Source organism: Nicotiana tabacum, chromosome 12 (assembly GCF_000715075.1).
Source record: "Nicotiana tabacum cultivar K326 chromosome 12, ASM71507v2, whole genome shotgun sequence".
Lineage (NCBI taxonomy): Eukaryota > Viridiplantae > Streptophyta > Magnoliopsida > Solanales > Solanaceae > Nicotiana > Nicotiana tabacum.
The window spans coordinates 87,773,516-87,845,604 of NC_134091.1; positions in this window are offsets into that span (position 1 = coordinate 87,773,516).

A 72,089-nucleotide genomic window follows, 5' to 3' on the forward strand; every position below is an offset into this window, starting at 1 on the left:
AAGGGAAACAAATGACAACTAACTAATCAAGCCTTTCTAATACAAGTCTCACAACGAATTACTCCGAGAAACCTCATATCATAATCACAAGTCACGAGTCTCAAACCACAAATCATATGCTCACGGTACCTTGTGCCCACATTTCTAATCACAACCGCGCAGAAAACTCACGTGCCAATATCTCAATCCGCCCGGCATTGATCACAACCTCACAATCACAATCCGCCCGGCATGGTCACAGGCTCACTATTACAATCCGCCCAACATGGTCACAAACTCAATATCACAATTCGCCCAGCATGGTCACATGCTCAATATCAACTTGAAAGCAGATAATACAAGAATACATGGGCATAATCAATAAATGTCAAGTTTCATACTCCTGAACTAGTATAAGTCGCATGCTACGGTGTATGCTTATGCGAGTGTACTATTACAGCCCAAGTCAACAAGTAATATTAAAGACTTCGAGTAGCTCATTGAAAGCAACACAATAAGTCACGTAAGGTGCATGACATACACAAGGTAAATTACACCATCACATGAATATCATCAACATAATGCCCCCAAGATATCACACATCATCACTGACATTGCCACCCTTATCACTCCGATAGCCACCCGTATCACTCCGCATAATAGCCACCCTTATTGCTCTGCCCGGACAATAACAAAATAACCACCCGTATCACTCCGCATAATCAACAACAATAAGATGCCACCTTTATGATCCGCATAACAACATTGGTGATATGCCACCCTTATGCTCCGTATAACAATAACCAATCCACACAATAATTCACAGGCACTAACATCGCAACAACACGACATATTAACTCATACCACAAATGCCCATAGGCCACAATCTTTCCAAAAGAATTAACAATAATAATATTTCCACAATAAATAACCAACGACTCAAACACAATGTGTATAGAATCTCAATAACAATAAAATGAATGAAAAGTAACTCAACAATGAACAACGGCCTCTTTAAACACAACTTCAATTAAAATAGATTGATGACTTTCAATAACTTCAACTTGAATTAATTGCTTAAGGATAACCTGACAACGAAAGGATATCATGTCACAACAATTTCAATTATGAATAACTCAATAGTGAAGGAAGTCACATTATAATAAAGAGGTAACAACTTAAAATAAAGCATATAAGAGTAAACATGAAAAATAAAATATATACATGTGCTAACAATTTCAAATAAAGTATGTGAGAGTAAACATGACAAATAAAAGATATAACATGTGCTAACAATTTCAAATAAATACATGAAGGAAGCCTAAGAGCCTAATCCGGTCAATTTCCACTTATAAGTCCGAGTACGCACTCGTCACCTTGCGTACACGGCTTTCACATAATTCAAATAATACAATAAATCCCAAATCCTAAGGGGTAGTTCCTCCACACAAGGTTAGGCAAGATACTTACCTCAAAGAAGTTAAATCAAAACTCTAATATGTCCTTCTTGCATGAAACAACTTCCTGACGGCTCCAATCTAGCCAAACTAACTTAATATCATAAATAAAAGCCATAGGAAATAATTTCGGATAATAAAGTTTCGATCTTTAATGAAAACTAAAAAGCCAACCCAAAAAGTCAACCCCGGGCCTACACCTCGGAACCCAACAAAACATACAAAATCCGAACACCCATTTTGATACGAATCCAACCATACCAAAATTATCCAATTCCAACATCAAATCAACCTTCAAATCCTTATTTTACATTTTAGAAAGTTTTTACAAAAATCTCCAATTTCTCCAATTCAAATCACTAATTTATTGATAAAAACAAAGATGGAATCATGAAATATAATCAAATCCAGGTAAAGAACACTTACCCCAATCCAACACGTGAAAATCCCCTTCGAAATTGCCCAAATTCGAGCTCAGAACTATCAAAGTGATAAAATAACAAAAGCCCTTGAAATAGAGTACTTATAATTCTGCCCAGGGATTTACTCATCGCGATCGCGAAGCACAAAACATGAACTGCCAACATTACCTCTACGCGAACACGAAAATGCGGCCGTGAACGCGGTGACCAGGACCACAACAACATTGTGAATGCGTCAGTTATCTCGCGAACGCTGAGAGCAAGCTCTGATGGCCCCTTTCCAGATTTCCTTATATGCGATCGCATGTTCCATTAAGCGAACGCGAAGACAAAAGTCTTCAAAGCATAGCGAACGCGGTTGCCTCTTCGCGACCACGAAGAACAAAATGAGGCCTACATAGAAAACTCTACGCGAATGCAGAAGTATAGACGTGAACGCGAATAAGAAGAAACCAATCGAGAGAACAACAATCCAAAACATGAGAGAATGGCCTGTAGCCCATCCGAAACGCACCCGAGGCCCTCAAGACCCCGTCCGAACATACCAATAAGTTCCATAATATAACGCGGACCTGCTTGAGGCCTCAAATCACATCAAACAATATCAAAACTACGAATCGCACCTCAATGCAAACCTAATGAACTAATGAACTTTCAACTTCTACAACTCGTGCCGAATCAAATCAAATCATCCCGAAATGACTTCAAATTTTGCATGCAAGTCCCAGTTGACACAACAAAGCTATAGCAACTCCCAAAATTACAATCCGAACCCAATATCAACAAAGTCAACTAGGAAATTTTTCACACAACTTGGGATAAGTGTTCTTAACTCCCTTGTGATTATATTCCATGAATTAATCTTCATTTTTGGTGTAAGATTATTGAATCTTCAAGAGAAATAGAAGGAAATTTCTATAATATCACAAAACGAAATTTTCAAGTTTGAATACCGATTTGGAGTCGGATTTGAGTGAAATTAGTATGGTTGAACTTGTAATTGGATGGGTTATTGTATTTTGTGAGTTTCATCGAATTTCGAGATGTGGGTCCCACGGGTGATTTTTGGGGCGTAATTTCGAATTTTGTTAATATTAGTATTTTAATATAGAATTAATTCCTATAAATTTTGTGGGATGAATCAAATTAATTGTGACTAGATTCGAGCCGTTTGGAAGTTGATACACGCAGAGTGGAATTGCTGGAGCATTGCTTAGCTTGCTCGACATTGGATTTGGCTTGTTCGAGGTAAGTAACTCTTCTAATCTTGGAGTTGAGAGTATGAACCCTGAATATATGTATTTCGTGAATTGTTGGGAGGTGACGCACATGCTAGGTGACGGGCGTGTGGGCGTGCACTATAAAAATTGTGACAAAATTGTTTTTGTGGAATTTTGTAGTTAAATGATCTTGGCATTTTCCATGCGGTTTTATAAGTTAAAGAAATTGAACTGAAAAGCATATTAAAAATCATGTTGAGGCTATGTGCAAGTATTATTGGGACCCACAGAGGTCATATTGTTGTGAATTATTTATTTTAAATTGAAAATTTATACTCAGTCATATTCATGTCATTACATATCATATCTCAGTCTCTGTTATTATTTATTGATACATCATATCATCATTTTGGACTGTTCTCATGACATTATGAGCCCATGAGAGAGAGACTAGAGAGATTGATGACTGAGGGAGGCCGAGGGTCTGATTATGAGGATATTATTGGGATCGGGCTGCACGCCACAGCAGGCAATGTTGGCTTTATATATATTATTACTATTATATGGATCGGGGCTGCCCGCCTGCTGCAGGCCTTATTGGCTTATTATTGCACGTGAGTTGGCCGTGCAGCACGTGAGTTGGCCGTGCGGATCCTTATATTATTATTGCATGTGAGTTGGCCGTGCGGATCCTTATATTATTATTGCATGTGAGTTGGCCGTGCGGATCCAGATATTTATATTATGGCACGCGAGTTGTCCGTGCTTATAGCGCTTGGGTTGTAGGAGCCCCTCATGAGTCTGTACACACCCCAAGTGAGCGCAGTCGACTATAAACAGGGATCGGGCTGCACGCCGCAACAGGTATTATATAGCGTTGAGTGTGCTGAGCACAGTGAGAGAGAATGCAACACAATGAGATTGAGTACTCTGAGAGTGTGAGTACATAAGTGCAATCTCTGAGATACATTGCATTGACATGCACACATGACATATATGCATAGAGATGTATTTTCCTCATGCTGTACGGTCTCACATTACTCATGATTTCTCTCACATGTTGACAGATGGGCATAGTGATGCATTTGTTTTACACTTGTTATCTGGGAAAGAAAATGAGATATTTTATTTATTATTGAAAGGATTTTGGAAAAATTATTGTTTTCAAACTTATTCATATTTTTGGTAACTTCGGTATACGATTCGGGTTTTCATTGATGTACTTGAAAGGCAGAACTATTTTCAGAAGTCATGATTTAGCTGAGCATTTATTCTTGAGTTACTTTTGGTATTACTTGTTTAATATTGTTATGAACTATTGTTGGTTATGGAAATTGGACTCTAACCTTGGTAGAAGCTCGTCACTGCTTTCAACCTACGGCTACGTTTGTTACTTACTCAGTACATGGGGTCGGTTGTACTGATACTACACTTCTGCACATTGCATGCCGATATTGGTTGTTGTTGTTGCTGTGCTCGATGATTGCGGGATCTGAAGATTTACCTGCGTTCCTGTTGTAGCTGCCTCTTGTTCAGGGTAGCCTTAGATTTATAAAAGCTCTATTTATGTATTATTCAAACAGACTATGTATTTATTTTATTTTTGCTTTGTACACTCTATTCTTAGAAGCTCATGATTTGTACTACTAGTTCTTGGGGATTGTATAAGATCAGGATCTTTATTCACTTAAATTGCTTTAATATTATTATTGAAATTAGTTAGTTGGAAATTGGCTTACCTAACGGGATGGGTTAGGTGCCATCACGACTAGTTGGATTTTGGGTCGTGACAAGGTGTTATCATAGCTCTAGGTTCATAGGTTCTACAAGTCATGAGCAAGTATCTAGTAGAGTCTTGCAGATCGGTATGATGACGTCCATACTTATCTTCGAGAGGCTACAGGACATTTAGGATATATACTTCCCATTTTTCTTTCCTTATCGTGCCAGATTGATTCAGCTTGAGACATAAACTCTTTGAATTTCCTTCCACGTATTCGTATGCGCACATGAATGCTCAGTATCAGATGTGCATCACCGTCTTGTGATTCTATGAACGAGGTTCGAGGTGAGTATTCTTTGTTTTGGTGGTGTGCCAGTCTGGAGGACTTGAGGCCAGGTTTAGACCGCAGCTTAAGCTCGGTAGTTTCAGTTGTAACTCGTACAATTGGACTTATATGTCCGGTGATGACCCTATAGTGAAATTTTTGGCTCGATGAGCGGTGAAATGGCGGTATGATGGGTATAATGTAACGTACAGTCTTGAGTGTGAATGTTTAGAAAGATCTTTCACGTATTTAAATTGTGGGACACATTAAACTCTCAGGTCTGGTTAACGAGTTTAGACTCAAAAAGATTTAGTGATTGCGTAGAAATTGTGGCTGCAAAAAGATATAACAAGATGCCAATTTGAGGCTAGGGAGGTGGGTTATCTCCCGGCGAGTAATCTACGTAGGTGTGTTCCTTGTAATGTGAGTGGAGGGTTTCTTTTCTGCCAGTGGGGCGTATGTATGGATATTTGAATTCAAATTTGGCTGAGAAAGTCGACCTGAGTATCAAGAGAATGATTACGATCTTAGCGGATGATTTGGGGTTTATTTATGGTTGGTATTGCATGAGCTTGAGAAAAATTTTGTGGCACTGACTACGGTATTATGACAGTAATAGGGTATGTGTATTGTGAATTATAGAGTGTTTTAATCTATGGCTTTGAGCCAAGTGGGGGAGCCTGCTATAGACAAATCAATTAATGGGTATGTGTCAAATTTTGTTTGGGTCTAAAGTATACTTAGGAATCAATGATGACTTGCTGAGGTGGAGTTCGAAAATGACTCGAATAAGGAAAATTCCTGGTTACGGGTTATATTGCACGGATGAGTACATGAGAAAAAAAACAAATCGTGGGATGAGTGAGTTGTTATTGGTGAATGATGTAGTGCGCACGGAGTATGAATTTGGTATGTGGTGTTAAAGTAAAGTTACTTCTTTGAGTGTTGTATTGCTAATGAGGCACGTGTCTTTTGGCCCATTTGGACGGTGCAATTAGATGTGAGCAAAGTGGGTGACTCCCGAGAAAATTCCAGTGGGTTTGAGAATTATATATAGCAATTGAGAATGTTTCCAGACTTATGTATGGATAAAAATCCGAGATTTGCGTTTGATGGTTCCTGGACTTGCGAAAATTCTATATGACTATGGATTCTACATTTTGTGTAAGGAAGATAAGAAGAACAATTTCAAATTCACATAATGTATTCTCAGAGTGAGTGTTATAGTTGTGGTATTTTTGAAGGTGCTTAAGAAGAATACAGTTGCTTATGGGCCGTAGGGCATTGTGGTTCTATGCTAAGGTTTGTAGGGTAAGTTGTGGTTAAAGATCACGGTATTTTAGCAAGAAGAAGTATCAATCTGAAGACAAATTCGGAAGGGACTCGGAGAAAATAGGACAACTAGGTAGTAGGTTGGATCAGTATGGTAATGTATATGATCGGTTCTTTGGGTGCTTATGATGTGGGGGGTTTTCTACAGGTGCTTTGTGGCAATACACCTGGACTTGGCAACCTGTGTGGCTTGGTCGAGTTAGAGGAATTTAGTTTTAAGGGCTTGATTATGTACAAATGGATTCCAAATTATTCTTAATGGTTTCTACCGGTGTGGAGAATGTGTTGTGAATTGTGATTTCCTCCTGGAAAGAAGCAAGAGAAAGTTTCTAACTAAAATGGTATGTAAATTATTGGTGACTCAAAGTTGATAATAAGATTCTTGTGCTTTTCACATGATGGCAAGATAGATGTTATGTGTTGTACGAAAGCTAGATTTTCATGTACAAGGTGGCAGTACAGTCTTGAAAAGAAGGTAATGAATGTTGGACAACATGGACGATTTCAAATAACTAGATGAATACTATTTCTACTTGGTATTGTATGAGAAAGGGGCGGACTTCAGAAGGCGCATTGTATTTTGACTTACGGATGTATAAATTAGTATTGCGGTACTCACACGGTTGATAGAATGCTGATATTCAAATTTTGCCAAGTGGCACGGAAGAATTTTTAAAGTATTTCACGTGGGATGATCGTGTATGAGAGAGGTGTTAGACATTCGGGCGGTGGAGATGGAATCAAATATGGTGATTCGCGTGTTCTATGGATTTGGAGATTAGGAGTTCTCATGAGCCTATTGTTTCATGGTTGTGGACGGTGAAGTTGTGGCCGGAGCTCGCCAGATGATAGAATGTGTTATGATTCAGTCATTATGGATTTTCGGAAGAATTTATATCTATTTGTGGGTAACTCGAGTTGATTTGGCGGTCCATTGGTAGGCCCAATTAAGATGTGTATTTTACACCGAGCCGGAATGGTTGGCTCCAAACTGCTATTGTTGAGGGATGTGTCATTCGGTTGATGTTGAGCTTATTCGTGTTCTGAGATGATCTGTGAGTTACTCCTTTATGATACGAGGAGTTGTGATTCATTGGTTATGTGCACATATGGTGCGGTTCTATTTGAGCTTTATGGTGGAATTTGAGCGTGATGAGTATTTGGGTATTGCATGATCGATTGTGTAATGGTTATGTTTTTTAAGGTTTTTGGTGTGGCATTTTTGTCATTTGCCTCTCCGTGGTTATTGATTTTGAGCAGGGTGGCTAGGGGTATATAATATGGACCAACGTTTGGATGGGGACACATATTGCAGCAGAGCTATGTTAAGGTATGAACCTTGTGTTAGAATCGGGTGATGGTTCTACGGTGTATGATGAATTTGCAGCGTTTCGTTGTGGAGGTACTTGTTAATCTGGCGGGCCAGTTCTCTCATTTGAATCATTTTCCATGACTGGGTACATTTGAATTGTTGCATATTAGTGCACGGATGGCACGAGTTGTGGCTCTGAGTTATATTGGTGAGGCATGTCTATGGAACAGTTGTGTTTAGTAATATAAGGTCATTGGACCTAGAATGGGTACTATCAGGTTTGATTTCGGTATATTTGGGAGTATAATATTGAAAGTCGGCTCAGAAAGGGATTATGGTTCTGGTTGGGGCGAGAGGGCTCCATGACTTCTTGATCTGGTAAGTGGTCATGAAAATTCTGCGTGTTTCTTTTATTATCAACATTGTACGAAGGTTTTGGGATGAGGTTTGGTTTGATAAGGGTTTAATACTAGTATACAGTTGGTTTTGGAGTAGTCATTGCGATCAGGAATGGTGCTACGAGCATGCGAGTTGTGTAATATGTTGGTTGATTATATCCGTGGTTATAGTTATAGCTCGATACAACTTGTTCGGACTTATACGGTGTGTAAATGTAAGATTTGTGTCTTGAAAGAAATTTTAAAGGTTGGAAATTAAACTCCAAGGTTTATGGGCTAAGGTTAAATTAATGATTTTCAGTTGCATTGTGTAGTCAAGCCTTATGTGGGATAGGGTGACGTGGGTTCACCCCCGGGTACGTGTGTGGTAAGATGGAACAGTGATTTGATGGCTTGGAAGCAACTCTTGGGACGTTCGAGGACGAACGTATATTTAAGTGGAAGAGAATGTAACGACCCGGCCGGTCGTTTTGAGTATTACAACCCCGTTTCCCCATTTACTGCTCAAATTGTACTTTACAGTTGTTGTGTGACTTGTCGGGGTAATTGATTCGGGTCCGGTGAGGTTTTGGAATGAATTGGAACACTTAGTTCCAAGGTTTAAAGATTAAGTTAAAATAGTGACTGGATGTCGACTTATGTGTAAACGATCCCGGAATAGAGTTTTGATGATTCCAATAGCTCCGTATGGTGATTTAGTACATAGGAGCGTGTCCGGAAAATTATTTGGTAGTCCGTAGTGGAATTAGGCTTGAAATGCCGAAAGGTGAATTTTTGGGAAGTTTGAGCGGGGGGTTGACTTTTTGATATCGGGGTCGGAATCCGATTCTGGAAATTTCAATAGGTCCGTAATGTGAAATGTGATTTGTGTGTAAAATGTGAGGTCAATCGGACGTGATTTGATAGGTTTCGGCGTCGTTTGTAGAATTTGGAAATTTGGAAATTTATTAGGCTTGAATCCGTGTGTAGTTCATATTTTTGAGGTTGTTAGGTATGATTTGAGACCTCGAGTAGGTCCGTGTTATGTTATGGAACTTGTTGGTATGTTCGTACGTGGACCCGAGGGCCTCAGGTGAGTTACGGACGGTTAACGGATCAAATTTGGACTTAAGGAAATGCTGGAACTGCTGCCTACTGGTGTGATCGCACCTGCGAAGATTTTGATCACAGGTGTGAAGCTGCATGTGCACGAAATCAGTCGCAGAAACAGCCAAGTGTGGAACTGGGCAGTTCTCGCAGGTGCGAAGAATTTGCCCGCATCTGCGAGGCCGCATGTGCGAAGGGTTGGCGCAGAAGCAAAAAAGGGTGAGGAAGCCGGGTAGCGCAGGTGCGGAATTTTATCCGCAGGTGCGGAGTCGCATCCGCGCTTGGCTCTCCGCAGAAGTGGCCTGGCTCGCAAATGCGCCCATTTGTCCGCAGAAGTGAGGGTCGCAGGTGCGACCCCTTGTCCGCAGGTGCGGAAATCGACTGGGCAGAACCTTAAAATTCGAGGGTTCAACATTTTCACCCATTTTCGGATCTCGGGTTGGGCGATTTTGGAGAGGAAATTTTTCACACAACTTGGGGTAAGTGTTCTTAACCCCCTTGTGAATATATTCCATGAATTAATCTTCATTTTTTGTGTAAGATTATTGAATCTTCAAGAGAAATAGAAGGAAATTTCTATAATATTACAAAATGAATTTTTCAAGTTTGAATACCGATTTGGAGTCGGATTTGAGTGAAATTAGTATGGTTGAACTTATAATTGGATGGGTTGTTGTATTTTGTGAGTTTCGTCAGATTTCGAGACGTGGGCCCCACGAGTGATTTTTGGGGCGTAATTTAGGATTTTGTGGAAATATTAGTATTTTAATATGGAATTAATTCCTATAAATTTTGTGGGCTGAATCAAATTAATTGTGACTAGATTCAAGCCATTTGGAAGTTGATACACGCAGAGTGGAATTGCTGGAGCATTGCTTAGCTTGCTCGACATTGGATTTGGCTTGTTCGAGGTAAGTAACTCTTCTAATCTTGGAGTTGAGGGTATGAACCCTGAATATATGTATTTCGTGAATTATTGGGAGGTGACGCACATGCTAGGTGACGGGCGTGTGGGCGTGTACTATAGAAATTGTGACATAATTTTTTCGGTGGAATTTTGTAGTTAAATGATCTTGGCATTTTCCATGCGGTTTTATGAGTTAAAGAAATTGAGCTGAAAAGTATATTACAAATCATGTTGAGGCTATGTGCAAGTATTATTGGGACTCACAGAGGTCATATTGTTGTGAATTATTTATTTTGAATTGATAATTTATACTCAGTCATATTCATGTCATTACATATCATATCTCAATCTCTATTATTATTTATTGATACATCATATCATCATTTTGGGCTGTTCTCATGACATTGTGAGCCCATGATGAGAGAGAGACTGGAGAGATTGATGACTGAGGAGGCCGATGGCCTGATTGTGAGGATATTTTTGGGATCGGGCTGTACGCCGCAGCAGGCCATGCTGGCTTTATATATATTATTACTATTATATAGATCGGGGCTGCCCGCCTGCAGCATGCCTTATTGGCTTATTATTGCATGTGAGTTGGCCGTGCAGCACGTGAGTTGGCCGTGCGGATCCTTATATTATTATTGCACGTGAGTTGGCCGTGCAACACGTGAGTTGGTCGTGCAGATCCTTATATTATTATTGCACGTGAGTTGGTCGTGCACCACATGAGTTGGTCGTGCACCACATGAGTTGGCCGTGCGGATCCAGATATTTATATTATGGCACGCGAGTTGTCCGTGCTTATAGCGCTTGGGCTGTAGGAGCCCCTCATGAGTCTGTACACCCCCAGTGAGCGCAGTCGACTATAAACAGGGATCAGGCTGCACGTCGCAACATGTATTGTATAGCGCTGAGTGATTGAGTGTGCTGAGCACAGTGAGAGAGAATGCGATACAATAAGATTGAGTACTCTTAGAGTGTGAGTACATGAGTGCAATCTCTGAGATACATTGCATTGACATGCACACATGACATATATGCATAGAGATGTGTTTTCCTCATGCTGTACGGTATCACAATACTCATGATTTCTTTCACATGTTGACAGATGGGCATAGTGATGCATTTGTTTTACACTGGTTATATTAAAGAAAATGAGATATTTTATTTATTATTGAAAGGATTTTGGAAAAATTACTGTTTTCAAACTTATTCATATTTTTGGTAACTTCGGTATACGATTCGGGTTTTCATTGATGTACTTGAAAGGCAGAACTATTTTTAGAAGTCATGATTTAGCTAAGCTTTTATTCTTGAGTTACTTCTGGTATTACTTGTTTAATATTGTTATAAACTATTGTTGGTAATGGAAGTTGGACTCTGACCTTGGTAGAAGCTCATCACTGCTTTCAACCTATGACTAGGTTTGTTACTTACTTAGTACATGGGGTACGTTGTACTGATACTACACTTCTGCACATTGCGTGCAGATATTGGCTGTTGTTATTGCTGTGCTCGATGGTTGCGGGATCTGAAGATGTACCTGCATTCCTGTTGTAGCTGCCTCTTGTTCAGGGTAGCCTTAGATTTATAAAAGCTCTATTTATGTATTATTCAAACAGACTATGTATTTATTTCATTTCCGCTTTGTACACTCTTTTCTTAGAAGCTCATGATTTGTATTACCAGTTCTTGGGGATTGTATAAGATCAGGATCTTTATTCACTTAAATTTCTTTAATATTATTATTGAAATTGGTTAGTTAGAAATTGGCTTACCTAACGGGATGGGTTAGGTGCCATCACGGTTAGTTGGATTTTGGGTCGTGACAATATTGATTTACGGATGCTTGACTAGTACTACAGAAATCACATGGTTGGTAATCGTTGATATTCAGGTTTTGCTACTTGACGCGGAAGATTTATGAGAGTATATATCATAAGGTGATTATGTATGCGTGTCGTGGGAGTCATTTAAGTGGGAGAGTTAGAGATCACGTATGAAGATTCTTGTATTCTTGAGGTTTAGAGATTAAATGTTCTTAAAGGCAGACTACCCCTTTGGTTGCTAAGTGTGAAAGTGTGTTAAGGGTTAGAGAGATGATTGTATACGTCATGGATAGGGTGACTGTGGATTTTTGGAAGGCTGTTTACCTATTTTGGTATCGTTTGAATTGGTTTGGGGGCCTATATGGTAGATATAATAAGATGTGTATTCTACACTAGATTGGATTTGCTTACCCAGTACAACACTACTATGGATGAGTCATCTGGATGACTGATATTATTCCTGTCCTGATCTATTTCATGTGTTACTCTCTTATTCTATGATGGGTTGTGGATGACTTGATTATTCACACACATGTTGTGGTTCTATTTAGGCCTTGTGGCGATATATGGGCAAGATGGCTCTTGAAATGTTGATTTGCGTATTGCACCTAAGTCTTGCTTATCTTTTCCATAACACATTATGGTATCCGTCTTCGTATGCTTATGTTTATGGATGTTACATGCTTGTTGTTAATACACATATATTTTGTGAGTACAAGGATTATGGCCAATGGGTATTCCCATGTGGATTGATATGTTTAGATCGGGATGCACGTTGCAGTAATATGATGTTGGATCGGATTGCACGTCGCAGTAGTGTTATGTTGGATACAATTACTTTTGCTTATTTTGTGTTTTTTGTATCTCCTTTGTGGGATAGGTTCATAGCCTGGTGCTTTTTTTTTTGTTATATTTGTTAAATTTGTAGGATATTTTTTGTAAGGCCTCGTAAAATTTTACCTAAAACCCGGGGTTTCATGGTGCCGAAGTAGACTTAAGCATTGAGGATTGTAGAGATACCCTCATTTGATCGAAGAGGCCACCTGGGAGGCCGAGGAAGAAATGAAGAAGAAAACCCCTCATTTGTTTGAATAGTCATGTATTTATAAAGTTGTGTTCTATGAAAGTGTTAAGAGTTTACCTCCTATGAATTATGTATCATTTGTACAATTGATGTTAAGGGTGTTCCTTTTTTGGTGATATACTGCTAGTAAGGCCACGGTTGCCGTTGTTTTTATGTTGTGTTATGTCATTGGTTCATGTATATGTTGTTAGGATTGGTTCCTGGGATTCTCTAACAGCTGGATAGACCCAGTTACAGGGGAAACTATGGCAAAAATTTTGGAAATTTGGGGAGTTAGTCAAAAATTTAAACTACTGGTGTGTGTTATAGAAGCTGAGTCACATTGGGTGCTAATGGTAAATTTTGACCCTCATTCGAGGATGAATGATCCTATGTGGGGGAGGATGTACGGCCCCATAAAAGTTTACCTAAAACCCGGGGTTTCGTGGTGCCGAAGTAGACTTAAGCATTGAGGATCGCGGTTCGAACATTTTGAGTTGAACAGTGCGTTGGGGAGTTGAAGAAATTTTTTGGAAGTGTAGGGCGTTTCTGCGGTCGCAGAACTAATTTGCGGGCCGTAGATCTGCCAGAGACTTAGGCAGAAAATTTGGGCAAATGTTTGGACCATTATGCGGCCGCATAATCATTTTGCGGACCGCATAACCCCTCGCAGATCCAACACAAAAATATTTCGGAGGAACATTTTGCGGTGCATTATACGACCGCAAAATAGGTCTGTGGACCGCAGACCGGTTGCAGAGTGAGGCAGGGGTGCCCAGTTCCGGAGGGCCATTATGCGGTCCATTTTGTGGACCGCAGAAGCGTTATGCGGTCGCACATGCGGGGCTTCATTTTTCCAATTTTATAACCCGACCCCCATTTAATTTATCTAGCCTAAGGGTTCATTTTTGGGGGATTACCTGACATTTTAGAGAGAGGAGAGAGCTATTCTAGAGAGAGGGAAGGGAGGACTAAGGATTTCACTATTCCACTTTGATCAAACCTTGGAATTCCATCAAAAGGAACTTGCTAGGGCTTCAAAAAGGTAAGAATTTCTTCCCCCAATTCTTCAATTTCGGGTTTGGGTTGATTATGGGTGATGAGGGAAGATTTATCACTTGCATGAGCTAATAGAGACTGTGGGGAGGTTGTTGAACCATCTTGGGTGGTTTTGTTCTTAAATTAGTTGAGGGAAAGGTCGGGTCATAATCGTAACAGCCCTTGCCATGCAAATTCCTCTAATCGTGCTTATAATTCTCTCTTCCTCTATAGATTGGCATCGTTAAGAGTATTGGGACATTATTGTGGCACTACGAAAAGCTCTTTCGAGGTATGAAGGCTAAACTTTTCTTCTAGTATCGGAATTCCCGAATCCTTGTAAAATTCTATCATGTGTAGTCGAACTTGAAACGCTATTGATGTGGGATATTTAACTATTAAAATTGTTTCCCGATTGGCATAACATGTTAGAACCCTCGTGTGTTAATGATTCTCTATTATTGACTTAATTATGTTATACCCCCTTTTGGGAGAAGATCTTGTATGAAATCAATGTGATTAAGCACTTATTTCCCATATGATGAGACCTTGTGAACTTACACTTGCTAAGGCCAACAGTGCCAAAGGGGACTATTTTGTACAAACTATTATTGTTTTGGGAATCCGAGTTGTGGTATTGTGAATACACCTCCACCCGCATACATTGGGGTAAGGCGACGGGGCCGCTTTGTGTAGAGTTTGTGGCATTACGAGTACACCTCCACCCGGATATATTGGGGTGAGATGGCGGGGCCGCTTTGTGTAGAGTCTGTGGCATTGCGAATACACCTCCACCCGCATACATTGGGGTGAGGCGGCAGGGCTGCTTTGTGTAGAGTTTCTAGTATTGTGATTGCACCTCCACCCACATACGTTAGGGTGAGGCGGCATGTCCGCTGTAAGGCCCCGTTAAAAAAAAGCTTTCCTAATGATTTATGGTTTTAAATTAAGACAACGGTATTCGGGAATAACGTATTCGAGTATTAAAGGAGACCCATGGAATAGAACCACATCATTTTGAAATGAAAATATGTGTTTAAGGTGTGTTGGAACATACTAAGGAGTTTTGTAAATGGAAAGAACTTGTATGGAACAAGTTGGATACATTAAGTGGAAAGGATGTTTCAATTAGCACAAGACTCGACTTCAAACGAATAGAACTCCCACAATATAAATACTTATTGGTGATATACCTATCAAATTAAATCCCTCTGGGTCTAGTTTCTAACGCATCAAACCGTTTGTCATTTGGATATTTCTACAGAAAGTTATGGCCATTTTACCGGACCTATGCCATATGCGCGCCTAGATGCGCGACCACGCATATTGGAGGGTATTCTGCCTAGTGTGTGCGTCCAGATATGCGGTCATTTCTTTGAGCTAGGGCTTTCATATCTAGGGGAATCCGTCCAACACTTCTCTCCCATGAACCAAGGTAATGTTTTTGGAGAAATTTTGAGTTGATTACTACTCCTAAACACTTATATTGACTAGAATTAATCTTGAAGATCCATAGATTTCCATTCAAATGCCCAAATTGGTCAAGAATACTACAAGTTGGGATTTTCAAAAGTCCCCCTGCAAGAGGTATATCTACCATCTCTAACTAATCTATGGTGATTAATTATGTATGAAATATGTGTTATGACTTATGGGATGGTGATTGGAAGCCACAAATGCTTTAACCTAGGTTGTGTTGGTATTGTAGAGATTGTAAAATGAATTAATTGATAACATTTATGGGTTGGGAGTGAAGTGTTGGGCAGGCATGTGCTGATGGAAGTTGTGAGGTGAATCATTGGTGTGGAAGGTGGTTGTTAGGTGAAGAAATTCCATGGGAGGAGGTTGTAGAAAGATATGCACACTAGATGTTTGATAAAAAGTCTAAATGACTTAAAGTAAAGGAATCTTACTAATATTGGTGCAATTGTGTTGCATTGTTGTAGATTGAAGTTGTTTAGTATGGTGGAATGTCATAGTATTATTAAGGGCCGAATTCCGGGTATGTTGTCTAAACTCCTTTTTTTTAATTGAACCCCACAATGGACTTGTAAGTCCCGTGTTGCTCATTATAAATTGATTATTCCGAATAAGCCTTGTGTCAAGAGATATATGCGTTCAATTTGTAGTCCAAATGTACTTGTTATGTTGAGTTACTATTTGAGAAGGTAATTAAGCGTGGATTGTGTGTTAATATGTTATGATTTGAAAACGTGCTTCTAATGAAAACTAGCATGTCGAATTGTGTAAGAAATCACATGTGTCTAAGACCCTTAATTTGATTAGTTGCTCAAATGTGTATTTAAAGTCTTGAGTATAAATGCCTTGTTGTTGATAATCTATAAGGATGCTTGAAAGTGAGAGAAATGGATTGGAGATATAAAGTGTGGCCAACGTGCCAAGAATGAAAGTTATACTTGTGGCCAATGGTGTCGAGGAAATGAAATGATGTGAGAAAGGTTATGAAATAGGTCTTGATTCAACTGTCCCAAATTGACTTTGAAAATAGATGTACCTAAAAGCTTATATGCTCAGGTCATGCCCAAATGTGGTGTCTTAATTAATGCTATGCTTTGTAAGTATTTCCAAAGTGTTTTGAGCTCCTATATGTTCATGAGTTGAAATTGTGTATTGCCCTTTTTGGGAAAAAGTATTTCAAGAACGAATGATGTGTTAAGGATTTTCTATTGTGACTTAATTATGTTATACACCCTTCTTGGGAAGAAAACCTTGTATGAAATCAATGTAATCAAATACTTATTTCTCATATGATGAAACCTTATGAACCTACCCTCGCTAAGGCCAAACGCGCCAAACGGTTGATTGTAAGAGAACCCCTTGTACAAACTATTATCGTTTTGGGAATCTAGAGTTGTGGTGTTGTGATTACACCTTCACCTGCATATATTGGGGTGACGCGGCAGGGCCGATTTGTGTAGGGATTATGGTATTGTGATACACCTCCACCCGCATATATTGGGGTGAGGCGGCAGGGCCGCTTCGTGTAGGGATTGTGGTATTGTGAAACACCTCCACCCGCATACATTGGGGTGAGGCGGCAGTGCCTCTTTGTGTAGCGTTGAGGGTGTAACGACCCGGCCGGTCATTTTAAGAGTAATAACCCCGATATGATATTAACTGCTTTCTCCAACTCTATTTCTGCTATTGTGACTTGCCGGGATGATTGGTTTTGAGTTTCGGAGTGTTTTGGGATACTTAGTCCCTAAATGAGAGCTTAAGCCTTAGGATTTGGACCGTAGTCGGAACTGTATGAAGATGACTCTAGAATGGAATTTCGTCGGTTCCGTTAGCTCCGTTAGGTGATTTTGGGTTTAAGAGCGTGTCCAGATTGTGTTTTGGAGGTCCGTAGTTCATTTAGGCTTGAAATGGCAAAAGTCGAATTTTTGGAGTTTTGGGCCGGTTGTGGAAATTTTGATATTTTGGTCAGAATCCGATTCTGGAAGTTGGAATAGGTTCGTAATATCGAATATGACTTGCGTGCAAAATTTGGGGTCAATCGGACGTGGTTTGATGGGTTTCGGCATCGGTTGTAGAATTTTGAAGTTTCAAGTTCTTTAAGTTTGAATTGGAAGGTGATTCGTGATTTTAGCTTTTTTTAATGTGATTTGAGAGCTTGACTAAGTTCGTATGGTGTTTTAGGACTTGTTGGTATGTTTGGTTGAGGTCCCGGGGACCTCGGGTGAGTTTCGGATGCTTAACGGATCACTTTTGGACTTTGGAAGATAGCAGATTTCTGGTGTTCTGTTGCAAGCATTTTCTTCATCGCGTTCGCGAGGGAGTCCTCGCGTTCGCGTAAGGTATATGGGAAGGGAAGCTGAATTACTCTTCGCATCCGCGATGTCGCTCTCGCATTCGCAAAGGTGTGGAACCTCGAAGCTATGCGTTCGCGGCATGGTCCTCGCGTTCGCGAAGAAGAACTGGAGGCAGGCGAGATTTCGTGCTTCGCGTTTGCGATGGAGATACTGCGTTTGCAAAGGGTCAAGCTGAGTGGTCTTCATGTTCGCGACATGTGCATCGCGTTCGAGATGGAGGATTTTGGGCCGAAGTAAATTGTACTTCGCGAACGCGAGGGTGTGGCCGCGTTAGCAAAGAAGGACGCGTCTGAGCAGTATTAAAGTTCCAAAAAATGGAGGTTATGCCATTTTTATCAAAACCTTAAGTTGGGAACTGTCACGACCCAACTGGAGGGTCATGACTAGCACCCGGGCCATACTTGCCGAGCACCAACGTACATTTTATCTAACCTTCCTTATTATCTTTAAGGGCCAACAAGACCAATATAAATGAAAGACATGGATCATGAACATCCAACAATGAAAGATAATGTCATGAACATACGTAACATGGGACGACAAGACTGTCAAGAAACTATATATAAGGTACGAGCTACCATGGTGCCATGAAAGACTATACAACAAAAATCAGCCGACAAGGCACTCCAAACCATACATGAGTCGACACCTGTCTATGAGCCTCTAAAAGAACATAAGTGCTACAACATTGCCGGAACAGGGCCCCGACGTACCCATAATGTCTATAACAAAAATGCATACCAAGACCACGGCAAGTCCGGAGAAAGGATCTTGCCAATAACGCTGAACCGGATAGCCTACTGTGATGGGGGAGCTGCGTCTACCCGTCTATTAGGACCTGCAGCACGACATGCAGCGTCCACAAATAAAAAGGACGTCAGTACGAATAAAGTACTGAGTATGTAAGGCATAATAGCATAAGTAAGAACAATAATGTAAACAGTGATAGGGAATATACAACCTGTGACATCTGGGTACATGTAAACAGTGATAGGGAATATACAACCTATGACATCTGGGTACCTCTGAGGGCTACTGACATGAAATACATGATACATACATATATATATACATAAACGTTTAAAACATATGCCTTTGTGGGCATCATCATCATCATATCGTACCCGGCCATAATAGGCTCGGTAAAACGTACCCGGCCATCATAGGGCTCGGTAGAATCATACCCGGCCACGTGGAGCTCGGTAAAACCCAACTGATCAGTGGTTGCACAATAGGTGCCATACCCGGCCGACTATAGCGCGGCTCGGTAGAGTAAAATAGATACATATATATGATGCATGCTGGACTCGTTGGAATCATATTTTGAACCTTTCGGAGTGACGTAAGGTCGGTATCCTTCGTACACGTTATTAGGATTAACTCTTCATCAAGAATCTTATAAGAATCAGGAACTACCAACAACATTGATAATATAAGAATAAGAGAAGTAACATCAATATCAATCGTTTCATAAGAAGGGCAGCAATGTAAGTACTGCTAGCTTCTAAGAGTAGAGTATCTTTGGGAGCTCGTTCATTACATTATGTACAATTGGAGTCGTGCAAAAGAATGAAGGGGATAGCCTCACATACCTTGTATATACTGCCCAACCTCAAGCTATGCAAATGTCACGACTCCTTAGTCTACAATAAAAGAAATGACACTATCATTATCGTTTAAGCGTCGTAACTATTATGTATCGACCGCAACCTATTTTACGATGAAACGGACAGCACCTACCCTATTTATATGACTTCACACAATTCAATACAATCACCAAACAGCCCAAACAACATCATTAATAATCATATTGAGCCTCCAAAACAGTCCACCAACTAACAACATTACTACCAAGCCTTTCGATATATATTTCACAAGTTCTAGCATCAACGACTTAGCCACAACTTGGATAATCTTAAATATATATAGAGTAAGAGGTTCATTACCTTTAAACAGAAAGAACAACTCCAATTTGACCTTAATTTTCCACGAAATATCCCTTCAATTCTGCCACAAGAACAAGGAAGCGAAACTAGCAATTAATTCGGGTTTTTCGGCACTAGAATTACTTTAGAAGACTTGAAATCACCTAGGGTTGATATTAAAAACTTGAAGGTGTATTTACATAACATAAAGCACTTAAAACAACCTCCCACACGAGCTGGAACAACACAAAAATCAGCAACAACAAGAAAAACAAGAAACTTACTAGCACCACGGGATTCCCGACATTTGATTTGTGTTGTTTGCCCTTTGTTTGGGTCTTGGATCATGAGAGAACCTTGAGAGAATGTTTTTAGGGTTATAAGGTCTGAATATACTGAAAAATAATGACTTAAAACGGGGTTGAGTTATCTTATATATGTCCAAATGTCTTAAACCGCCTTTGTGGGCCCCATAGAGAGCAGCTTGGCGCACTCTCGCAAAAACGCGAATATCTCTCTATTCCGAGATCGTATCGACAAACGGTTTAATGCGTTGGAAACTAGACTCATATATCTTCAATTTGATAGGTAGATCACCCCATAATTCCAAGCACATTGGGAGTAAAATGCAGTAACATTTAACCTAAAGTTTAAGTTAAATTATAAACCTAAGTTGCGACAACTTTTATCGACTTTTGTTTCATAACTTGCTTGACTTCAAAACTTATGATACGGATATTATATGATTTAAATACATTAAAACATTACCTCTTGGGACAATTAATCACCTCTAGTGTTACCCGAAAATACGGGTTACAACATCCTTGATTAGCTTAACTTCAAATACTTGTTAACCACTCTTATACACCCTTGTATCGTTTAAGACCAATAGGATTAACTTATTATCATCTCAAAGATAATCTCTTCTTGGATTTACGTCGACTACCTTACGGCGTGATCTATGATATGCGAATTTGGGTTGTAACATCCTCTCCCCCTTAGGAACATTCGTCCTCGAATGTAAGGGTTTATGGGGTGTCTAACTCATCGTGGATTCCGACGGAGATTTCCGGCTGAGTTTCCCTTATAAAATGGACACTAGCCAAACTTGCAAGCAGTTAAACCCAACCTATGGCCATACAAGACTATACAAAGCATTATGGATATGTACATTATCTGCATATCACCATTTTGTATTAAAAAAAGAGTATTCACAAGCTATTGCTTACCTCATAGAGCCGTTTCACCTTATAATGCGTCCTTCTTTCCCCCGGTATCCTCGTTATTTTCACTCTGGAATAGGTAAGGGTATTTAGACTTCATCTCCTCTTCTGCTTCCCATGTCATTTCTTCTATATTCTTGTTCCTCCATAATACTTTCACGGAAGCTACATCCTTTGTTCTCAGCTTGCGGACTTGTCGATCTAATATAGCCACTGGCAGTTCATCATATGATAGATCCTTTGTAACTTGTACATCTTTGATAGGGACGACCCGAGAAGGGTCTCCAATACATTTCCTCAACATAGATACATGGAATACCGGGTGGACAAATTCCAATTCAGATGGCAATTCTAACTCGTAAGCAACCTGTCCAATTCGTCGAAGAATTTTGTACGGCCCAATATACCGTGGACTCAACTTACCCTTCTTCCCAAAACGCATAACACCCTTCATCGGCGAGATCTTCAGGAAAACCCAATCACCAACCTCAAATTCCAGATCACGACGTCGGACATCGGAATAAGATTTTTGCCTGCTTTGTGCCGTCCTCAGCCGCTCTTGTATCAGTTTCACCTTCTCAATGGCTTGGTAAATCAAATCTGGCCCATATAATTCTGTCTCACCGACTTCGAACCATCCAACTGGTGATCTACATCTCCTCCCATACAGTGCCTCATACGGGGCCATTTTAATACTGGAATGGTAGCTATTATTGTAGGCAAATTCTATAAATGCCAGATGGTCATCCCAATTCCCCTTAAAATCTAGAACACATGCTCGTAGCATATCTTCCAGCGTCTGGATGGTACGTTCAGCCTGTCCGTCAGTCTGCGGATGGAATGCAGTGCTGAGATTTACTTGTGTGCCTAAACCCTTCTGAAAAGACCTCCAAAAGTTAGCCGTAAATTGAGCTCCTCGGTCTGATATAATAGATACCGGCACACCATGAAGCCTAACAATCTCCTTGATATACAACTTCGCATAATCTTCAGCCGTGTAAGTTGTCTTAACTGGTAGAAAATGGGCAGATTTTGTAAGTCGATCAACTATCACCCAAATGGAGTCAAACTTATGATAAGAGCGAGGTAATCCAATAATGAAGTCCATATTAATCACCTCCCATTTCCAGGTCGGAATCTCTATATTCTGAATCAATCCACTGGGTTTCTGATGCTCGATCTTTACTTGTTGACAATTAGGACACTGGGCTACAAATTCTGCAATAGACTTCTTCATGTTGTCCCACCAATACTGCTCCTTAACGTCATGATACATCTTTGTCGAGCCAGGATGGATAGAATATCGGGACTGATGAATCTCAATCATAATCTTCTCTCGCAACCCTGCCACACTAGGCACACATAATCGGCCCTGGTATCTCAGTGTCCCATCTTCTCCGATCTTGAAAGCTGTAATCTTACACTGCTGAATTCCCTCTCTCAATCTTACTAAGGTAGGATCTTCATATTGCCGTGCTTTTACCTCGGCTACCAAAGATGATTCTGCTGTATTCTGTATAGTAACACCTCCGTCATCAGAGTCCAACAATCTGATTCTCATATTGGCCAGCTGGTGAAGCTCTTTGGTCAACCCTTGTCTACCTGCCTCAATATGTATTAAGCTTCCCATTGACTTACGGCTGAGAGCGTCTGCCACAACATTGGCTTTACCAGGATGGTACAATATCTCGACGTCATAGTCTTTCAGTAATTCAAGCCACCTACGCTGCCTCAAATTCAACTCCTTCTGCTTGAAGATGTATTGTAAACTTTTGTGATCTGTGTAGATGTCAACATGGACGCCGTATAAGTAGTGCCGCCATATCTTCAAAGCATATATTACTGCAGCCAATTCCAAATCATGAGTTGGGTAATTCTTTTCATGCTTCTTCAATTGTCGTGATGCATAAGCAATCACCTTCCCACGTTGCATCAATACGCACCCCAAACCTATACCTGAGGCATCACAATATACCACATAACCTTCTGTTCCTTCTGGGAGAGTGAGCACTGGCGCAGATGTCAATCGATTCTTTAGCTCCTGAAAACTATGTTCACAAGAATCAGACCACTGGAACTTGGTAGCTTTCTGTGTTAACTTAGTCAATGGTGCTGATATAGAGGAAAACCCTTCTACAAACCGCCTATAATACCCTGCTAGCCCCAGGAAGCTGCGGACTTCTGATGGTGTTGTAGGTCTCGGCCAATTCTTCACTGCATCGATCTTCTGAGTGTCGACACTAATACCCTCATCAGATATCACATGGCCAAGGAATGCTACTGAGTTCAGCCAGAATTCACATTTAGAGAGCTTAGCATATAACTTATGATCCTGAAGGGTCTGTAATACTATCCGTAAGTGGCCCGCATGTTCCGCCTCCGAACGAGAATACACCAGAATGTCATCAATGAATACGATCACGAACACATCAAGATAGGGCCTGAATACACTATTCATGAGATCCATAAAAGCTGCTGGGGCATTTGTTAGCCCGAACGACATCACCAAGAACTCAAAGTGCCCATATCTTGTCCGGAAGGCCGTCTTTGGAATATCCTTATCCTTAACCCTTACCTGATGATACCCTGAACGCAAGTCAATCTTGGAGAAATACTTGGCACCCTGGAGTTGGTCAAACAGGTCATCAATCCTTGGAAGTGGATACTTGTTCTTTATTGTAAACTTATTCAACTGTCGATAATCGATACACATCCTTAACGACCCATCTTTCTTCCGCACGAACAAGACTGGTGCACCCCAAGGTGAAGTGCTAGGCCTAATGAAACCCTTATCCAGCAAGTCCTTCAACTGCACCTTCAACTCTCGCAACTCTGCCGGGGCCATCCTGTATGGAGGGATAGAGATCGGTTGAGTGTCAGGCAACGCATCAATGCTAAACTCAATCTCCCTTTCAGGAGGAAGGCCTGGGAGTTCATCTGGGAAAACATCTGGAAATTCATTGACCACGGGGATGGATTGTAGAGTAGGCGGCTTCGCCTCCACATCCCTAACACGAACAAGATGATAAATGTAACCTTTTGAGATCATCTTCCTTGCCTTAAGATAGGAAATAAACCTACCTTTCGGCATAGCAATGTTCCCCTTCCATTCAATGGTGGGTTCACCCGGAAACTGAAACCTAACCATCTTCGTACGACAGTCAACAGTTGCATAGCATGAGGCCAACCAGTCCATTCCCATTATCACATCGAAATCAACCATTTCTAACTCAAATAAATTTGCCGAGGTTTGACGACTACAAATCATCACAGTGCAACCTTTATATACCCTTCTAGCAATCACAGAATCTCCTAACGGAGTGGATACCGCAAGTGGTTTACTTATCAATTCAGGTTCAATGCCAAACTTATTAGCCACAAAGGGTGTAACATATGATAAGGTAGATCCTGGATCAATTAGCGCATATACATCATAAGAAAACACAGACAATATACCTGTAACAACATCCGGAGACGATTCGAGATCTTGTCGACCTACTAGAGCATAGGTTCGATTTTGAGCACCACTCGAACTCGGCACTGAACCTCTACCTCTACCACGACCTGTCGACTGCTGAAAACCTTGTGCTGGAGGTCGAACTGATGAGGAAGAACCAGACACAGATCCAGTCGGTCGAGCCATACCACCACCTCCTCTGTTAGGACAATCCCGCATCATATGGCCAGGCTGTCCGCAAGAATAGCACGCATCGAAACCTCGACGGCACAGTCCAAAGTGGGCCTTGCCGCACTGATCACAACGAGGTGTTGGGGGTCTCGTCTGACTCGTATCTCTATGAAATTGTGAACCTGATGCCCTCGAACTCTGACCTGAACCAGAATAGGTAAATCGATCATACCGAGGCCTCTGAAACTGTAGAGGAGCACTAGCTATAGGTGGCGCCGAACTCCTAGAAGATTGGGGCCTGATACTAACTCTGAACTCATCAGAATACCCTGCAAATCTCGCCCTCTTATGCTGGCCCCTATCCTGCTCCCTATCTGCCCTTTGCTAGCGCTTACGATCCTCTAGGGTCTGGGCATAAGCCTGAATACGGGAAATATCCATGCCCTCTACCAAGGAGGCTGTTGTGCACTCATTTATCAGATGTGGTCCCAACCCGTTCACGAACAGATGCACCCTATCACTCATTTCGGCCACCATATGGGGAGCATACCTTGCTAAAGAATCAAATTGTATACTATACTCTCGTACACTCATATTACCCTGTCGAAGGTTCAAGAACTTATCAGCTCTTGCTCGTCGTATCTCAACTGGCAAGTAGTGACGAAGAAAGGCCTCAGAAAATTCCTTCCACACGGCTAGAGGAGCGTTCGGACCCCTAGATCTCTCCCAACTATCATACCAGAAAACCGCTAAATCCCGTAACCGATAAGAAGCCAACTCTACTGCCTCCGTATCACTAGCATGCATAACCCGCAATGTACGATGAACCTGATCAATAAATGTTTGTGGGTCCTCCTTGGGATCTGATCCGGTAAACACTGGAGGGTCTAGATTAATAAAATCACGAACTCTCGCACTAACCGGTTTATCAGCAACACCGGTATTCTGCCTCTGAGCCTGAGCAGCTACCAAGCTAGTCAACAACTGCACTGCACTGCGCATATCGTGGTCTGTAGTGCCAGACGGTGGAACTGGATGTACTGGGTGCCTCCTAATATCCTCTGGAGGAGACGGAGAGGTATGAGATGGCATCTCACTCTGAGCCTCACTTTGGCCTGCTCTGGCTGGAGGGACCTGAATGTTACCCTCGCCCACAGCTGTATCAAGCCGTTTACTAATCGCTTGCTTCCTAGTCGAAGGCATCGCTGAAAGAAAACAATGTGAATATTAGATATGAACACTTACGACTCAACTCTACGCACGATCTAGATTTAGGAAGAAGGTAACAACCCTAGATGTCATGTAGCCTCCTGATTATAAATGTGGCGCGCTACACATCCATAATCAAAACTCTACTAGACACGGCTCATAGACAACCCCTAGGACAGACTTGCTCTGATACCAAGTTTGTCACGACCCAACTGGAGGGTCATGACTAGCACCCGGGCCATACTTGCCGAGCACCAACGTACATTTTATCTAACCTTCCTTATTATCTTTAAGGGCCGACAAGACCAATATAAATGAAAGACATGGATCATGAACATCCAACAATGAAAGATAATGTCATGAACATACGTAACATGGGACGACAAGACTGTCAAGAAACTATATATAAGGTACGAGCTACCATGGTGCCATGAAAGACTATACAACAAAAATCAGCCGACAAGGCATTCCAAACCATACATGAGTCGACACCTGTCTATGAGCCTCTAAAAGAACATAAGTGCTACAACATTGCCGGAACAGGGCCCCGACGTACCCATAATGTCTATAACAAAAATGCATACCAAGACCACGGCAAGTCCGGAGAAAGGATCTTGCCAATAACGCTGAACCGGATAGCCTACTGTGATGGGGGAGCTGCGTCTACCCGTCTATCAGGACCTGCAGCACGACATGCAGCGTCCACAAATAAAAAGGACGTCAGTACGAATAAAGTACTGAGTATGTAAGGCAGAATAGCATAAGTAAGAACAATAATGTAAACAGTGATAGGGAATATACAACCTGTGACATCTGGGTACCTCTGAGGGCTACTGACATGAAATACATGATACATATATATATATATATATATACATAAACGTTTAAAACATATGCCTTTGTGGGCATCATCATCATCATATCGTACCCGGCCATAATAGGCTCGGTAAAACGTACCCGGCCATCATAGGGCTCGGTAGAATCGTACCCGGCCACGTGGAGCTCGGTAAAACCCAACTGATCAGTGGTTGCACAATAGGTGCCATACCCGGCCGACTATAGCGCGGCTCGGTAGAGTAAAATAGATACATATATATGATGCATGCTGGACTCGTTGGAATCATATTTTGAACCTTTCGGAGTGACGTAAGGTCGGTATCCTTCGTACACGTTATTAGGATTAACTCTTCATCAAGAATCTTATAAGAATCAGGAACTACCAACAACATTGATAATATAAGAATAAGAGAAGTAACATCAATATCAATCGTTTCATAAGAAGGGCAGCAATATAAGTACTGCTAGCTTCTAAGAGTAGAGTATCTTTGGGAGCTCGTTCATTACATTATGTACAATTGGAGTCGTGCAAAAGAATGAAGGGGATAGCCTCACATACCTTGTATATACTGCCCAACTCAAGCTATGCAAATTTCACGACTCCTTAGTCTACAATAAAAGAAATGACACTATCATTATCGTTTAAGCGTCGTAACTATTATGTATCGACCGCAACCTATTTTACGATGAAACGGACAGCACCTCCCCTATTTATATGACTTCACACAAGTCAATACAATCACCAAACAGCCCAAACAACATCATTAATAATCATATTGAGCCTCCAAAATAGTCCACCAACTAACAACATTACTACCAAGCCTTTCGATATATATTTCACAAGTTCTAGCATCAACGACTTAGCCACAACTTGGATAATCTTAAATATATATAGAGTAAGAGGTTCATTACCTTTAAACAGAAAGAACAACTCCAATTTGACCTTAATTTTCTACGAAATATCCCTTCAATTCTGCCACAAGAACAAGGAAGCGAAACTAGCAAATAATTCGGGTTTTTCGGCACTAGAATTACTTTAGAAGACTTGAAATCACCTAGGGTTGATATTAAAAACTTGAAGGTGTATTTACAGAACATAAAGCACTTAAAACAACCTCCCACACGAGCTGGAACAACACAAAAATCAGCAACAACAAGAAAAATAAGAAACTTACTAGCACCACGGGATTCCCGACATTTGATTTGTGTTGTTTGCCCTTTGTTTGGGTCTTGGATCATGAGAGAACCTTGAGAGAATGTTTTTAGGGTTATAAGGTCTGAATATACTGAAAACTAATGACTTAAAACGGGGTTGAGTTATCTTATATATGTCCAAATGTCTTAAACCGCCTTTGTGGGCCCCATAGAGAGCAGCTTGGCGCACTCTCGCGAAAATGCGAATATCTCTCTATTCCGAGATCGTATCGACGAACGGTTTAATGCGTTGGAAACTAGACTCATAGATCTTCAATTTGATAGGTAGATCACCCCATAATTCCAAGCACATTGGGAGTAAAATGCAGTAACATTTAACCTAAAGTTTAAGTTAAATTATAAACCTAAGTTGCGACAACTTTTATCGACTTTTGTTTCATAACTTGCTTGACTTCAAAACTTATGATACGGATATTATATGATTTAAATACATTAAAACATTACCTCTTGGGACAATTAATCACCTCTAGTGTTACCCGAAAATACGGGTTACAACATCCTTGATTAGCTTAACTTCAAATACTTGTTAACCACTCTTATACACCCTTGTATCGTTTAAGACCAATAGGATTAACTTATTATCATCTCAAAGATAATCTCTTCTTGGATTTACGTCGACTACCTTACGGCGTGATCTATGATATGTGAATTTGGGTTGTAACAGGAACTCGGATTTTGGACGAGGGATTGAGGGATTTTCAGAGATATCGATTGGGTAACAATTCTTAACTCCTTTATGGTTATATTCCACTAATCTATGCTTGAATTCATCATTAAATTTCGGATTTGATGTGAAAAATTGAGAAAATTTCTTAGGCCGAATTTTGGGGTTTTGATCGATATTTTGGTATCGGATTTGAGCAATTTTGTCACGAGTAAACTTGTGAGTGAATGGATGTTCGTATTTTGTGACTTTTATCCGATTCCGAGACGTGGGCCCGGGATGACCTTTTGGGCATTTTTCCTAATTTCACGCTTTAGCTTCGAATTAATTAGCTAAATTAGTTACTTGTAGTAAAATTTACATTATGCAATTTAATAGATTCGGGCCATTTGGAGTCGGATACTCGTGGCAAGAACGTGTTATCGAGGTGATTTGAGCGGTTCGAGGTAAGTGGCTTGCCTAACCTTGTGTTGGGGACTTTCCCCTTAGGATGTCTTGATATTATTTGGTGTGTGGGCGCCGTGTACGTGAGGTGACGAGTACGTACATGGGCTGTTATTGCAAAAATCCTGTTTATACTTTTTAAATCATAAATTGCTTCTCTTATTAAATTGCACTAGTATGCTTAATTGTTTAGTTTAGACTAGAAGAGCATGCTTACATGTTTTAACTGCCTATTTGACATTCTGCGCGCCATGCTTAGTTAAATCCCTATTCTCTTATGTGTATTTAGTATAAACTGTATAACTCGGTGCCATACCTGCCATTTCATCTTGCGTTGCATATTTAAATTGGGACTACGAACGTATTCCGGGAGATCCTCCCTGTCTTGCATATTTACTCTGGGACTACGGACGTATTCCGGGAGATCCCTCAGCACTGCATATTTACTTTGGGACTACGGACGTATTCCGAGAAATCCCCCAGCACTGCATATTTACTTTGGGACTACGGACGTATTCCGGGAGATCCCCCTGTACTGTATATTTACTTTGGGACTACGGACGTATTCCGGGAGATCCCCCAGCACTGTATATATTCTGTGGGACTACGGACGTATTCCGGGAGATCCCCCATGTACTGCATATTTACTTTGGGACTACGGACGTATTCTGGGAGATCCCCCAGCACTGCATATTTACTTTGGGACTACGGACGTATTCCGGGAGATCCCCTTGTACTGCATATTCATTCGGAACTACGGACGGAACCCGGGATATTTTCCACTTTGTTTACCTTATTTTGAGCCGAGGGCTCCCTTAACTGTTAAATTTTTGAGAATTTCTTTAACTATGTTACCGTAAATTTCACTTATATCTTTTACTGTTTAATTTATTATATTTACTCCGGTAAGGCCTTGACCTGACCTCGTCACTACTCGACCGAGGTTAGGCTTGGCACTTACTGGGTACCATTGTGGTGTACTCATGCCCTTCCTGCACATGTTTTCGTGTGCAGATCCAGGTATGAGCTATCAACCTTGGGGTTAGTGCGTGCTGCTGATTCTAGGAGACTTCAAGGTACTTCTGCTTGCATCCGCAGATCTTCGGAGTCCCCTTCTACTCCGTCGTCTAGAGACTTTCCTTATTATCTTCAGACTTTTGTATAGAGCTACATAGATTATAGCAACTTATGACTTAGTGATATTCCGAGTCTTGGGAAATTATTTTGTATATGCCGAGTGGTACTACTCTTGGCTATTTACAATATGCTATTTATCTTTAAAATGTTGTGTTTTCTTTATATTTTTCGCAATATTAGGCTTACCTAGTCGTAAAGACTAGGTGCCATCACGACACCTTACGGAGGGTTAATTTGGGTCGTGACAAGTTGGTATCAGAGCACTAAGTTCATAGGAGTCGCGAGTCACAAGCCGGTTTATTAGAGTCTCGCGAATCGGTGCGAAGTCGTCCGCACTTATCTTCGGGAGGCTATGTAACTGTTAAGAACAATCATATTTCTTTGATTTCCTTGTCGTATGAGTAATTGACATACAAAAATTCTAAGATTCTATTCTATTCTTTCTCGCACATGGTGAGGACCCGTACCGGAAGGACTGATGATCAGGCACCCGAGCCCCCTATCAGAGCCTCCAGAGGCCGGGGTCGGGGTAGAGGACGACCACATGGTGCAACCCGAGCACCTGCGAGAGCTGCATCAGAGGGGCCCCCAGCAGCTCTAGCTGGAGGGCCAGCGCCGAAGATCCCTATTGCTACTCCAGCCCTCCAGGAGACTTTAGCTCAGTTCTTGAGCATGTTCACCACTCTGGCTCAGACTGGACTATTTCTGATAGCTCCCGCTATATCTCAGGTCGGGGGAGGGGCACAGACTCCCGCAACCCGCACTCCTGAGCAGAGGGTCCAGGTTGATCCGGCCCCAAAGTATATTCATATGCCCCCAGTGGCTCCGGTTCAACATGAGATCAAGGTAGCTGCTTCTGAGGAAGGGCAGCTCTGACTTGAGAGGTACAAGAAGTACCACCCACCTACTTTCAGCGGACTAGCTTCAGATGATGCTCTGGGTTTTCATGAGGAGTGTCATCGTATTCTCCGCACTATGGGCATTGTGGAGACGCGTGGGGTTTCTTTCACCGCTTTCCAGCTGAGGGGAGCAGCATATCAGTGGTGGTGTGCCTATGAGCTGAGTAGTCTGGATGAGGCAGCCTCACTCACTTGGACTCAGTTTTCAGAGATGTTCTTGCGTGAGTATGTTCCTCAGAGCCTCAGGGATGCTTGGCGCGCAGAGTTTGAGCAGTTGCGTCAGGGTGCTATGACTGTGTCAGAGTATGCAGTCCGTTTTAGTGAGTTAGCTCGCCATGCACCGGCTCTGGTTGCTACAGTCAGAGAGAGGGTTTGTCGCTTCATTGAGGGACTCCACCCCAGTATTCGGACCAGTATGGCCAGGGAGTTGGAGATGGACATCACTTATCAGCAGGCAGTGAGCATTGCCAGGAGGGTGGAGGGCATGTTTGCCCGGGATAGAGAGGAGAGAGAGGCCAAGAGGTATCGAGAGACTGGTCATTATTCAGGAGCTCGTGCACCAGCAACACACTATGGTAGGGGTTTTGTGAGTCGCCCTGTTCATTCACCTCTTCCAACAGCCAGCGGTGTTCCAGCTCCTCCTAGACCTCAGGAGCCCTATTATGCACGCTAGTATCCAGTATGCCTCCTACTCGAGGTGATATTACCGGTCAGTCTAGCAGGCCAGGTCCGAGTCAGTCTCAACTGTTGCGCCCTCCGAGAGGTTGTTTTGAGTGTGGTGACACTCGTCACCTGGTTAGAGATTGCCCCAGAGCCAGGAGGGGTGCACCTCCACAGACTTATCAGCCTCCACGTGCTCCACCGAGTCCTCCGGCCATTCTTCCAGCACCAGCAGCCACCCCACCTCCTCAGTCAGCTTGAGGTGGAGGTCGGGGAGGTCGAGGTCGCTCTAGAGGGGGAGGCCGGGCCAGGTACTATGCCCTTCCATCCCGATCATAGGCCGTTGCTTCAGATTCAGTCATCACAGGTATCGTCCCTGTCTGTCATAGGGATGTATCGGTATTATTTGACCCAGGCTCTACGTACTCATATGTGTCTTCTTATTTTGCTCCACACTTGGTGATATCTCGGGATTCTTTGAGTTCCCCTATTTATGTATCTACTCTCGTGGGAGATTCTCTCATTGTGGACCGTGTATATCGGTCGTGTTTGATTGCTCTTAGTGGTTTTGAGACCAGAGCTGATTTGTTATTACTCAGTATGGTAGATTTTGATGTTATCTTGGGCATGGACTGGTTGTCGCCCCATTATGCTATTCTTGATTGTCACGCTAAGACCGTGACGCTGGCTATGCCAGGTTTGCCGAGATTAGAGTGGAGAGGTACCTTAGAGTATACTCCCCGCAGGGTCATTTCATTTCTTAAGGCTCAGCGAATTGTTGAGAAGGGGTGTGATGCGTATTTGGCTTATGTGAGAGATGTCAGTATTGATACCCCTACAGTCGAGTCAGTTCCAGTAGTGAGGGACTTTCCAGATGTGTTTCTAGCTGATCTTCCGGGTATGCTGCCTGATAGAGATATTGATTTCGGCATTGATTTGTTGCCGGGCACTCAGCCTATTTCTATTCTTCCCTACCGTATGGCTCCTCCTGAGTTGAAGGAGCAGTTGCAGGAGTTGCTTGATAAGGGCTTCATCAGGCCCAGTGTATCACCTTGGGGTGCTCCAGTCTTATTTGTGAAGAAGAAGGATGGTTCTATGCGTATGTGTATTGATTATCGGCAGTTGAACAAGGTTACAGTGAAGAACAGGTATCCTTTGCCTCGCATTGATGATTTATTTGATCAGTTATAGGGTGCCAGGGTGTTTTCCAAGATTGACTTGCGTTCTGGCTATCATCAGTTGAAGATTCGGGAGCCGGATATCCCGAAGCCTGCTTTCAGGACCAGATATGGTCACTATGAGTTTCTTGTCATGTCAACTGGAGGCAGGCGAGATTTCGTGCTTCGCGTTTGCGATGGAGATACTGCATTTGCGAAGGGTCAAGCTGAGTGGTCTTCATGTTCGCGACATGTGCATCGCGTTCGAGATGGAGGATTTTGGGCCGAAGTAAATTGTACTTCGCGAACGCGAGGGTGTGGCCGCGTTCGCAAAGAAGGACGCATCTGAGCAGTATTAAAGTTCCAAAAAAATGGAGGTTATGCCATTTTTATCAAAACCTTAAGTTGGGAACTCGGATTTTGGACGAGGGATTGAGGGATTTTCAGAGATATCGATTGGGTAACAATTCTTAACTCCTTTATGGTTATATTCCACTAATCTATGCTTGAATTCATCGTTAAATTTCGGATTTGATGTGAAAAATTGAGAAAATTTCTTAGGCCGAATTTTGGGGTTTTGATCGATATTTTGGTATCGGATTTGAGCAATTTTGTCACGAGTAAACTTGTGAGTGAATGGATGTTCGTATTTTGCGACTTTTATCCGATTCCGAGACGTGGGCCCGGGATGACCTTTTGGGCATTTTTCCTAATTTCACGCTTTAGCTTCGAATTAATTAGCTAAATTAGTTACTTGTAGTAAAATTTACATTATGCAATTTAATAGATTCAGGCCATTTGGAGTCGGATACTCGTGGAAAGAACATGTTATCGAGGTGATTTGAGCGGTTCGAGGTAAGTGGCTTGCCTAACCTTGTGTTGGGGACTTTCCCCTTAGGATGTCTTGACATTATTTGGTGTGTGGGCGCCGTGTACTTGAGGTGACGAGTACGTACATGGGCTGTTATTGCAAAAATCCTGTTTATACTTTTTAAATCATAAATTGCTTCTCTTATTAAATTGCACTAGTATGCTTAATTGTTTAGTTTAGACTAGAAGAGCATGCTTACATGTTTTAACTGCCTATTTGACATTCTGCGCGCCATGCTTAGTTAAATCCCTATTCTCTTATGTGTATTTAGTATAAACTGTATAACTCGGTGCCATACCTGCCATTTCATCTTGCGTTGCATATTTAAATTGGGACTACGAACGTATTCCGGGAGATCCTCCCTGTCTTGCATATTTATTCTGGGACTACGGACGTATTCCGGGAGATCCCTCAGCACTGCATATTTACTTTGGGACTACGGACGTATTCCGAGAAATCCCCCAGCACTGCATATTTACTTTGGGACTACGGACGTATTCCGGGAGATCCCCCTGTACTGCATATTTACTTTGGGACTACGGACGTATTCCGGGAGATCCCCCAGCACTGTATATTTTCTGTGGGACTACGAACGTATTCCGGGAGATCCCCCATGTACTGCATATTTACTTTGGGACTACGGACGTATTCCGAGAGATCCCCCAGCACTGCATATTTACTTTGGGACTACGGACGTATTCCGGGAGATCCCCCTGTATTGCATATTCATTCGGAACTACGGACGGAACCCGGGATATTTTCCACTTTTTTTACCTTATTTTGAGCCGAGGGTTCCCTTAACTGTTAAATTTTGAGAATTTCTTTAACTATGTTACCGTAAATTTCACTTATATCTTTTACTGTTTAATTTATTATATTTACTCCGGTAACGCCTTGACCTGACCTCGTCACTACTCGACCGAGGTTAGGCTTGGCACTTACTGGGTACCATTGTGGTGTACTCATGCCCTTCCTGCACATGTTTTCGTGTGCAGATCCAGGTACGAGCTATCAACCTTGGGATTAGTGCGTGCTGCTGATTCTAGGAGACTTCAAGGTACTTCTGCTTGCATCCGCAGATCTTCGGAGTCCCCTTCTACTCCGTCGTCTAGAGACTTTCCTTATTATCTTCAGACTTTTGTATAGAGCTACATAGATTATAGCAACTTGTGACTTAGTGATATTCCGAGTCTTGGGAAATTATTTTGTATATGCCGAGTGGTACTACTCTTGGCTATTTACAATATGCTATTTATCTTTAAAATGTTGTGTTTTCTTTATATTTTTCACAATATTAGGCTTACCTAGTCGTAAAGACTAGGTGCCATCACGACACCTTACGGAGGGTTAATTTGGGTCGTGACAAGTTGGTATCAGAGCACTATATTCATAGGAGTCGCGAGTCACAATCCGGTTTATTAGAGTCTCGCGAATCGGTGCGAAGTCGTCCGCACTTATCTTCGGGAGGCTATGTAACTGTTAAGAACAATCATATTTCTTTGATTTCCTTGTCGTATGAGTTATTGACATACAAAAATTCTAAGATTCTATTCTATTCTTTCTCACACATGGTGAGGACCCGTACCGGAAGGACTGATGATCAGGCACCCGAGCCCCCTATCAGAGCCTCCAGAGGCCGGGGTCGGGGTAGAGGACGACCACATGGTGCAACCCGAGCACCTGCGAGAGCTGCATCAGAGGGGCCCCCAGCAGCTCTAGCTGGAGGGCCAGCGCCGAAGATCCCTATTGCTACTCCAGCCCTCCAGGAGACTTTAGCTCAGTTCTTGAGCATGTTCACCACTCTGGCTCAGACTGGACTATTTCTGATAGCTCCCGCTATATCTCAGGCCGGGGGAGGGGCACAGACTCCCGCAACCCGCACTCCTGAGCAGAGGGTCCAGGTTGATCCGGCCCCAAAGTATATTCATATGCCCCCAGTGGCTCCGGTTCAGCATGAGATCAAGGTAGCTGCTTCTGAGGAAGGGCAGCTCAGACTTGAGAGGTACAAGAAGTACCACCCACCTACTTTCAGCGGACTAGCTTCAGATGATGCTTTGGGTTTTCATGAGGAGTGTCATCGTATTCTCCGCACTATGGGCATTGTGGAGACGCGTGGGGTTTCTTTCACCGCTTTCCAGCTGAGGGGAGCAGCATATCAGTGGTGGTGTGCCTATGAGATGAGTAGTCTGGATGAGGCAGCCTCACTCACTTGGACTCCGTTTTCAGAGATGTTCTTGCGTGAGTATGTTCCTCAGAGCCTCAGGGATGCTTGGCGCGCAGAGTTTGAGCAGTTGCGTCAGGGTGCTATGATTGTGTCAGAGTATGTAGTCCGTTTTAGTGAGTTAGCTCGCCATGCACCGGCTCTGGTTGCTACAGTCAGAGAGAGGGTTTGTCGCTTCATTGAGGGACTCCACCCTAGTATTCGGACCAGTATGGCCAGGGAGTTGGAGATGGACATCACTTATCAGCAGGCAGTGAGCATTGCCAGGAGGGTGGAGGGCATGTTTGCCCGGGACAGAGAGGAGAGAGAGGCCAAGAGGTCTCGAGAGACTGGTCATTATTCAGGAGCTCGTGCACCAGCAACACACTATGGTAGGGGTTTTGTGAGTCGCCCTGTTCATTCACCTCTTCCAACAGCCAGCGGTGTTCCAGCTCCTCCTAGACCTCAGGAGCCCTATTATGCACGCTAGTATCCAGTATGCCTCCTACTCGAGGTGATATTACCGGTCAGTCCAGCAGGCCAGGTCCGAGTCAGTCTCAGCCATTGCGCCCTCCGAGAGGTTGTTTTGAGTGTGGTGACACTCGTCACCTGGTTAGAGATTGCCCCAGAGCCAGGAGGGGTGCACCTCCACAGACTTATCAGCCTCCACGTGCTCCACCGGGTCCTCCGGCCATTCTTCCAGCACCAGCTGCCACCCCACCTCCTCAGTCAGCTCGAGGTGGAGGTCGGGGAGGTCGAGGTCGCTCTAGAGGGGGAGGCCGGGCCAGGTACTATGCCCTTCCATCTCGATCATAGGCCGTTGCTTTAGATTCAGTCATCACAGGTATCGTCCCTGTCTGTCATAGGGATGTATCGGTATTATTTGACCCAGGCTCTACGTACTCATATGTGTCTTCTTATTTTGCTCCACACTTGGGGATATCTCGGGATTCTTTGAGTTCCCCTATTTATGTATCTACTCCCGTGGGAGATTCTCTCATTGTGGACCGCGTATATCGGTCGTGTTTGATTGCTCTTAGTGGTTTTGAGACCAGAGCCGATTTGTTATTACTCAGTATGGTAGATTTTGATGTTATCTTGGGCATGGACTGGTTGTCGCCCCATTATGCTATTCTTGATTGTCACGCTAAGACCGTGATGCTGGCTATGCCAGGTTTGCCGAGATTAGAGTGGAGAAGTACCTTAGAGTATACTCCCCGCAGGGTCATTTCATTTCTTAAGGCTCAGCGAATTGTTGAGAAGGGGTGTGATGCGTATTTGGCTTATGTGAGAGATGTCAGTATTGATACCCCTACAGTCGAGTCAGTTCCAGTAGTGAGGGACTTTCCAGATGTGTTTCTAGCTGATCTTCCGAGTATGCTGCCTGATAGAGATATTGATTTCGGCATTGATTTGTTGCCGGGCACTCAGCCCATTTCTATTCTTCCCTACCGTATGGCTCCTCCTGAGTTGAAGGAGCAGTTGCAGGAGTTGCTTGATAAGGGCTTCATCAGGCCCAGTGTATCACCTTGGGGTGCTCCAGTCTTATTTGTGAAGAAGAAGGATGGTTCTATGCGTATGTGTATTGATTATCGACAGTTGAACAAGGTTACAGTGAAGAACAGGTATCCTTTGCCTCGTATTGATGATTTATTTGATCAGTTATAGGGTGCCAGGGTGTTTTCCAAGATTGACTTACGTTCTGGCTATCATCAGTTGAAGATTAGGGAGCCGAATATCCCGAAGCCTGCTTTCAGGACCAGATATGGTCACTATGAGTTTCTTGTCATGTCATTTGGGCTGACCAATGCCTTATCAGCCTTTATGCATTTGATGCACAGTGTATTCCGGCCTTATCCTTCGTCATTGTGTTTACTGACGTCATCCTGGTATATTCCCGGTCTCGGGAAGATCATGAGCAGCACCTGAAGACCGTGCTTCAGACTTTGAGGGAGAAGAGGTTGTATGCAAAATTTTCTAAGTGTGAATTCTGGCTTGATTCAGTGGCATTCTTGGGCCACATAGTGTCTTGTGATGGGATCAAGTTAGATCCGAAAAAGGTGGAGGCAGTGCAGAGTTGGCCTAGACCGTCATCAGCTATGGAGATCCGCAATTTCCTTGGTTTGGTGGGGTATTACCGTCGCTTTGTGGAGGGATTTTCATCCATTGCAACACCTATGACTAGGCTGACCCAGAAGGGTGCTCCGTTCAGGTGGACCGATGAGTGTGAGCAGAGCTTTTAGAAGCTCAAGACAGCTTTGACTATAGCCCCAATATTAGTATTGCCTATAAGTTCGGGGTTCTACACTGTCTATTGTGATGCCTCGAGGATTGGCCTTGGAGCGGTATTGATGCAGGAGGTAGGGTGATTGCCTACGCGTCTAGACAGTTGAAGGTGCATGAGAAGAATTATCCGGTTCATGATCTCGAGTTAGCAGCTATTGTTCACACCCTGAAGATCTGGCGTCATTATTTGTACGGTGTTCCCTGTGAGATTTACATTGACCACCGGAGTTTGCAGTACTTGTCCAGGCAGAAGGACCTTAATTTGCGTCAGTGGAGGTGGTTGGAGCTACTTAAAGACTATGATATCACTATATTGTACCACCCGGGGAAGGCCAATGTAGTGGCTGACGCCTTGAGTCGCCGGGCAGAGAGTTTGGGGAGTTTGGCATATCTTCCGGCAGCTGAGAGGCCCATAGCCTTGGATGTTCAGGCCTTAGCCAGCCAGTTGGTGAAATTGGATATTTTAGAGCCTAGCCGGGTATTAGCTTGTGTGGTTGCTCGGTCCTTTCTTTATGACCGTATCAGGGAGCGCCATTATGATGATCCTTATCTTCTAGTTCTTCGGGACAGGGTTCGGCGAGGTGATGCCAGAGATGTGACTATTGGTGATGACGATGTTATGAGGATGCAGGGCCAGATCTATGTGCCCAATGTGGATGGGCTTCGAGAGTTGATTCTTGAGGAGGCCCATAGCTCGCGGTACTCCATTCATCCGGGTGCCGCGAAGAGGTACCGGGACTTGAGGTAGCACTACTGGTAGAGGAGGATGAAGAAGGATATAGTTGGGTTTGTGGCCAAGTGTCTCAACTGTCAGCAGGTTAAATATGAGCACCAGAGGCCGGGTGGATTACTTCAGAGGTTAGAGATCCCAGAGTGGAAGTGGGAGCGGATCACCATGGACTTTGTAGTTGGACTTCCACAGACATTGAGAAGGTTCGATGCTATTTGGGTGATCGTGGATCGGCTGACCAAGTCAGCTCATTTTATTCCAGTGTTGACCACTTATTCTTCTGAGAGGGGCTGAGATTTATATCAGAGAGACTGTCCGCCTTTATGGTATTCCAGTATCCATCATTTTAGACAGAGGTACACAGTTCACATCCCAGTTTTGGAGAGCCGTACAACAGGAGTTGCATACTAGGGTGGAGTTGAGCACAGCCTTTCACCCTCAGACGGACGGGCAGTGCGAGCGCACGATTCAGATTCTTGAGGATATGCTCCGTGCTTGTGTGATGGAGTTCAGAGGGTCATGGGACCAATACTTGCCACTTGCAGAGTTTGCCTACAACAACAATTACCAGTCCAGCATTCAGATGGCACCATATGAGGCTTTGTATGGTAGGCAGTGCCGGTCCCCTGTGGGATGGTTTGAGCCGGGCGAGGCCCGATTATTGGGTACAAACTTTGTCCAGGATGCCCTGAATAAGGTGAAGGTGATTCAGGTGAGACTTCGCACAACCCAGTCCAGGCAGAAGAGTTATGCAGACCGTAAGGTTCGTGATTTGGCATTTATGGTTGGTGAGCGGGTCTTGCTTCGGGTATCGCCTATGAAGGGTGTCATGAGGTTCGGGAAGAAGGGCAAGCTGAGCCCGAGGTTCATTGGTCCTTTTGAGTTATTGCGGCGAGTTGGGGAGGTTGCTTATGAGCTTGCCTTGCCTCCCAGCCTAGTAGGAGTTCACCCGGTATTCCATGTGTCTATGCTCCGAAAGTATCACGGTGATCCAACTTATGTACTGGATTTCAGCTCAGTCCAGTTAGACAAAGATCTATCTTATGCTGAGGAGCCAGTAGCCATTTTGGACAGGCAGGTCAGAAAGCTCAGGTCAAAGAATATTGCTTCAGTAAAGGTCCAGTGGAGGGGTCAGCCGGTCGAGGAGGCGACGTGGGAGACCGAGCAGGATATACGCAGCTAGTACCCTAATCTTTTCACAGTTTCAGGTATGTCTTTATACTCGTTCGAGGACGAATGATTATTTTAAGAGGGGGAGGATGTAACGACCCGACCGGTCGTTTTGAGAGTAATAGCCCTGATCCCCTATTAACTGCTTTCCCCAAATCTATTTCTGCTATTGTGACTTGCCGGGATGATTGGTTTTGAGTTTCGAAGTGTTTTGGGACACTTAGTCCCTAAATGAGAGCTTAAGCCTTAGGATTTGGACCATAGTTGGAACTGTGTGTAGATGACTCCGGAATGGAATTTCGTCGGTTCCATTAGCTCCGTTAGGTGATTTTGGGTTAAGGAGCATGTCCAGATTGTGTTTTGGATGTCCGTAGTTCATTTAGGCTTGAAATGGCGAAAGTCAAATTTTTGGAGTTTTGGGCCGGTAGTGGAAATTTTGATATCGGGGTCAGAATCCGATTCCGGAAGTTGGGATAGGTCCGTAATATCTAATATGACTTGCGTGCAAAATTTATGGTCAATCGGACGTGGTTTGATGGGTTTCGGCATCGGTTGTAGAATTTTGAAGTTTCAAGTTCTTTAAGTTTGAATTGGAAGGTGATTCGTGATTTTAGCTTTTTTAATGTGATTTGAGAGCTCGACTAAGTTCGTATGGCATTTTAAGACTTGTTGGTATGTTTGGTTGAGGTCCCATGGGCCTCAGGTGAGTTTCGGATGCTTAACAGATCACTTTTGGACTTTGGAAGATAGCAGATTTCTGGTGTTCTGTTGCAGGCATTTTCTTCATTGTGTTCGTGTAAGGTATTTGGGAAGGGAAGATGAATTACTCTTCACGTCCGCGATGTCGCTCTCGTGTTCGCGAAGGTGTGGAACCTCGAAGCTACGCGTTCGCGACATGGTCCTCGTGTTCGCGAAGAAGACCTGGAGGCAGGCGAGATTTTGTGCTTCGCGTTCGCGATGGAGATCCCGCGTTCACGAAGGGTCAAGCTGAGTGGTCTTCGCATTTGCGACATGTGCATCGCTTTCGCAATGGAGGATTTTGGGCCGAAGTAAATTGTACTTCGCGAACGCGAGGGTGTGGCCGCGTTCACAAAGAAGGACGCGTCTGGGCAGTATTAAAGTCTCAAAAAACGGAGGTTATGTCATTTTTATCAAAACCTTAAGTTGGGAACTCAAATTTTGGACGAGGGATTGAGGGATTTTAAGAGATATCGATTGGGTAACGATTCTTAACTCCTTTATGGTTATATTCCACTAATCTATGCTTGAATTCATCGTTAAATTTCGGATTTGAGGTGAAATATTGAGAAAGATTCTTAGGCCGAATTTTGGGATTTTGATCAAGATTTTGGTATCGGATTTGAGCAATTTTGGTACGAGTAAACTCGTGAGTGAATGGGTGTTCGTATTTTGCGACTTTTACCCAATTCTGAGAAGTGGGCCCGGGGTGACGTTTTAGGCGTTTTTCCTAATTTCACGCTTTAGCTTCAAATTAATTAGCTAAATTAGTTACTTGTAGTTATATTTACATTATGCAATTTATTTGAATAGATTCAGGCCATTTGGAGTTGGATACTCTTGGCAAGAACATGTTATCGAGGTGATTTGAGCGGTTCGAGGTAAGTGGCTTGCCTAACCTTGTGTTGGGAACTTTCTCCTTAGGATGTCTTGATATTATTTGGTGTGTGGGCGCCGTGTACGTGAGGTGACGAGTACGTACACAGGCTGTTATTGTAAAAATCCTGTTTATCCTTTTTAAATCATAAATTGCTTCTCTTATTAAATTGCACTAATATGCTTAATTGTTTAATTTAGACTAGAAGAGCATGCTTACGTGTTATAACTGCCTATTTGACATTATGTGCGCCATGCTTAGTTAAATCCCTATTCCCTTATCTGTGTTAAGTATAAACTGTATAACTCGATGCCATACCTGCCATTTTATCTTGCGTTGCATATTTAAAATGGGATTACGGACGTATTCCGGGAGATCCCCCCTATCTTGCATATTTACTTTGGGACTACAGACGTATTCCGGGAGATCCCCCAGCACTGCATATTTACTTTGGGACTACGGACGTATTTCGGGAGATCCCCCAGCACTGTATATTTACTTTGAGACTACAGACGTATTTCGGGAGATCCCCCCTGTACTGTATATTTACTTTGAGACTACGGACGTATTTCGGGAGATCCCCCAGCACTGCATATTTACTTTGGGACTACGGACGTATTCCGGGAGATCCCCCAGCACTGCATATTTACTTTTGGACAACGGACGTATTCCGGGAGATCCCCATGTACTGCACATTCATTCGGAACTACGGGACGGTATTCCGGGAGATTTTCCACTGTGTTTACCTTGTTTTGAGCCGAGGGCTCCCTTAACTTTTAAATTTTCGACAATTTCTTTAACTATGTTACCGTAAATTTTACTTATATCTTTTACTGTTTAATTTATTATATTTACTCCGGTAGGGCCTTGACCTGACCTCGTCACTACTCGACCGAGGTTAGGCTTGGCACTTATTGGGTACCATTATGGTGTACTCATGCCCTTCCTACACATGTTTTTGTGTACAGATCCAGGTACAAGCTATCAGCCTTGGGGTTAGTGCGTGCTGCTGATTCTAGGAGACTTCAAGGTACTTCTGTTTGCGTCCGCAAATTTTCGGAGTCCCCTTCTACTCCCTCGTCTAGAGACTTTCCTTATTATCTTCAGACTTTTGTATAGAGCTACATAGATTATAGCAGCTTGTGACTTAGTGATATTCCGGCTCTTGGGAAATTATTTTGTATATGTCGAGTGGTACTACTCTTGGCTATTTATAATATGATGTTTATCTTTAACATGTTGTGTTTTCTTTATATTTTTCGCAATATTAGGCTTACCTAGTCGTAAAGACTAGGTGCCATCACGACACCTTACGGAGGGTTAATTTGGGTCGTGACAGAGGGTATCTTGATTGCACCTCCACTCGCATACATTGGGGTGAGGTGGTAGGGCCGCTTTGTGTAAAGGTAGTTGTAGAGGATCCCCGACTTAAGAATTTATAAATGTTATTGAAAGCTTTTAATAAATATTTTGTGGCTTTAACAACTAACTAAGCCTTTTATTGTTACCATGATTCATCATATTCGTGTTGTATTTCTAAGTCCTTGAATAGGTGTTTTGGTTTTCATACTAGTACTATTTCATATGTACTAACGTCCCTTTTTGTCGGGGGCACTGCATCTTCAATGGATGTAGGTGGTTCGTCAGCGGGCGGTTTTGATCCTCGCTAGCAGTTACTCTCTATTCAACAGATTTTGGTGAGCCCTACTCTGTTTCGGGCTTCATGTCATTTGACGTTGTACTCTATGGCTTTAATGGCTAACTAAGCCTTTATTTTCTACCTTGATTCATCATATTCATGTTGTATTTCCAAGTCCTTGCATATGTGTTTGGTTTTCGTACTAGTACTATTCGACATGTACTAACGTTCATTTTGCCGGGGGCGATGCATCTTTAATGGATGCAGGTGGTTCTTTTGTCACGACCCAAATCGATGGGCCGCGACGGGCACCCGGTACCTTACTCAACCGAGTACCAATATAACGTATCTTTTCATATCATACTATCATAGATAACTGAGCCGGAGAGGCTGCCGTGAGATAGGTAGAATACAACATGTAATACCAACTTATACATAAGACATATGGGCCTATAAGACCAAAATAACCACTCGTACACTGAACATAGGCCGACAAGGCCATACAATCTTTTACGTACATGACATTTGTCTACAAACCTCTAAGAATACATTATTGTCATAAGAGTAGGGACAAAGCCCCGCCATACCAAACAATACACATCTAAATCATACTGACCAAACAAGCAACTCCGGAGTAAATAAAGTGCACCAACATCTTCCGCTGAGCTGATCGCCTACTTGGAGGACTCTCGACCTGTCTATCGAGACCCGCGGGCAATAAATGCAGCATCCCCATGCAAAAGGGACGTCAGTACAAATAATGTACCGAGTATGTAAGGCAATATACTGAAAGATAAAACTGAACTGATAATATAATAACTGAAAGTAACTGGGAGTCAAAGATAATCTGAAGATATACTCACCTGCTGATACTGACTCAACTCTCTCAATATAGTAAGTACAACAGTCAAGTAGTCACACGATCCAAGACATAGAGAAGGTTAATGCATGAATTAAGTAAAGAGCATATATGAAAGCATGTAATAAGTAAACGAATGTAACAAGCAAAGGCATGTGACAAGTAAAGGCATGTGACGAGAAAAAACATGAAATAAACTAGTTCTCAGGATTTAACCCATGACAACATATATACACTTGTCACCTTGCATATATGCCGCCCCAACACATAAATCATGTAGCAAATTGACCCAATTACATTCTAATTTCCTCAGGTCAAGGTTAACCACGATACTTACCTCTTTCCGGAGCAAATCGCTTTTTCTTTAGGACAAGCCTCCACACAATTCGAATCTACTCAAATAATGTTCAAACAATTCAAAACAAGCTTATGGAACCCGATATTTAATATATTTGAAAACGTTAACAAAAAGTCAACTCGAGGGCACTTGGTCGAAATCAAAAATCAAGACCAAATACCGATTACCCATTCTATATTGATTCCAAATATGTGATTAGTTTCAAAATTCTACCTCAAATCGAGGTTCTAAACCTCTAAAATTCAAAATCATAAGTTACTACCAAAACAATCCTATTTCTACTTTATGAAATCCTGGATTTAGGAATGAAAATCTATGAATAATAAAAACTAATCAAAAATAAGTTAAAGTTACTAACTTATAAAATTGGGATGAAAATCTATTCGAAAGTTGCATCTACACAAAGTCTAAACCAAAGAAATTGAAGAAAATGAATTAAAACATGAAACCTTCATTTTTACCTAGATACAAATGTCGCATTTGCGAAATATTGTTAGCAAATACGAACATCAAAAATTCTATAATTTAGATCCCTTTTGCAAACAAGTGTCGGTGCTAATAGCGTATTTGCGACCATCCCTTCGTAACTATAAGCATCACAATTGTAGCCCAGTCATCGCAAATAAGAACCTCCCCTAGGTCGAGCTCCTTCGCAAATGCGAGCTTGCATTGGCAAATATGGACCTGCATTTGCGTACATTGCATCACTATTGTAAACCCACCTGAGCTCTTACCAATCTCGCAAATGCGAGGTAACATTCTCAAATGCGAGCCTCACATTTGCGATCCTGCCGTCGCAATTGCGACGACTACAATACCAGCAATCTCAACACTTGCCAAAACAGGCAGAAATCATCTGAAACCCACTCGAGCCCTTTAGGCCCAATCCGAACATCTAAACAAGTATGATAACCTCATACTAACTCACTCGCAGACTCAGAATATCAAAATAACATCTATAATTAAGAATCAAGCATCAAAACTCAAGAATTCGCATGTTCATAACTCAAATTTCCAACTTTCAAGTTTTAACTATAAGCACCGAAAAGGCCTCGGGTCACCCGGGACCCCAACAAAACATGTGTACAAGTCCAAAATCATCATACGAACCTACCGAAATAGTCAAAATATCAGTATGTGATTGTTTACCAAGAATGTTGACCATGATCAACTCAAACAATATCAAAGCTCTAAAATTAAAATTTCTTTGTAAAAACATATCTAAACTTTCCGAAAATCGAAACAAGTTATGTACATAAGTCAGAAATAATCAAATGAAGCTAGTTAAGATCTCAAATCACGAAACAAAAATTAGAACTCAAAAAGACCTATTAGATAGTTACATTTGGTGTTCAGACATGATCTATATCATAGTGATCAATTTCAAATTCATTTTGACTTAAAAGGGTAGCCTGATGCACTATGCTCCTTCTATGCACGGGGTACGGGGAAGGGCCGGGCCACTATAAGTCAAGTTCCTTTTGACTTACAGTGCTTTAATTTTCTGATCTTATGCATTTATAAAACTTGATCTGCATATGGTCAATGCAGTTTACACTTTATTTGCTGAAAGCACTGTAAAGCCCTAAGTTTGTATTCAAATTTATTTGCCTGTATTCCTAAAATCTTAAGCCTTTAAAAAAATTTCTGAAATGCAAAAAAGAAAATGGACGTGATTTCTTTTTTATGTAGTTGCTAAAATGTTTTTTTGAGGTTCGCAAACTAAATAATTAATAGTCTAGATAATCAGACGACAAAGCTGTCTACAATCAGTTTTCTTAATCTTGGAAATATTAACCAACAAAATCTAATGAAATCAGGAACAACCAACAAGAGAGAGAATTTGACATTGCATCAATTATCTGTTTCTGTCATTTCAAAACAACCAAGAAATTGTACAAAAAAAAATAACTTTTCTTCTTGAAATTAACTAGGGTATCATTCAATTTGCACCAAGGTTAAGTGATTGTCTCTTCAATCAACAGAATGCATAACGTTAACACTATCAGAAAAACCAATTGAACATCACAAAATTCCTTTCCATTGATTCAATCCATGTCTTAGAGTTATTTCTTTCTTTGGGAGGCATTCATGAATCACAATTACGTAACGACCCGGCCCATTATTTTTTGTATTTAAGTCTCGCTTTCCTATTTGATGCTTCCTGTATGTTTGTTAATTGTTTTGTGACTTGCTGGAACGGTTGGTTTGCTTTGAGAATATTTGAGAGTAATCGAGACCCTTAGTCTCATTTTGGGAAGTCTAAGTTGTAAGAGTTAACCAAGGTTTGACTTTGGTCTAGATGACCCCTGATTAATTTAAGGATTTTAATAGGTTCGTATAGTGATTTTGGACTTAAGCGTATATTCAGAATTGGGTTTGCATGTTCCTCGGATATTTTGGCTCTAATTGCTGAAAGTTGGCAATTGATAGGATTGGACAGTTCATACGTTTAAACAAGGGGGGTGGACTTTGAGGTTATCGAATTTGGATTGTGTTCTGGAAGTTGGGATAGGTTTGTCTTGTAATTTGGGACATTTGTGAAATGTTTGGGTTCATTCTGGATTGATTATACTTGAATCAAACACTTGGTTTGAAGTTGAAAGTTTATGAACTTAAGATATTGATCTTGATCGGCGATTCTCATTTTTGATACTATTTGTGGAATTTTAATCCCTTGGAAAGGTTTAGATAAGGATTTGGGACTTGTTGGTATGATTGGACAGGGTTCTGGGGGCTCAGGTGTGTTTTGGATGGGTTTTAGATCAATTGGATGTCAATTGGTAGTTCTGGTGCTGGTGTTTTGCACCTGCGAGGTTTTGTGCGCATGTGTGAGTACGCAGAAGCTGACAAGGGACTGAAGGTGCGTGGGACAACAGGGAGTGGAAGGTCCGCAGATGCGAGAATTTATACGCTTCTACGAGTCCGCATATGCGGAGCTATTGGGCGCAAAAGCGAAGGTAGGCAGGTGGGCTTAGGGATTTTCCACAGCAGCGAGATGTTTTTCGCAACTGCAGGGTAGCAGACGCAAAGAGAAACTCTGCATGTGCGAGTGGTTGGGACTTAACTGACCTTGCAGAAGCGAGGATTTGACCGCAAAAGAGGTATCGCAGAAGCAACTATTTTGAAAGCAAATGCAAAAATAGCTGGGCAGAAGGTATAATTCGAGGGTTTGAGTTGTTTTTATTAATTTTCATTTTGGAGATCTGCCAGGGGCGATTTTTGGTGAGAAATGCATCACCACTTTGAGGGTAAATGATTTTTACTTGATTTTGATATTATATCCTATTTTCCCATGGGGTTTTACTCATAGATTATTATATTTGGAACTGAAATTTGGGAGTTAGTTTTTACATTTTTGGTTAGTGTAAATTAGGAATTTGGGAGTTGATTTGGACTCAGTTTTGGAATATAATCACATATTTGTACTTGTGGGGTTATGAGTAGTCGGAATCTACCCCTTTAATCGGGTTTTCATCATGTGGGCCTGGGTAGACTTTTGTTGACATTTGGGGATTTGACTAAAGATTCGAACATTATTGTTTAGGCTTGGTTCCTATGGCTTTTTTTGACGTTATCGAGGTTGTTTTGGCAAGATTCAACTCGTTTAGAGGATTACTTGAGAGGAGAGGCTGTTTTGGAAGGTTTAAGGCTACCGAGTGGAGGTATGTCTCTTGGCTAACCTTGTTAAGAGGGAAACCCCTAAGATTTGACTTAATTGCTATATTTTTAAGGTATTGGCAGTGGGTTATATATGTGGTGGCGAGCGTATATGCACTTACCGAGTTTATATCATGATTGGGGTAGAATTAAAATATTATATGCCTTGCTTTAACTATATACTCATTTTATTCATGATTTATTTCTCTTATATGACTACGTTTTCTCTTTTATTCATTTTAGAAATCATTCCTACGTTCATGATTAATTCTAAAGGCATGGGAACTCATCCTTGATATGTTTAAATTGTTCGTAGTCACATATAGATTCCATGAGCACATATATGTATAATTTCTATTAAGTCGTTGTGCACCTTTAATCTATAATTCTTGAGCATATGCATGTATGTTGAATAAGGACACTTGATTTGGACTGATGATTATGTCAAGAAAGGTAAAACGTGCAGATGAGATATAGTTATGGAACATTGGATATGATTATCGAAAATTGATTTAAGAGTGATGCTAGAATGCTTTCTTTGCGCTTGAATTTGGATCCGCTCCTCCGGAGTCAGGTGATGACCTATGTTACTTTGGGCCCTGTGAGCATGTTTGGTACATGGATTTTTACCAGGTCGATACATGGATTTGTATCGGGTTATGTTGATACATGGATCGTGTATCAGGTACATGGATCTTGCATCGGTTTGAGCAAGCATTCATATTATTGACTCATCTAAAGGTATTCATTCAAATGTTAATTATTAATTGACATCCTTATATGCTAGTTGGGAGTCCCGACTCTTTTAATTTATCATGCCATATTTTATTACTATATTGGAGCAGCATTAAGGTTATTTATGTACTGGAAAAGCATGCTCAATACCTTTGAACTATTGTTATACTTGATTCTTAATTTTGATGACATTATCTACTTTTCTAGTTAATTATTATGTTATTACACATGTGTGGTAAGTATTCGAAAGCTTATAGCCTCGCCACTACTTCTTACAATTTAGACATGATACTTACTAGGTACTGATTGTGATATACATATACTACACTTCTGCCATCGTTTATGAAGTCCTCAAGTAGGTCCTAGCAGAGCTTCATGATCGAGCTTGGGTGACCGCACGAAGACTTAGGGTGAGCTGCACTTTGTGGATGTACAACGTAGTTCCCGAGTCCCTATTCCTTTATGATTCCTATCTATTTGTATTTTAGACAGCTGTCATGCATACATACTTGTTCTCATTTCAGTAGTTTACTCATGTACTTGTGCCACCTTGTCTTGAGGGTCATACTGAATCGGTCATGTTTAGATCGATGTTTAGTTATATTTGATATTGTTATTATTTTGAGACTATTTACATCTTTAATTGTTATATATCTCTGTTAATTAAAAAGAAATGGACTACTTGTGTTGGATTATGAGTTGGTTTTCTTAGCAAATTTAGCTAGGCACCATCACGGCCTTAAGGTGGAAATTTGGGTCATGACAAGCTGGTATTAGAGCCCTAGGTTGTGAAGGTCTCACGAGTCGCAAGCAGGTCTTGTAGTGTCTTATCAATAGGTGAGAAGATGTCTATACTTATCTCTGAGAGGCTACCAGATGTTAGGAAGCTTCCCTTCTTTCATTCTTTATCGTGCGGCTTATTTAATCTGTAGTTTGAATTCTTGTCTTCCTAATCTTTCGCAGATGGTGAGAAAATGTTCATCCGGAGTAGTTGGGCAGGCAACAACACCTCAGGCTAGGGCCGTGAGAGGTCATGGCAGAGCCAGAGGAAAGGGTGGAGCCCCCACTTCAGTTACAGTCCCTGCTAGGACAGCAGCTGTGGAGCTACCAGTAGCTCCGGTGGAAGAGCAGGTTCTTGATCCGGGTAAGCTAGTTGGAGAAGCTCAGATCCTGGATGTTCTTATTGCCACCCCAGTTCTTCAGGATGCTCTTGTTTGTTTGGTTGGTCTTGTGGAGGGTCTAGCATAGATCGATGTCCTTCTTGTGGCACAGACTACTTTTCAGGCTGGGGAATGAGCACAAACTCCTGCATTTCACACTCCTAAGCAGGTTGACGTTGTTTAGCAGGCGCTAGGAGTAGTACCGGTTAGGGGACAACTTTCCATGGATGTCGTTAGGCAGCTAGTGAAAGACACTATGTCTAAGGAGGAGCAGAAGAGGTTTGATCGGTTCAAAAAAATGGGTCCTCCATGTTATGATAGTGATCTGTTGGCAGATGCATGAGACTTATTAGATGGTTGTTTGGAGATTCTGTAGAATCTTGGCGTGGTGGAGTCAAATGGTTTCGTTTTCACTACATTTCATCTTCAAGGGCCAACAGAAAGGTGGTGGCAGTCATATGAGCGTAGCAAGCCAGCGTGGTAACTCCCACTCAGATGGAGTCAATTTTCACATATTTTCTTAGAGAAGTTTGGGGATTTGACTAAAGATTCAAACTTTATTGTTTGAACTTGGTTCCTATGGCTTTTTTTGACGTTATCAAGGTTGTTTTGGCAAGATTCAACACGTTCAGAGGATTATTTGAGAGGAACAACTGTTTTGGAAGGTTAAAGGCTACTGAGTGGAGGTATGTCTGTTGGCTGACCTTGTTAAGAGGGAAACCCCTAAGATTTGACTTAATTTCTATTTGTTTAAGGTATTGGCGGTGGTGTATATGTGTGGTGGCGAGTGTATATGCACTTACCGAGTTTATATCATGATTGGGGTAGAAGTGAAATATTGTATCTTGCTTTGACTATATACTCATTTTATTCATGATTTATTTGTCTTATATGACTACGTTTTCTCTTTTATTCATGTGATAAATCATTCCTAGGATAATGATTAATTCTAAAGGCATGGGAACTCATCCTTGATATGCTTAAATGTTTTCGTAGTCACATAGAGATTTCATTAGAACATATACTTATAATTTCTATTAAGCCATTGCGCACCTTTAATCTATAATTCTTGAGCATGTGCATGCATTTTGAATAAGGACAATAGATTTGGACTGATGATTATGTCAAGAAAAGTAAAATGTGCAGATGAGATATAGTTATGGAACATTGGATATGATGATCGGATATTGATTTAAGAGTGATACTAGAGTGCTTTCTTTGCGTTTGAATTTGGATCTGCTCCTCCGGAGTTAGGTGATAACCCATGTTACTTTGGGCCTTGTGAGCATGTTTGGTACATGGATTTTTACCGGGTCGATACATGGATTAGTATCGGGTTATGTTGATACATGGATCGTGTATCAGGTACATGGATCTTGCATCGGTTTGAGCATGCATTCATATAATTAACTCATCTAAAGGTATTCATTCAAATGTTAATTGTTAATTGACATCCTTATATGCTAGTTGGGAGTCCCGACTCTTTTAATTTAGCATGCCATATTTTATTACTATATTTGAGCAGCGTTAAGTTTATTTATGTACGGGAAAAGCATGCTTAATACCTATGAACTATTGTTATATGTGATTCTTATTTTGATGACATTATCTACTGTTCTAGTTAATTATTCTGTTATTATACATGTGTGGTAAGTATTCGAAAGCTTATAGCCTCGCCACTACTTCTTACAGTTTAGACATGATACTTACTAGGTACTGATTGTGATATACTTATACTACGCTTCTGCCATCATTTATAAAGTCCTCAAGTAGGTCCTAGCAGAGCTTCATGATCGAGTTTGGGTGACCGTACGAAGACTTAGGGTGAGCTGCACTTTGTGGATGTACAACGCAGTTCCCGAGTCCCTATTCCTTTATGATTCCGATCTATTTGTATTTCAGACAGCTGTCATGCATACATACTTGTTCTTATTTTAGTAGTTTACTCGTGTACTTGTGCAACCTATTCTTGGGTGTCATACTATATCGGTCATGTTTAGAGCGTGTTTTAGTTATATTTAGTATTGTTATTATTTTGAGACTATTTACATCTTTAATTATTATATATCACTGTTAATTAAAAAGAAATGGACTACATGTGTTGGATTATGAGTTAGTTTGCTTAGCAAGTTTAGCTAGGCACCATCACGGCCTAAAGGTGGGAATTTAAGTCATGACAAGTTGTTATTAGAGGCCTAGGTTGTGTAGGTCTCACGAGTCGCAAGCAGGTCTTGTAGAGTCTTGTCAATCGGTGCGAAGAAGTCTATACTTATCTCTAAGAGGCTACCAGATGTTAGGAAGCTTCCCTTCTTTCATTCTTTATCGTGCGGCTTATTTGATCTGAAGTTTGAATCCTTGTCTTTCTAATCTCTCTCAGATTATGAGAAAATGTTCATCGGGAGTAGTTGGGCAGGCAACAACACCTCAAGCTAGGGCCGTGAGAGGTCGTGGAAGAGCCAGAGGAAAGGGTGGATCCCCCACTGCACTTAGAATCCCTGCTAGGGAAACAGCTGTGGAGCCACCAGTAGCTCCGGTGGAAGAGCAAGTTCTTGATCCGGGTAAGCAAGTTGGAGAAGCTCAGATCCTGGATGGTCTTATTGCCACCCCAGTTCTTCAGGATGCTCTTGTTCATTTGGTTGGTCTTGTGGAGGGTCTAGCATAGATCGATGTCCTTCTTGTGGCACAGACTACTTTTCAGGCTGGGGGAGGGGCACAAACTCCTGCAATTCACACTCCTAAGCAGGTTGACGTTGTTTAGCAGGCGCTAGGAGTAGTACCGGTTAGGGGACAACTTTCCATGGATGTAGTTAGGCAGCTAGTGAAAGACACTATGTCTAAGGAGGAGCAGAAGAGGTTTGATCGGTTCAAAAAAATGGGTCCTCCACGTTATGATAGTGATCTGTTGGCAGATGCATGAGACTTATTAGATGGTTGTTTGGAGATTCTGTAGAATCTTGGCGTGGTGGAGTCAAATGGTTTCGTTTTCACTACATTTCAGCTTCAAGGGCCAACAAAGAGGTGGTGGCAGTCATATCAGTGTAGCAAGCCAGCGTGGTAACTCCCACTCAGATGGAGTCAATTTTCACATCTTTTCTTAGAGAAGTTTGGGGATTTGACTAAAGATTCAAACTTTATTGTTTGGACTTGGTTTCTATGGCTTTTCTTGACGTTATCAAAGTTGTTTTGGCAAGATTCAACACGTTCAGAGGATTATTTGAGAGGAACGGCTGTTTTGGAAGGTTAAAGGCTACCGAGTGAAGGTATGTCTGTTGGCTGACCTTGTTAAGAGGGAAACCCCTAAGATTTGACTTAATTTCTATTTGTTTAAGGTATTGGCGGTGGTGTATATGTGTGGTAGCGAGTGTATATGTACTTATCGAGTTTATATCATGATTGGGGTAGAAGTGAAATATTGTATCTTGCTTTGACTATATACTCATTTTATTCATGATTTATTTGTCTTATATGACTATGTTCTCTTTTATTCATGTTAGAAATCATTCCTAGGTTAATGGTTAATTCTAAAGGCATGGGAACTCATCCTAGATATGCTTAAATTGTTCGTAGTCACATAGAGATTCCATTAGAACATATACTTATAACTTCTATTAAGTCGTTGTACACCTTTAATCTATAATTCTTGAGCATATGCATGCATTTTGAATAAGGATAATTGATTTGGACTGATGATTATGTCAAGAAAAGTAAAATGTGCAGATAAGATATAGTTATGGAACATTGGATATGATGATCGGATATTGATTTAAGAGTGATACTAGAATGCTTTCTTTGCGTTTGAATTTGGATCAGCTCCTCCGGAGTTAGGTGATAACCCATGTTACTTTGGGCCTTGTGAGCACGTTTGGTACATGGATTTTTACCGGGTCGATATATGGATTAGTATCGGGTTATGTTGATACATGGATCGTGTATCAGGTACATGGATCTTGCATCGGTTTGAGCATGCATTCATATTATTGACTCATCTAAAGGTATTCATTCAAATGTTAATTGTTAATTGACATCCTTATATGCTAGTTGGGAGTCCCGACTCTTCTAATTTAGCATGCCATATTTTATTACTATATTTGAGCAGCGTTAAGTTTATTTATGTACGGGAAAAGCATGCTTAATACCTTTGAACTATTGTTATACGCGATTCTTATTTTGATGACATTATCTACTGTTCTAGTTAATTATTCTGTTATTATACATGTGTGGTAAATATTCGAAAGCTTATAGCCTCGCCACTACTTATTACAGTTTAGACATGATACTTACTAGGTACTGATTGTGATATATTTATACTACGCTTCTGCCATCGTTTATGAAGTCCTCGAGTGGGTCCTAGCAGAGCTTCGTGATCGAGTTTGGGTGACCGCACGAAGACATAGGGTGACCGGCACTTTGTGGATCTATAACGCAGTTCCCGAGTCCCTATTCCTTTATGATTCCTATCTATTTGTATTTCAGACAGCTGTCATGCATACATACTTGTTCTTATTTTAGTAGTTTACTCGTGTACTTGTGCAACCTATTCTTGGGTGTCATACTATATCGGTCATGTTTAGAGCGTGTTTTATTTATATTTGATATTGTTATTATTTTGAGACTATTTACATCTTTAATTATTATATATCACTGTTAATTAAAAAGAAATGGACTACATGTGTTGGATTATGAGTTGGTTTCCTTAGCAAGTTTAGCTAGGCACCATCACGGCCTTAAGGTGGGAATTTGGGTCATGACTAGTTGGTATTAAAGGCCTAGGTTGTGTAGGTCTCACGAGTCGCAATCAGGTCTTGTAGAGTCTTGTCAATCGGTGCGAAGATGTCTATACTTATCTCTAAGAGGCTACCAGATGTTAGGAAGCTTCCCTTCTTTCATTCTTTATCGTGCGGCTTATTTGATCTGAAGTTTGAATCCTTGTCTTCCTAATCTCTTGCAGATTGTGAGAAAATGTTCATCGGGAGTAGTTGGGCAGGCAACAACACCTCAAGCTAGGGCCGTGAGAGGTCGTGGCTGAGCCAGAGGAAAGGGTGGATCCCCCACTGCAGTTAGAGTCCCTGCTAGGGCAACAGCTGTGGAGCCACCAGTAGCTCCGGTGGAAGAGCAGGTTCTTGATCCGGGTAAGCAAGTTGGAGCAGCTCAGATCCTGGAGGGGCTTATTGCTACCCCAGTACTTCAGGATGCTCTTGTTCGTTTGGTTGGTCTTATTGAGGGTCTAGCATAGATCGATGTCCTTCTTGTGGCATCGACTACTTCTCAGGCTGGGGGAGGGGCACAAACTCATGTTGTTTAGCAGGCGCTAGGAGTAGTATCGGTTAGGGGACATCTTTCCATGGATGTCTTTAGGAAGCTAGTGAAAGACACTATGTCTAAGGAGGAGCAGAAGAGGTTCGATCGGTTCGAAAAAAATGGGTCCTCCACGTTGTATAGTGATCTTTTGGCAGATGCATAAGACTTATTAGATGGTTGTCTGGAGATTCTGTAAACTCTTGGCTTGGTGGATTCAAATGGGTTCGATTTCACTATATTTCAGCTTCAAGGGCCGGCAAAGAGGTGGAGGCAGTCATATGAGCGTAGCAATCTAGCGTGGAAACTCCCACTCTGATGGAGTAAATTTTCATATCTTTTCTTAGAGAAGTTTGTTCCCCTCACAAAGAGGGAGGAGATTTGTGGCCAGTTCTATCACCTCTAGCAGGATTGCATGTCTATGACAAAGTCTGAGATGAGATTTACTGAGATATCCTGTCGTGTAGATTTTCCAATCCCCACCGAGGTTGAGAAGGTGAGGAGGTTCATTGAGTGGTTTAAATTTGGTATCAATATTTCTATGGCCAGAGAAGTAGAGACTAGTACTCCATTTCTTCAGGCTGTGGACATTGCACGTAGGAATAAGAACATTCTGGGTCAGAGCAGGGAGGCCATGGTGATGAGAAGCTCCGATATTCTGGCAGTTTCAGTGGTACCTCGTCTAGAGGTAGGGATCATTCTGGGAGGGGCCATCCTAGCAGATCAGCTCCTTCATCTTATCAGCCTGCTTGTGGTGCTCCAGTTTGATCTTCATTCAGTGCATTACCAGCGCAGAGTTCCTACCGTACTCTTTCATCCCAGGTTTCTTCTAGTGGTTACTCGAGTTATCATAGGCAGCCTTAGATCCATTAGCCACTCTCATCTCGAGGTTGTTTTAAGTTTGGAGAGGTGGGGCATATAAAGATGAATTGAGCCAGACGTGGTAAATGTGCATCACATCAGGGTTCTCAGGTAGTGACTCCATTTCCAGTTGTTACACCACAAGCCCCACCATCTAGAGGGGAAGCTCAGGTAGTTAGGAGACGTCCCAGAGGCGGAGGTAAGTCGGGCAGAGGTCAGGCCTGCTGCTATGCATTCTGGGGTAGACTCAAGGCATAGGCTTCTACAAGCAGGACGTCAAGGAGAGGAAGTAAGGGTTCCTACCCGAGATGTTATTGATAGATAAGGAACCAATGCGAGACGTAAGTTAAGACAAAGGAAATAACCCAAGAAAAATTACGCGAAATATTGATATGAGAATGGGCCAACGAGTAGTTAGTAGTTGATTAAGGAAGAGCCTAGTTATGGCTAAACAAGAGGACATAGACAAATCAACAGATTGTGCAAGACAAACATAGTGAACCCCAACATAGGGAATTCAGTCTCATAGATACGACATCGTGACCCTTGGGAAATATTCAGACAAGAGTTGGGGTAGTTAAAGGTACCGTATGAATGTTATGGAAATAAAATATAGTCACACTAGGAAGACAGTCAAAACTTCAATCCAGGAGCAACCCTACAAGCACAAGTGCATGGAAATAAGTAACTACGGATAATTATAGGCGAGGAAGAACATAAACAATTCCGGCAAGTATACGATGTAATAAGCTCGCAGCTTTACAAGAGTCAGAGGGTCCTCCCTAAGTACGACAATGAAAGACTAGCTGAGGAAATAAGGAATAAGGCTTCAACCTAAGCATAGTAACTTGAAGAAGAAATGGTCTTTAATAGCAGTCTCGCTACAACATTGTATGCACTCGATAAGAAAGTGGCACCTATCGGAGCTAATGAGCGGGAAATGAAACCAAAAGTAATATTCGAGACCATGTGAGTTGCACAAAAATTCTGGCATGCGTGGGAACTAAGATAAGCTAAGTATACACGCAATAGAGGGGCAGAAAGACCGGGAAAAGTAATAGTTTACGTTTAAAGGAAGCTCAGAAGGAACAAAAGGGATTATGCACTTAAGACTTCGGAGTGATATCCATGCAACATATATGTTGACATTCATACAGTCGTAGAAGACCCCGGTATAAGTTAAAAGAAGGAATTGATCCTAGGGCATAGACAAAGGATTGAATTGTCAGAAGATTGTATCATGGATATTCCATAGCGCCCATGAAAGGCTAAAGTAATAACTAATACCAGGAGCCATAAATCAGAAGATAGCTTATGCCTACATAAAGGTTGATCAGAAGGAAGAGGAAACTAAAGAGTTACATCAACCAAGTAAATCAGGAGTCTGATTATTGGACCCAGAAAATTATAAAAATCGTGATTGAAAACATTGAAGAATCACCTTTAATATCAGAGGTACAAGAGAGATAGTACAACAACCGTATTCCATAACGGCTCTACAAGAAAGCCAGTTAGAAGAGTACCAGCCTCATAAGAAGTCAGTATGAAGCTCCCACCGGATTATGTATGCACCAGAGGTGCAAGTATCAAGTCGTGGATGAATTATACCTATGAGGAAGGGAGGTCATAAAAGAGATAGAAGATGTGAGGCGAGATTTTAAGGTTAAGGTGAGCAACGTACGAGATACTCAAATGTAGAAGGTTGTGAATAGTCCACACTACAGATAGAAGGCCAGAAGCGCTGAGACTCAGTATCCAGGAATGATAACGGCATCGTCAGTGGCATATTTTCCGGCCTATGGTTTCTATGTATCGAAAGGTCTAGTTAAAAGAGTAAAGAAGAGTTAGAGACGATGTGATATCTCGCTTGCTGTTCCAGAATAACACGAGGAAATCTATGGTGCAAGAAAGTTGAAGGAAGGTTGCGAGTAGTATATATAGATACGTGTAGGTCGCAAGCTAAAGTATGGTAAAGTGACAAGGTTTTAGGAAGGCAGGAGTAAGGATAAGAAAGGGCGAGTAAGAAGGTGACGAGAATGGATAAGTACTCAGGATTAAGCCTATGAAAACAAGAGAGCTAATGATTTCTCTAAGTTATAGAAAGCTCAGTATAGCCTGAGTGAACTCAAAGGAGTCTAAGACTAGTAGCATTTAGAAGAGATGGAATGCTGCCCTGATAGTAGAATGAGGGTGTAATTGTGATAAATGAAAGATGACATTTGGGCCTTCGATTGAGTAATGATTTCATGAATTGTATATGACTAAAATACTCATGTGAGGAAAATCACATTGGGATGCTATGAAATATGGTTATGAAAGTATAGTATCGCCCCTAGGTGGATCAGGAAAATCACTTCAAATGTTCCACGATGCAGCGTAAGCCCTAGTGGCAATATATTACGTAAAAAGTTTCAAGTTATCAATAGAAGATTGTAGATCAACATTGAGGTAAATCAACAATGGATGGGTAAAAGCTGCAAAGTACGAGGTGAGATTAGGCCATCAGTCTTAAGATGAACAGTAATGAAGAAGCATTAAAAGACTTAGCTTTATGCATATAGGATAAGCAACGAGAGTAACCTGGAGTTTGGTAGTAGACCTCAGTAACGATAAATCGAAGTACGAATTATGGTATAGTATGGCCTACTTAGATGAAGTTAAGCTAATGACGCCCAGAGGGACAGCTTGACATAATTTTATATATGAACACAAAGTGAAGCCTAAAGATTGGCTAAAAGCTGGAGGAAGAAAAAAAGGAGAGAAGAGTCGCATAGGCGCACTTACAAATTCAGAGTCGTACAGGCTGCATGATAGAAGGTAGCAATAGTTACAAGATTGGGAGGATTCCGACCACGAGTCGTGGTGTGAGAAAGAGGCTAAAAGGGGGGAATGCCCTGGCCTTTGGGATTCATTCACAGCACAGTTGCCTAGATGGCAAGAGGAGTACTAAAGTATTCGCAAGAGCTATAGGTTATGATAATGATAAGTGCATCAATCAACATTCGAGGACGAATGTTCCAAAGGGGGGAATGATGTTACACCCCATGTTTTCATATGTGAAAGTACGCCATAAGTAAATTGATGGAAACTCGGAAATGAGATGTTATATCCCGCATTTTCGTATGTTGAAGTTTCGTCATAAGTTAATCGACGTAAGCTCGGGAATGAGATTATTTTGGGATTATAAGTATTAGGCTATTTCAAACAAGGGATAAGTAAATTCGTGAAGGTGAGAGGGTAAGCAAATCGAAGAAATGAAGTTTTGTCGAAATTTGACATTTTCGGACAAAATACGGCCCGAGCTAAAATACCCGATATTTATGGAGTAATGACATACAAGGTACCACATGACCATAATAGTAAGGTGTACACAGTGTGTTAAAAGTGAATAGTATTTTAAGTAATTTGAGACAATTCTTAATTATGTGGGTAATTGGTTAATTATTGGGTAATGGGATATTACCTAATTAATTAGGGATATATTGGATGAGGATTAAAATTGCATTATGTGGCAGCCCCCCCCCCCCCCAAAATTAAGTGACTCATAGATCTAGTTGAAAGGTGGCAAGCTAAAGTGTTAAATACAAGACACTACATCCCTCTACGTTTAAAGACATAAAAGATTGGCATTTTGGCTTCATTTGGACTTTAGATATTCAAGTAAGTAATATTATAATGTTTTCCTATTGCAAAGATTACAAAACAGACGTTAAGAATATATAGAGAGAATGCATAACATCTTCAACCAATTCCTACAAGGATTCCAGCATTAGCAACCTCAAACCAACGATATTTCAACAAGATTTCTTGAAATAAAAATTCCAACGAGATTTTTTAGCACCTTAGCAACGTGAGATTTTGCGATTCTAAGGGAGTACAGTGCAACCTTTTCCAAGAATATCATACGGATTTTTTCCTACTCCGAGTATGTTAAGGCTAAGCCCTTCCTTCATTTTTGGCATGATCTCATAATTACATGTGTTTGATAACAAAGCATAAAGAGAAGTTCATACTCCCGAAATTATATACATTATCCTAGTCTCATAAATTATAGTATTCTCCTTATCGAGACTTCATATTTAATTGAGTATTGTCTTCTTCCAGTCAAGAGAGTAGAGAGCCTATATATACAGTATTACAGTATTTTCATTACCATCGAGCTATAATCGATGGGCAGGCCCCTATTGGGCAACCTCTGATCAGATGGTAAGTTATATACCGAGCCTGCTGTGGCCGAGCGCCTATGAGCGAGCCCAGTTGGCCGAGATACAAAGCCTAGTATGGCCTAGTGCCTATGAGCGATCCTACTGTCTGTTTTGTAATCTTTGCAATAGGAAAACATTATAATATTACTTACTTGAATATCTAAAGTCCAAATGAAGCCAAAATGCCAATCTTTTATGTCTTTACACGTAGAGGGATGTAGTGTCTTGTATTTAACACTTTAGCTTGCCACCTTTCAACTAGATCTATGAGTCACTTAATTTGAAGGGGGGGGGGGCACATAATGCAATTTTAATCCTCATCCAATATATCCCAAATTAATTAGGTAATATCACATTACCCAATAATTAATCAATTACCCACATAATTAAGAATTATCTCAAATTACTTAAAATACTACTCACTTTTAACACACTGTGTACACCTTACTATTATGGTCATGTGGTACCTTGTATGGCACTAGTCCATAAATACTTGGTATTTTAGCTCATGCCGTATTTTATCCCAAAATGTCAAACTTCGATGAAAATTCATTTCTTCGATTTGCTTACCCTCTCACCTTCACGAATTTACTTATCCTTTGTTTGAAATAGTGTAATACGTATAATCCCAAAAAAATCTCATTCCCGAGCTTACGTCGATTAACTTACGACGAAACTTTAACATACGAAAATGCGGGATGTAACATCTTATTTTCGAGCTTCCATCAATTTACTTATGGCATACTTTCACGTACGAAAATATGGGGTATAACACCATAGCAGGTGGTATTGATCTGTGATAGCAGCACACCCTCTCCTCAGCTGATTTGGTGAACCCCACTTCATTCCGGGGTCCTGCATCTCTTCTTCCATGTACATAGTGTTTTGAGGTATAGCCGGGGCCTTGTAGCTGGCACTGTCGCAGTACTCTTTTATTTTTGTTAGAGGCTCCGTAGACATAGTGTGGGTTGTATCTGGTTTTGGGAAGGTTAAACTAAAAATGTTGTAATCGTATCATCTCTTCCACTTTAACTATGATTGTACAATGTATTGTTTTGGAGACTTTTTAATGACGTAACTAATGGAAATGAACTGGTGTTGTTCACATGAACTCTTACTGTTTAATTAATGAAATGTATTCTTCTCTTTATTTATGGGTGAGTTGGGTAAAAGGCATTTTACAGGCTTGCTCGACCGGGGTATCTCGGTTGAGCGCCGGTCGCGCTCCCTGAGGTCGGGGCATGACATTTTTCTTATTTGGTCCTCTTTTTATATTGGTCATATTCGAGTTGATGCTTGTTTGGCGCACTAATCGTGTCATATGAGGTTATAAATGGTATTTGGTGTGGCATGTCGGTGTAGCAGCTTATTGTAAGGCCCCGTAAAACTTTTCCTAAAAACCTGGATTCCGAGATGCCAAAGTAGGCATAGAGGTTAATAATAGTAGAAATTCTTTGCGGCGAGCTCAGAATTTTTGGATTGAACAGTATGCTAGGGAGTTGAAGGAAATTTCTTCCAGAAGTAGGCATTTTTGCGGCCATGGAACCCCTCTGCGGACCGCAGACTGGTTGCATAGTGGGGCAGATTTCTGGGGCATTTTTCATGCCCAATTTTGCGACCATTATGCGACCGCATAACCATTTCACGGGCCGCATTATTGTCGCATATCCCGCCTTGGGATTTTTCGGAGGGAGGTTCTGCGGTGCACTATGCGACCGCAGAACCGTTCTGCGGTGCATTATGCAACCACAGAATAGGTTTACGGGCCGCATACTGACCGCAGACCAGGCCAGTTTCTTTTCAGCTCTGGCACCCATTTTTGCGATCATTTTGCGGACCGCATAACCATTATGCGGTCTCATATGCGACCGCAGAACCCGTTCCGGAGATTCATTTTTGGGAATTTTAAACCCGACCCAATTCCGTTAAAACACACCCCATAGACCATTTTGAGCACATTTATGATATTTTAGAGTGAGAGGGAGAGTTCTTAGAGTGGGGGGAATATTTAACCATTATCCATCGATTCTTGCTCAATCATTGAGGATTAACAAAGGGAGTCTTCACCCTAAAGGTAAGAATCAATGTTCTAGCTCTCAATTTCGAAATTTTGTAAAAATGGGGTAATTAGAGAGGCAATTATTGGGTGTGGGGGTTGTTGTCTTGCATGCATGTATCCTTGGGGTATGTGGGAAGATTATGAGCTAAAAATGGTAGAGAGTGGGTTGGGAAATGATGGAATCTTCCACAAAAGAGCCTTAGAACCTTAATGCACACCTAGTGTTTGATAAAATGCTCAAATGAGCTAAAACCATGATCATCTTCCTAATTTTTTGGTTCAACTTGTTATATTTGTAAAATAGATTGAAGTTGCTAAGAATTACGGATCATTTTAGAGTTGAGAAGCTCAATTTAGGTATGTTGGCTAAACCCCCTTCTTCTTAGAATCGAACCCCACGGTGTTCATGTAATTCGAGTAAGTCCCTGATCATTATTGAATTGGTTATTCCTAATGTGGTTGTGTTGAAGGGTGTTAGTTCAATGTTTATTCTAAATGCTTCATCATGTCATCTTGCCATTTGAGAATATGTTCAAAATGTGGAATATGTGTTAGGAATGTTAAAACTTCATGTCAAGACCGAAATAAAGGTTGTTATGCCAAATTGTATGAAAGGCCCCTATGTGCTTAAGATTTCCCAAATTGCTCATATGTGAATTAATGTCTCACATGGGAAGCCCTATTGATGTTGATAATGATAATGATATTTGAATGTGGAAAAGGGGACCGAAACTATGAAATACGGCCAAGTGCCAAGAATGACTTTGTAATTGTGATCACTAGTGCCAATGAACTTAAAGTATATGAAAAGAGTACGATGTGAGATGATTAACTAAAAAAGATAATGTCTCAAATGAGATGGCCTAGACGATCGGGCCGAGATCGGACTCCGTGTAAGAACACGGTGGTATTGTGGATGCAATTGTGAAAATGGTTGATGTCTCAAATAAGATGGCCTAGCCGACCGGGCCGTGATCGGATGCCATGGTGCACACATGGTGGTACTGTGCTGGAAATTATAATGAAATTGTGGTAATGTCTCAAATGAGATGACCTAGCCGCTCGGGTCGAGATCAGACTCCGTGTAAAGATATGGAGGTATTGTGAATTGTAGAATATCGGTACTAAAGATCACCCAACCTAATAATATGAAAATTGACTTGAAGACGTATATGATCCTTAACTTGTTGTTTTAATATTATTCGAAGCCATTATTGAATTCTTGACTGTTCCTCTTGTATTATTATTCATTCTATTTAGTTGGTGTTTAGATTTACATACTAGTGCTATTCAACGGTACTAACGTCCCTTTTGCCGGGGGCGCCGCATCTTTAAATGAATGCAGGTGGTTACATAGCAGACAATGTTGATCACAAATAGTGTTGCATCCTCTTCTCAGCGGATTCGGTGAGCCCCACTTCATTCTGGGGTCAAGTATTGCACCTTTTGTTTATATTGTGGTCACATTTTGAGGTATAGCCGGGGCCTTGTTGCTGGCACCATCATTACTCTCTTTGTATATTTAGAGGCTCCGTAGACACCATGTGGGTTGTATATGGGTGTTGGGAATGCTAAACAAGTTATGTTGAGTTTGATCACTTGTTCCACTCGAACTATAAGAAACGTGTACTTTGAGACTTAAAGGTGCAATGGCTAATGAAACGATTTAGGATTGTATGTATGAGCTTCCTATTGTATAAGTAATGAAATCACGTCTTGTCTAGATCATGGGTGAATTGGGTAGAAAGTATCTAATAGGCTTGCTCGGTCGGGTTCACTCGGTTGAGCGCCGGTCATGCTTCCCGAGGTTGGGGCATGACAAACTTGGTATTAGAGCCTAAGGTTTTAAAGTGTCCTAGGATATCTTAGAGCTATGTCTAGTAGAGTCCTTCTTATCGGTGTGTTGTCGACCACATCTATAAGTTGGAGGCTACTTGGACATTTAGGAATAATACCCTTCTTCGATATTCTGGATCGTGCGATGAAACTAATTGTGCAATTGTTCCTCCTCTAACTTGTGCATTCCTTTAACTGTCAGTATATGGCACCTAAGAAGAGAGCAAGAACTGGCCATGGAGCCAATGCTGCATTGGGAAGGGCATTTGACCCTTTACTTGAAGAGGCAGGTGAATACCCGAGGGGTGAGGATAATCCCCCGAATGCTACACTACCTGATTTCACTACACCTGTTCAGTCCACAGCAGTTCCTGCACCTACTGAGGGTGCAGCAGTTCCTCCAACCGATATTCCGATTCCACCTCCAGCCCCAGCTTCCAGTTCTGGTATTCTGATGGGGATCTTAGGGTAGCTATTTAGATACTAACATAGATAGTGGCTTCTCAAGCCCAGAGATCAAATGTTGCACCCACTTCGTCTAGCCAACAAGGGGATTCTAGTGGTTCTAGAGTGAACATGTTTCTTCAGTTGGATCCTCCGGTGTTCACGAGTGCTAATCCCGAGAGGACGCACAGAACTTCATTGATGAGATGCAAAAGACTCTCCGGGTTATGCGCGCTACTGAGACAAAGGGAGTGGAGTTGGCCGCCTACCGCATGAAAGGGGTGGGATATTCTTGGTTTGAGCTGTGGGAGGACTCTCGGGATGAGGGGAGCCTCCAGCGAGATGGAGTGAGTTTGTTGATGCCTTTATAGACAATTTCTTGCCTGCCGAGACTGGGACAGCCCGTGCTGCAAAGTTTGAGAATCTTAAACAAGGGAGTAAGAGTGTGTGGGAGTATCACATGGAGTTCGTGCGTCTGTCTAAATATGCCATTCTTATGTTGCCTACTATGGAGGCTAGAGTGCATCGGTTTGTGCAGGGCCTTAGCCCCTTGGTTATTAATGAGGCTGCTACAACTGCTTTGAATTCAGATATGAACTATGGGAAAATGGTAGCATTTGCTCAAGCTACAGAGGACCGCAAGTTGAAGAACAGAAGGGAGCGAGAGGGTACCAGCAAGGCCGGATCTGCAGGCAACTTTGGGGAGTCATTTGGTGGGGGAAGATCAGCTTTCAGGGAAGGGTCATCAGGCCCAACCCAGTCTCATGCTCAGTCTTCAGCCAGTGCACTGCCAGCGGGGCACAGTCAGTAGCAGGGGAGTCGCTTCAGGTCCAATCAGGGTAGCAGGGGACCCCACTATCAGGGCCGATCAGGAGGGAGATTCCCGCAGCAGCGGAGGCCCCCATGCCCTAGGTATGGGAAGATGCACTCGGGGATCTGCTACATGGACTTACCTATATGTTACGGGTGCAGATTGAGGGGTCATATTCAGAGGGACTGCCGTTCATCCTGCCAGGGTGCGGGCAGGGGCACAACACAGCCATCTAGTTCTGTAACTGCTACATCTTCAGTACCCCCTCCAGCATGAAGCACTCCAGCACCAGCAGGGCGTAGTGCATCTAGGGGTGGTGCGCAAAGTTCAGGAGGACCTAGCTATTTTTATGCTATGAGTGGTTGCCAGAGTGCAGAGGCTTCTCCAGATGTCGTCACAGGTATATTGTCTGTCCAAACTCATGATGTATATGCTCTTATTGATCCCGGTTCCACCTTGTCCTATGTTACCCCTTTTGTTGCTATGGAATTCGGGATAGAACCGAAACAGCTTCCTAAGCCGTTCTCTGTATCTACTCCGATTGGCGAGTCTATTATCGCCGCATGGGTTTATAGGGGTTATGTTGTCACGGTGCATGGTCGGGACACCGTGGTCGATCTCATTGAATTGGGGATGGTTGATTTTGATGTAATTATGGGAATGGATTGGCTTTATTCATGTTTTGCTATGCTCGACTGCCAAACTAGAACTGTGAGGTTTGAATTTCCCAATGAGCCAGTTATTGAGTGGAAGAGGGATAATGTGGTGCTGAAGGGTATGTTTATTTCTTATCTTAAGGCCACGAAGATGATTAACAAGGGGTGTATCTATTATTTGGTCTGGGTTATGGATACCGACGCTGAGGCACCTACACTCGAGTCTGTGCCAGTTGTGAATGAATTTCCAGAGGTCTTTCCTGATGAGTTCCCTGGGATTCCGCCAGATAGGGAGATTGATTTTGGGATTGATGTGATGCCAGGCACGCAACCTATATCAATTCCTCCCTACATAATGGCACCAGTAAAATTGAAGGAACTAAAGGAACAATTGAAGGACTTGTTAGAAAAGGGTTTCATATGACCGAGTATTTCACCATGGGGCGCACCGGTTCTCTTTGTGAGGAAGAAAGATGGATCACCGAGGATGTGTATTGACTACCGACAGCTCAACAAAGTCACAATCAAAAACAAATACCCACTACCAAGAATAAATGATTTGTTTGATCAGTTACAGGGTGCTAGATACTTCTCCAAAATTAATTTACGATCCGGGTATCACCAACTGAAGATTAGGGAGCAGGATATTCCGAAAATAGCTTTTAGGACTCGGTATGGGCATTTTGAATTTCTGGTGATGTCTTTTGGGCTAACCAATGCCTCAGCAGCTTTCATGGACCTTATGAATCGGGTTTTCAAGACTTTGCTCGACTCCTTTGTGATAGTGTTCATTGACGATATTCTTGTGTACTCACGAGGTCCGGAGGACCATGCCGATCATCTCAGGGCAGTGTTGCAGACTCTTCATCAGCACCAATTGTATGTGAAATTTTCAAAGTGTGAATTTTGGCTCGAATCTGTCACATTCTTGGGTCGTTGTCTCTAGAGAAGGAATCAAGGTTGATCCTCAAAATATTTCTGCAGTAAAGAATTGGCCTAGGCCTACAATGCCCACCGAGATTCGTAGTTTCTTGTGCTTAGCAGGGTATTACGGGAACTTTGTGGAGGGGTTCTCTACTCTTGCCTCTCCGTTGACTAAATTGAATCAGAAAGCGGTTAAGTTCCAATAGTCTGATGCTTGTGAAAGGAGCTTCCAGGAGTTGAAATCAAGATTGACTACAACACTGGCGTTGACCTTGCCAGAGGGTACAACTGAATTTTGGTATATTGTGATGCTTCAAGAATTGGGCTTGGGTGTGTGTTAATGCAACACGGCAAAGTTATGGCATATGCTTCTAGGCAACTCGAGAATCATGAAAAGAATTATCCAACACATGACTTAGAACTGGCGGCGGTGGTTTTTGCATTGAAGATTTGGTGTCATTATTTGTATGGGGTCCATGTGGATGTATTCACGAATCAAAAGAGTCTCCAATATATTTTCAAACAAAAGGAGCTGAATCTAAGGCAGAGAAGATGGCTGGAGTTACTCAAGGATTACGACATAGATATTCTATATCACCCAGGGAAAGCCAATGTTGTGGCATATGCTCTTAGCTGGAAATCTATGGGTAGTTTAGCTCACTTGGAGGCATATCAAAGTCCATTGGCCAAGGAAGTTCATCGATTGGCTAGTTTGGGAGTTCGTCTTGCGGACTCTAATGAAGGAGGGGTAATTGTGCAAAATAGGGCCAAATCATCGCTTGTTGTGGAAGTCAAAGAGAAGCAATACAACGATTCATATTTGGCGCAATTGAAGGAGGGGATTCAAAAACATAAGACTACGGATTTTTCTCTTGGCATGGATGATGGTACACTAAGGTACCAAGGGCGATTATGTGTTCCGAATGTAGAGGGTCTTCGAGAAAGAATCATGACCGAAGCTCACGCTTCTAGGTATTCCGTGCATCCAGGTTCTACAAAGATGTGTCACGATCTCAAGGAATTCTATTGGTGGAATGACATGAAAAGGAATGTGGCGGACTTTGTGGCAAGGTGTCCGAATTGTCAGCAAGTGAAGGCCGAACATCAACGGCCTGGTTGGTTGACAATATAGAAATTCCGATGTGGAAGTGGGAGATGATTTATATGGATTTTGTGGTATGATTACCATGCACTCCGTGCAAGTTTGACTCAATTTGGGTGATTGTGGATTGGCTCATGAAATAAGCTCATTTCTTGCCAGTTAAATCTACCAACACAGCGGAATAGTATGCCTAGTTGTATATCAAGAAAATAGTCAGGCTACATGGTACTCCAGTTTCTATCATTTCCGATCGAGGGGCTCAGTTCACGGCCAATTTTTGGAAGAAATTTCAGCAAGGTTTGGGTACTCAGGTAAATCTTAGTACAACCTTCCATCCATAGACCGACGGGCAAGCAGAGTGGAGTATTCAGACGCTTGAGGACATGTTGTGTGCTTATGTTCTTGATTTCAAGGGTAGCTGGGATGATTATTTGCCACTCATAGAGTTTGCTTATAACAGCAGCGTTCATGCGAGTATTCAGATGGCACCATTTGAGGCATTGTATGGTAGGAGATGTAGATCTCCCATTGGGTGGTTCGAGATTGGGGAAGCTGAGTTGATAGGGCCAGACCTCGTGCATCAGGCTATGGAGAAGGTTAAGATCATAAAGGAGCGGTTGAAAACTGCCAAGAGTCGTCAAACATCCTATTCAGATGTCCGTCACAGTTACTTAGAGTTCAAAGAAGATGATTGGGTATTCTTGAAGATTTCCCCCATGAAGGGTATTATGCGGTTTGGGAAAAAGGGAAAATTGAGTCTGAGGTATGTCGGGCCGTACAAAATCATCCAAAGGATCGGTGTGGTGGCGTACAAGCTTAAGCTACCACCCGAGATGTCATTAGTCCACCCGGTATTCCATGTGTCTATGTTGAAGAATGTAGTTGGAGATCTGTCAGCTATTGTGCTGGTTGAGACCATTGAGGTTAATGAAGAATTGTCATATGAAGAAATTCCAGTTGCCATTCTTGATAGGCAAGTCCGAAGGTTGAGAAATAAATAAATTGCCTCCGTGAAAGTGTTATGGCAAAACCAGTAGGTTGAAGAGGCCACGTGGGAGGCCGAGGAAGAAATGAAGTAGAAGTATCCTCACTTGTTTGAATAACTATGTAATCCTTTCTTTTTATGAACTTGTCGCCTATGAATTTTGTATCACTTGCTCAGTTAATGTAAAGGTGTTCCTTATAATTATATTTTGCTTATGAGGCCACGATTGGTATTGTAATGAGCTTTGTTACGTTGTTGGGTTGTGCATATGTTTTTAGGATATGATTCTGGGGCTCTCTGACAGGTGGATAAGCCTAGTTACAATGGAAACTATAGCGAAACTTTTGGAAATTTTAGAAGTTAGTTAAATTTGGGGTTGCTGGTGTAGGGTATGATAACTGAGTTGCACAAGGTGCTAATAATGGACCCTAATTCTCAATCCAACCCTTTGTGAACCGTAGACTGGTCGCAGAGTGGGGCAGATTTCTGGGGCATTTTTGATGCCCAATTTCGCGGCCATTATGCGACTGCATACCCATTTCGCGGGCCGCATTCTTGTCTCATATACCTCCTTGGGATTTTTCGGAGGGAGGTTTTGCGGTGCACTATGCGACCGCAAAACAGGTCTGCGGCCGCATAATGACTGCAGACCAATTCAGTTTCTTTCCAGCTCTGGCACCCATTTTTGTGGACCGCATAACCATTATGCAGTCGTATACGCGACCGTAGAACCCGATTCGGAGCTTCATTTTTGGGGTTTCTAAACCCGACCCAGTTCCATTAAAACACACCCCATAGACTATTTTGAGCACATTTTTGATATTTTAGAGTGAGAGGGAGAGTTCTTAGGGTGGGGGAGTAATCTTTAACCATTATCCATCAATTCTTGCTCAATCATTGAGGATTAACAAAGGGAGTCTTTACCCTAAAGGAAAGAATCTATGTTCTAGCTCTCAATTTTGAAATTTTGTAAAAATGTGGTAATTAGAGAGGCAATTATTGGGTGTGGGGGTTGTTGTCTTGCATGCATGTATCCTTGAGGTATGTGGGAAGATTATGAGCTAAAAATGATAGAGAGTGGATTGGGAAATGATGAAATCTTCCACAAAAGAGCCTTAAAACCTTAATGCACACCTAGTGTTTGATAAAATGCTTAAATGAGCTAAAACCATGATCATCTTCCTAATTTTTGGTTCAACTTATTATATTTCTAAAATATATTGAAGTTGCTAAGAATTACAGATCATTTTAGAGTTGAGAAGCTCAATTTAGGTATGTTGGCTAAACCCCCTTCTTCTAAGAATCGAACCCCATGGTGTTCATGTAATTGGAGTAAGTCCCTAATCATTATTGAATTGGTTATTCCTAATGTGGTTGTGTTGAAGGGTGTTTGTTCAATGTTTATTCTAAATGCTTCATTGTGTTATCTTGCCATTTGAGAATGTGTTCAAAATGTGGAATATGTGTTAGGAATGTTAAAACTTCATGTCAAGACCGAAATAAAGGTTGTTATGCCAAATTGTATGAAAGGCCCCTATGTGCTTAAGATTTCCCAAATTGCTCATATGTGAATTAATGTCTCACATGGGAAGCCCTATTAATGTTGATAATGATAATGATATTTGAATGTGGAAAAGGGGACCGAAACTATGAAATACAACCAAGTGCCAAGAATGACTTTGTAATTGTGATCACTAGTGCCAATGAACTTAAAGTATATGAAAGAAGTACGATGTGAGATGATTGACTAAAAAAGGTAATGTCTCAAATGAGATGGCCTAGCCGATCAGGCCGAGATCGGACTCTGTGTAAGAACACGGTGGTATTGTGGATGCAATTGTGAAAATGGTTGATGTCTCAAATGAGATGGCCTAGCCGATCGGGCCGTGATCAGACGCCATGGTGCACACATGGTGGTACTGTGCTGGAAATTATAATGAAATTGTGGTAATGTATCAAATGAGATGACCTAGCCGATCGGGTCGAGATCGAACTCCGTGTAAAGATACGGAGGTATTGTGAATTGTGGAATATCGGTACTAAAGATCACCCAACCTAATAATATGGAAATTAACTTGAAGACGTATATGATCCTTAACTTGTTGTTTTAATATTATTCGAATCATTTATTGAATTCTTAGCCGTTCCTCTTGTATTATTATTTATTCTATTTAGTTGGTGTTTAGCTTTACATACTAGTGCTATTCGACGGTACTAACGTCCCTTTTGCCGGGGGAGATGCATCTTTAAATGGATGCAGGTGGTTACATAGCAGACAGTTTTGATCACAGATAGTGTTGCATCCTCTTCTCAGCGGATTCGGTGAGCCTCACTTTAGTCCGGGGTCAAGTATTGCACCTTTTATTTATATTGTGGTCACATTTTGAGGGATAGTCGGGGCCTTGTTGCCGGCACCATCTTTACTCTCTTTTATCTTTAGAGGCTCCGTAGATACTTTGTGGGTTGTATATGGGTGTTGGGAATGCTAAACAAGTTCTGTTGTGTTTGATCACTTGTTCCACTCGAACTATAAGAAATGTGTACTTTGAGACATAAAGGCGCAATGACTAATGAAACAATTTAGGATTGTATGTATGAGCTTCCTACTGTATAAGTAATGAAATCACGTCTTGTCTTTATCATGGGTGAATTGGGTAGAAAGTATCTAATAGGCTTGCTCGTCGGATTCACTTGACTGAGTGC